This window comes from Diceros bicornis, chromosome 18, assembly GCF_020826845.1.
Source record: "Diceros bicornis minor isolate mBicDic1 chromosome 18, mDicBic1.mat.cur, whole genome shotgun sequence".
Taxonomy (NCBI): domain Eukaryota; kingdom Metazoa; phylum Chordata; class Mammalia; order Perissodactyla; family Rhinocerotidae; genus Diceros; species Diceros bicornis.
Window position 1 is genome coordinate 40,829,385 of NC_080757.1, and position 60,948 is coordinate 40,890,332.

Here is a 60,948-nt window from a genome sequence, read left to right on the forward strand (position 1 = left end):
CAAGAGATGCTGGGGAGGGGAAATGAGAGAAATAAACTCACTTGAGCCTGAAGTCGTCCGCAGCCAGCCTGGCGTTGTCGATCTCCAGGATGACCCGGTTGTTGTCGATGGTGGCCGCCAGGATCTGCAAAATACAGAAGGTAAACGCTGGAGGTTCCATGAGCTTGGGGAGGAGGACTGAGAAGACACGGGCAGGGCTGGTTGTCATCAGCCTCTGCCTCCTCACTGTCACCTGAGCTGGGCCTCCGTTCCTCTTCCGTCAAGTGAAGGGCAGAGCTGGGGCCCTTCAGTTTGCTGTCACTCGAGCATTCTGTCTGGTCAAGATGGGGAAGATGGGGATGTACGTTTCAAAGGAACGACCCCACCCAGAGCACTTTGGTTCATCATGTCTCCACAGCCTCAGGCTGGCACCATCTCTGGGCCACTGTCTTGAGAACCTTCTTAAGGTCAGACCTGGCCGCACATAGTTCATAAAAACATCCCCGGAGCTGGACTCCCAACTGAGCAGAGGAGAAAACCAACAAATGTTCTCATCTACCTGAATTCCTTGTCTAAACTTTTATGTTCCAAAGCACTTACAATCCACCCCACATAGATGGGACTCAGCCCAGGCGGGTGGCTTTCTGTTCCGACAAGCTGGCATCACAGCGTGATGGACAGGCCTTGACGGAAGGAATCTCAGTTTAGCACTGCCTAAGCCTCCGCCCCCATCTCCCCGACCTGGTCACAGCCAATTGAGAATACTGGTTTAAACGGGGCCCCTACAAAATAAACTAGTATTCCCAGATCAGTGCATGAACATGTATCCCTTTCTCTGTTGATTTTAGACATTCTTAGTGGCTTTTAAAACTGTCATGGTTTCCAAATAACTCAGTAGGTTAGGATTATAGAGATCGAGTCACTAATAACATAACTGTTCAGAAAGCAGTAAAAATACTGACATGAGTAATAACAACAATAAAAATGAATAAGGGGGGAAAATACATTTGAGAACTTGTGACATGAGAAAGCCCATCAGAAGTAGAGATGCTTGGCAGTAAAAGACCAGAATTTTCCCCCACAGGAAGGGTGAGAATTCCATCCACACTGCATCTTCTGGTTCCCTGGGATGCTGCATTTCTTGGCCTACGTGGCTCTGCCCTGCACAGAGGAACCCTCCTCGACATCCAAGGGCTCACCTTGTCCCGGAGCTCCTCGATGGTCTTAAAGTAGGGGCTGTAGTCGCGCTCTGGGCTGGTCGGGCTCTGCTTCAGGTACCAGTCGCGGATCTTCGCCTCCAGGTCGGCGTTGGCCTCCTCCAGGGCGCGCACCTTCTCCAGGTAGGAGGCCAGGCGGTCGTTGAGGTTCTGCATGGTGATCTTCTCATTGCCCGAGAGGAGGCCACCATCGCTACCACCGAAGTCTCCAAAGCCACCACCATAACCCCCACCAAAGCCACCTCCAAGGCCACCTCCAAAGCCACCTCCAAGGCCACCCCCAAGGCCACCTCCAAAGCCACTTATGAAGCCACTGCCAAAACCACTACCTGCCCCTCCACCAAAGCCGCAGCTCACAGCTCCCCCATAGCCCCCAGCTGATCCCCCAGAGACAAACCGGGTTGAACAGGTAGAGATACTGCGGCCCCCTCCCAGCTGGCAAGAGCCACCCCCGAAACCACCTCCATAGCTGGCGGAGGAGCTCTGCAGGCGACTGGTCATGGTGACAGTAAGATGGAGAGCAGGTGCGGACAGGAGCTTGGCTTGGCCTGGGCCGAGGACTGTGGCTCTTCCCTGGCGTGCCTGCCTTTTATACACCCTCCAGGGGGGTTGGACAATTGCCCCATCTTCTCTCCTCCCTTCCCCACCCTCTGACTGGTGCCAACTGCATTTTTTTCTTTCCCACAAGCCCAGTCACCTCTGCTCTCCAGGGTGGGTTGTGCCTTTGGGGGTGGCTTTTTTTTTTTTAATCCTTAACAAAAGGGGTGATTCAGAGGGAACAGTGTTCTGTTTGAGATTCCCCTTTTGACAAGTGAGTTCTGTTTCACCTCTCCGCTTAGGGAACTCGCTCCCACAGGCTCTCAGCTCAACCCAACATCAGAATGGGGACCGAGCTGCACGGGTCTGCACGGGAGCCTCTGCAAAGGAAGGGCTGGCTGCAAAGTGGCCCGGTGCTTGGCGAGCTCACCGCAGCCCTGGCGTCCCTTCTCTCTATTCCTAAAACATCTGCCTGGAATGCTCCACATCCTTCTTAGCATTTCATCCACTCCAGTGCTCCAAGCAACTCTGGTGGCAAATTTCGCTTAGTCCTGTGGAATCCACTACCTTGAATGTATTCAGGCTGAGAAGAAAAATGGCTCCAAGACCATCAGATAAACTCTCAGTGGCAAGGGACCTTAGGGACCATCCAACACAGCTGGGGAAACTGAGGCACAGCAAGAGGAGGCCACCATGCATGTTATAATAGCTATCCTCTCAGATACCCTGCCACAGGCAGACACTGGGCTAGGAGGTTTACACTCACTGTCTTACTTAATCTTTGCAGTAACCCAATGAGGGTCCTACTATTATCCCAATTTTACACGTGGGGAAACGGAGCCTTAAAGCACAGGACTGAAATCCATGTCTGGTTCTGTCTGACACAAAGGCTCATGTTTCAGGTATATTTTTCATACAGGGAAATGTACACATCACGTGTCCAGCTTTCTGTTTTTTACCTCTGCATGATGTTTTCAGCATGTGTCCACCTGTGTAACCTCCACCCCGCACATTCCCAGCACCCGGTAAAGCTCCTTGTACCTTTTCTAGTCAATTACCCACACCTGACACCCCTAACATACCCGCGATTGCAACTTCTCTCACCACAGATCTATTCAGAGGTTCCCAGCCAGGGAGCTGTTTTGCTCCCAAGGAGATATCTGCCAAAGTCTGGAGACATTTTGGTTGTCACAACAGGGGAATGCTACTGGTATCTAGAGGATAGAGACCAGGGATCCTACCATGCACAGGGCAGCTCCCAAAACAAAGAATTCTCTAGGCCAAAAGGTCAACAGTGTCAAGGTCGAGAAGCCCTGGATCAGCCTGAGCCATGTGTTTAATGACTTCGGTATACCAGCTGCCTCAGAGGCACAACAAGTCCAGAAAGAAAGTCTTGCAATACCTGAGCAGGGCCCTTTCTAGTCCCCCAACCACACAACATTTGTCTTGGCTCATGAGTGTTTGACCAAGAGACCGTGTAGGAGATTGTGACCCAAGGTCTCTGTCGAGGAACCTGGGACATGGCTGAAACTCAGGGACTGCTTAGCAACCCTGCCAGAGGAGGCTTCACCACTCAGGCAGGAAGAAAAGGGCCTTGAGGTGGCCTCTCAGAGCCCTGGATGGAAAGAGATGGTTCCAGAATAGAGGGCCGTGGACTGCAGCACCCAGCCTCCACTCACCAAGGGGGCCAGCGTAGCAATGAATGGCTTCTCGGGAGCAGCCTTCTGGCCCACAGCAGCCGTGAGGGTCTGGGTGGGACCAGGCCAGGGGCTGGGGTGAGATGTCACAGGCTTGAGGTTATCCTGGAAACCACTTTGCTGATTCAGCAAGGAAACCAGAAAAGAGGGCTCTGAGTCAGGGCTCTCTTGTCCTTTGTTTTCCAAGGATAGAAAGCGGGGCTGTGCTTCACCCAGCGGGTGTCAGCACCAGGACAAGAGCCAGGGCGTGCTGCAGGTGCTCCAGCACCACGGTGAGGCCGGGGACTCAGGCTGACCCTGACTCTGCCCGGCCCTCCTGCCCCAAACTGATGGCTCAGCTCTCTCGCCGAAAAGGTGTGATTCAGCCCAAAGCAGGAGCTCTCGCTCTCAATAGAGGATCAAAACTGACAAGAAGGTGATTGATGGAACCTGCCAGTCCTGGAGTGACGATCCTCCCAGGGCTGACGAGCAGGTTCGAGCCAACGCCTCTTAGAGGAACAATGCCACAGATCCTCCAAAGCCCCAGCAGTGCAAACACAGGTGGCCATGACATGCCTCCCCTCGCGGGGTTAGGGTACGGCCCTGCCCTGCCCCTCCGAGCAGGGACTCGTAGTGCCTTGACACAGGAATGCCTTCTTCTGACCCACAGTGAACCCAGGGTCCACAGGGCTGGGCGACACGTGCTGGGCCCCCCTAGAGGAAGCTGGGCGGAGACCTGAACTGGAGATGCAGTTTCCCCTGCCCCGGCCCTGTCCTAATGGAGACAGGACAGAGGGCTGGGCCTGAGGCACTGCTCGCTTGTCTTGAGCTTCCTTCTTTGCTTTTCGGCAAAATCACATCAAATTCAGTCCCCTCCCCAATAACGTTTCCAGGGAAGGGATGGGAAAGCCGCATTCACGAGCACCCCCTGCAGAGGAGGCTGAGCTGTACACATTGTCATTGAGTCCGCACAGCAAGGGGAGAGGGCTTTTATTGGCCCCATTTTATAGACGAGGCAGCTGAGGTTCAGAGAGGCCAAGTCACTTGCCCAAGGTCACTATGAAGTCAGGATTTAAACCCGGCGTCTGGCTCTCTCTGTCCCACCTGAAGGCTTCTTGGAGCCTTGCTGTGAACTCAATGTATGATCTTTGAGTGCTACATTCTTTATGTGTTCAAAGATAATAAAATAACCCTAGCTAACATTTCTTGAACACTGTGCTAAACGCTCTACATGTATGACTTCATTTGGTCCTCAAGACAACTCTACTATTTTTATCATACCCTTTTTTCAGATGAGGAAACTGAGGCCCAGAGAAGTTAAATACGTCACCCAAACTCCATTATGTCAGAGCCGAGATTTGAAACTCTGCCTCCAGGGTCCGTGCCCTTACCTACTGCCTGGTAAATCTCTTTAAGGCCATCCCCATCCAAGCAAGGGCATCCTCTGTTGCCCTCTCCTTCTCAGGCCTCCTGTCACCCCAGGCCTGGCTGATGGATGATCCTGCTTCCCACAGTGGCCAGGCCTGTGCAGCTGATGGCCTGACGGGTCAGCCTGTCTGTTGTCTGTCCTGGTGTGAGCTCCAAAGCTCAGGGCTTGCTAGGTACTCACTCAACGCGGGATGTCAGAGCCGGAATTGTCACAGAAACATTCCCATCCAACCCCTTCATTTCCCATGTGGGAAACTGAGCCCAGAATGCCAAGGGCCAGAGCAATGGTAAGCAAGGAGAAATGCATGCATTTCTAGCTCTACCACCAACTCATCATGGGCCTTATGTTGAAATGACTTGTAAGTGTCCTTCAGCAATGCCTGTCTGAGTCTCTGGTCCTCAAAGATCTGTCCAGAGTCACCAGACTGTTCTGCAGAGCTGGGATTCAGATCTGTCCCCCACCTGCTAATCCAGGGTTCCTTGCTTGGAGCATGAATGAGACTCCTCCCTCCTCTCTCTCTCCCTGGACCCACAATGGCTGACCCACCTCCCAAAGAGTCTTGAGGCTCCCTCACAGGCGAGGGGCCTCCCATGAAAGGCAGAGCTCCCCAGACAGTAGACCCAGGCCCTCTGGGCAGCCCCCCATCCTCAGAGACACGTGCTTGACACGGCAGTACCCAGGAGCCTTCTCCAGACCAGCCTCAATGCCCCAGGCCCTTACATTTGCACAGTACTCAGCTTTCTAAAATCTCTTTCGTACAAGCTGGGCTTCCCAGAAACCCAGCAAGGTCAGCAAAGCCTTTGAATTAGGTGGACCTGAGTTTCAACCCTACATCTGCCATCAACTGGCTGTATGACCTTGGGAAAATTACTCAACCTTTCAGTGTCCTGGTGGCCGCAACTGGAAAACAGGCATTTGATGAGTTGCTATTTGAGAAGCACCTGACACAGGGGAGCGCTCGGCAGGCGGAAGGTTGCTACTCTCTTCCTTTTACGAATGAGGAAATGCGAGCTCATCCTTCTTAGGTGACCTGTTCGAGAATTCTTCTGGGCCTGCATCCTGTGCCAACTTGCTTTGCCTCCCTCTCTGGTCCCTGCAGCTGGCATGCTGCCCACAGCAAACAGATGAGTGACAGTGGTTGCATTGCTATCTTATTTCGCCCACTCAGTCTTATGCCCCCTGAAGAAAGGGTCTTTATATACCTGCGAATACTGCCCCTGGCAGACAGAAGCTCTCAATAAATGCTGAGAAGCTGTTTCAGGGGTACTTTGTCTTCTGGTTCTGAGTGAGAAAGAATGGCAAACAGGAGTGGTATCCAATGGGGTCACCCCAGCTGCAAGTCTCATGGGAAAAGCTGCCAGCTCCTTATTTCCCCCTGTGCTGCCAGATGCCCATGGAGGGACAGGTGACCACTAGGTGGGCACTTGCCCAGGATTCTAGTGAATATCCACAGCCGTGTCTAGGGCAGGAAAAAGCAAGGGAGAAGCAAGTTCATGCATTAGTTCAACAAATATTTACTTAGCTCCCACTCCAAGGACTCAGCAGTGGGTGGAGTGACACAGCCTCTGCTGTCACAGATCTCACAGCGCAGGTACCCCCCTGAGGTCCCGGGATACAGATCAACTCAGAGAGAACCTCAAGATCATCTCGTCCAGCCAGACTCCTCAATTTAAAGATGGGGAAAGTGAGACCCAGTGAGGGACAGGGACCAGCCAATGTGCTCAGGGAGATGGTGGCAGGCATGCCCCATGCCTGCTCTGGGAAGCCCAGCCTGAGCAGAGGACACGCTCAAGGCCCTAATCCCTAGGCCCAAAGCCACCCTGTCTCTAGGGGGAGAAGGGAGGCCTGCCGCCTGTATCCCAGATTGGCTGGAAACCAAGCCCAGCCTCAGCCCCGGGGCCGGCAGGAGGCGGGCCATCTCAGCCCAGACTATTTAAGGGCTCCACCAGGCATGAGCCATTCCTGGGCATTTGGGGTCAGGAGGGAACAGGACTTGGCAAGTTCTGAGGACCTCTCTGACAGCCCTCCCGGAATCCCAGGAGAGCAGGAACTGGCGCTTCCCCTCTCCCGCAGCTAAGGGTCTGGCCTGAGGGAAGGCCGGCTGGATGACGCCCAGCCCTGCCTCCAGCCTTGCCTCACTGCACCTTTGCAGAGGTGGTTATTTTTGCAAAATGAAGCCTGAGAAAACCCTTTGCCGGCTGCTCAGAGGGCCTGAGATTCCTCGACAGAGGCTCAGACGCCAGCGAGGCAGGAGCAGCAGCCAGGCCATTGGGCTCCAGAGCCTCAGGAAGGGGCCTGGCTGTTCCCAGGATTCGGGGACATGGCACCTGGTGCTTTGGGCCTCAGCATGAACTTAAACCATAGCACAAGAGACCAAGGTTAGATGTGGGACAATCTTTCTGACTGTAATGGCTCTATGACATTTCAACAGGCTGCCCACAAGGTTAAGAAAAGGGTTTCAGGTTAGCACACCCCCGAAAGAAAGGTGTTGCCAGCTTCCGTCACCTCGTGATGTCAAGGGGAAAGTGCGGGTCTGGAATCAGGCACCAGTCCCAGACCCAGTCTCACTATTTCCCGGCTTGTGACTTCATTCAAGTTACTTAACTTCCCTGGGCCTCTGTCTCCTCTTCTGAAAACTGATGCTGAAGTCTGACCATGCCTTCACAAAGCTGTTGGGAGAGTAAATGAGATGCCATCCAACGAATGCCCTGCCCAGAGATTGGCGTATTGTAAATTCCGGTTCCTTCCTCCACCCCCAGGGAAGTCCGGCCTCTAAGTGTGTACTCAGGAGACACATTGTAGGTTAAATCTCCCTCAGAAAGAACAGACGCCACCTTCTCTCCAGCCAGGGCTGCTGGCAAGGAGTTTCACCCAGTGAGACCCGTGGGGGCCTTCTCAGAGGGCTTGGCTCTCCCCGCAAATGATCTCCTCCAGCCTGCTCTTCCCAGCAGGACTAAGAAACCGGTTCTCCCTCTCACCACAATCCTCACCTGAGCCCAGCCCAGCCACGGCACCCAAACTTCTCCACTTCCTCATTCTCTGCCCTCTGTCCGGGGCTGTGAACCCCAGAGGAACCAGCCACAAACCAGGGGCAAGCAATCAAGTGTGCATGGATGTGGCTGCTCCAGTGAGCCCAAGGGTGGTGACGCTGGCGATGGGGAGCAGGAGCAGAATTTGGACTGAGGAGGGTGATAGGGGTTGGTGTTGCTTTGGACTTAAGCTTGGAGAAATCAGACAGGGCTTCCTGGAGTAGCTGTCTTTCCCTCTGGGCACTTTGAGTGGAGGAGATGGCAGCCTCGGCGGGGGCGGGGGCCAGCTTTGCAGGAGGGCAGAGATGGGAACTGGCTCAGCAGCCCTGGAGGTCAGGTGTGCCTGGCTGGGAAGAAGGGGAGGTTCGAGGGGCACACGCGGTGAGGGCCAGAAGCAAAGAAAAGGGTCCTGGCAATGAGCTATGAAGGGCCAGGGCCAGGGGTCCTGGAAGAAGCCCTGGTCTTGGAGTCATACAGCTGTGGGGCCCAGTTCCAACCCTGCTGCTTACTATCCATCCATGAGGCCACAGGGCAAGTCCCTCACCTCCCTGACTTCCTCATCTCTACGTTTCCTAAGATGAGCATAATAAGTCCTGATTGCCCCCAGTCGTGAGTATTAAATGAGACCCGGGGAGGGGTGCTGAGCACAGTGCCAACCATACAGTAGCGACCCAACACAATCCATGTGGTCAGTCATTCGGTAAATAATTAGACCATGTTTCAAGTTCTGTGCCAAGTGCACCAAACTGCTCCGAGGAAACCCCTGTCTGCTGCTTCCACAGTCACTGAACAGGGTTAGCCAGAGAGCAAGTCACCTGCGCAGGCTGGGTCCTCCCCAGGTGCCCTGGGCACCCCAAAGAATGAATTATGACCAGGGAAGAGGCCAAAGTGGGGAAGATGTCACATGTGGATTCTGGGCCTCCTCAGAGGCTCCCAACAAGAAAAACTGGACCTTCCACCAAGAGATATTTGCAAAAGGAAAAGCAATTCTTTATTGCATGGACAGACACGGTGCAAACAAGCTTATTACACGACACAGCTGCTTCTGGCACCTCCCTGCTCTAAAGGAGGCAGAGAGAGCTGCAGAGGAGAGGGAGGAAGGGCATGCAGAGGCGGGACCCTCTCGAGCTGAGCTGGACGCCCTCTGAAGGCAGGGACTGGAGCTTGCTCTTGCGGCCCCTCTGGCCGGTTGTCCGCTCAGCCAGGGGAGGCTGGGGGTGGTAAGGGTCGGCTCTCTTGCGCTGGGCATTTAGATTTCCCTCTTGTGGGAAGAAACCACCTTCCCATCCACTGACTCCTCGACATTGATGCGGACTTTGCCTCCGCCGCCGCCTCCCAGGGAGGCTGTAGAGAGAAGGAGCAAGCTTTAGAGTGGGAGACCCTCCCCATGCTCCCTTCCTCCCAAGGGGGCCCGGACCCCGGCTGAGCTCCAGGAGGACTGGTGTTGAATTCCTCATCGTAGAGGTGGGCAGTGGCAGCGCAGGTACGCCCCACAGTGAACAAGAACGTCAGGGTTTTTTTTGTTTTGTTTTGTTTTTTTGCTGAGGAAGATTTGCCCTGAGCTAACATCTGTTGCCAATCTTCCTCTTTTTGCTTGAGGAAGATTGTCTCTGAGCTAACATCTGTGCCCATCTTCCTCTATTATGTATGTGGGTCACCACCACAGCATGGCCACTGACAAGTAGTGTAGGTCTGTGCCCAGGAACCGAACCCCGGCCGCTGAAGTGGAGCATGCTGAACCTAACCACTAGGCCACAGGGTTGGCCCCGTGAGAACATCAGGGTTTTTAACTGCACATGAACAGGGAGTAATAGGGGGCATCTGAGCATAAGCACATGAAGGCGGGGCCTGGGAGGAGCTATGTCCTGGACAAAGCCTGCTCAGCACAGAAGATTCTCAATAAATATTCAACCCCAGCTCTACTGGAGCTGATAGAGGATCCGGAAGAGGCATAGGCTAGAATGGGCAAGTCCCTGCCCTACTTGGGATGTTGGGCCTTTTTCTCTTTCCTCCTCATTCTAAGGGGCGTGGTGGCTTCACCACCTCCCTCCCCACCCCACCCCCCACTTCTCCCCACCCAAGGAAGAGTTAAGCCTTCCTACCTTCTCCGGTGCCAATACCAGCCATCCTGAAAGAGAGGGGGAAGCAGAAGTAAGCAAAGGGCAGAAGCTCAGGTCTCCCAAGTGTTGGCCCCAATGGCCAGTTAAGCGGTCCTCCCCAGCCCCCTCACCATCACCACCCCCACATCTGACTTCTCTAGAGGCTGGGACATCTTGAGAGCCTGTCCAGACCGGCCACCCCCAGTAGATAGGTTCTGATCTACAGTAACACCCCATCTGTTTCATGCAGGGAATGGAACCAGCATTAGCCCAACCTCTGTCGTTGTCATCACAGGGCGCTGTCATCACAGGCCCAGAGAGGTGACATGACCTGCCCAAGGTAACCAGAGTGCAGAGACCAAAGACCAGAGTGCAGAGTCCAGAGTCTCTTCCTCCTTGCTCAGTTCTCTTTTCACTGTACCACACCGCCGTCCTCCTAAGAAGACTCTCCATCCTGCCCACAACCGGCACCTCCCTGCTTCCTCCCTCTGCACCCTGCCCCCACCTGGCGTCCTGGCCCTCCAGCAGGCTGCGGTAGGTGGCGATCTCCTGCTCCAGCCGTGTCTTGATGTCCAGCAGCATCTTGTACTCCTGGTTCTGAGCCTCCATCTCACTGCGGAGCTCACTCAGCTGGGTCTCCAGGCCACTGATGAGCCCCTGGATCTGCTGCAGCTGCGTGGCGTAGCGGCATTCAATCTCTGCCAGTGAGTTCTCCAGGCCGGCTTTCTGGGGTGCAACAGATCAATAGACACCACATCAGGCTAGAAAGGAAGCCGCTGAGAGTATGAGGAGGGGCATTGAATGGACGCAGGGAACCACCTCTGCGGGGGCTTGGAAACTCCAAGGCTTAACCAGCCACAGAGGATGGGAGAGGCTGGGGTGGGGGATAGTGTAGGTGGCCATACCGTGCTGAGCTGGGACTGCAGCTCGATCTCCAGCCCTTGCATCGTGCGTCTTAGGTCTGTGATCTCCGTCTTGCTGGTCTGGATCATCTCTGTGTTGGAGGCCACCTCCTTCTTTAGCTCCTCGGTCTAGAGGTCACACACAAGAGAATTGAGCCCCATGGGTCTCCTTGGAGACCTGGGAAGCTGGGGCGGGGCCGGGAGGTCAGGCCCACCTTGCTGAAGAACCAGGACTCAGCATCTCGGCGGTTCTTGTCCGCCATGGCCTCGTACTGCTCCCTCATCTCCGACAGCACACGGGTCAGATCCATGCCCGGGGCTGCATCCATCTCCACGTTGACCTCGCCGGCCAGCTGGCTGCTGTACTCCTTCATCTCCTGCAGGGTGGACAGGCCCAGATGAGACAGAGGGCAGAAGAGAGAGCTGCGAGTCTGGGGCCCCACATGCCTATCCTGGCTCCACCCCTAACTCACTACATGATCTTGGCTCTTCCCCCTACCTCACCCCAGCCGCTGTTTCCCATTGCACATGAAGGGGTTTGATCACATGGGCCCCTCAGCTCTGAGGGTCTCTCTTCCTCTCTACGTCTTACCGAGGGAGGACCTCAGACAGCAGCACCCTTGTGTGAGCTCATGAAGCACATCAGGACAGCAGTTCACACTGGCTGCCTGGCCTGGCTATGGATGAGAGGACAGTACCCCTTCCTCTCCTGTTTTTGTGTGTGGGGGGCTGCGTTTCTGAACCACTATGCCCTTCAGCCAAATATGAGGAGGCACCAGCAGCCCCACTCTGCCTCCCACCACCCCCAGGCCCTGCCCCCATCTCACCTCCTCGTGGTTCTTCTTCATGTAGGCCAGCTCCTCGTTCAAGCTCTCGATCTGCATCTCCAGGTCGGTCTTGGCCAGGGTCAGCTCATCCAGCACCCTGCGCAGGCCGTTGATGTCGGCCTCCACACTCTGGCGCAGGGCCAGCTCATTCTCATACCTGGGATGAAAGGAGGAACCTGAGGTGAGAAAGGGTGAGGGGCCTGGGCGGCTCGAGTTGGGGGAGGGAGAGAAGGCCAAGAAAGGGGGGAAATGCAGAAGGGGAGAGGGAGACCAGAGCGCACTTAAGCCTGAAGTCGTCCGCAGCCAGCCTGGCGTTGTCGATCTCCAGGATGACCCGGGAGTTGTCGATGGTGGCCGCCAGGATCTGCAGGAGACAGGGAGTTGGTGTCTAGAGGACCCCTCCCTCTTCCCTGCTGCTCTCCCCGCCTGCACCCCATCAGACCCCTCACTGACAATCTCCCTGTTGACACCACCAACAAAAGCCTGTCGGGTCCCCAGGGCAGAGTCCAGCCTCCCCTTGAGTGCCCACTCCTTGGTCTGCCCCCACACCACCCTCTCTGTCACTAGGGTGTGAAGGACTAAGGAGCCAGGATTGCCTGGACTCCCCTGTGGGAATTGCCTGGCCACGAGTGGCATGGGTGGGTTGTGGTGGGCTCTTGTAACACGCCTCTGGGGGACACTCCACCAGCCTCCCCTGTGGACAGCTCGTGGTCGCTGCATACCTGGACACAGCCATGAATCTACAGAACATTCCAGCTAGTGGGAACCTGGAGGGCAGCTGAGGAAGGCATTTTACGGCTGAGACAACTGGTCCAGCTGAGTGAAAGGATGAATGAGTGTGTGGCAGGGCCCATTATGAGTTCCAGGCATCCTAAGTTCTGACAGTGCTTTTGGCACCAGACATCCTCAAAGAGTGAAGCACGAGGTCCCAACATTCAGGGCTCCCGAGGCTACACTCACCATTCTTGCAAAAGAAGCAAAGGAACACTTTATGCAGAGCCCTACAGGGTGGGTGTAATTGTCCTGCCTCGGGCCCCAATGGTCCTGACCAGATTCCCAGGATGCCCCCAGCACTGCCAAGTTGAGTAGGCGTGTGCCGGCATCCACACCTGGAAAGTATTCCTCACACTCCAAGTCTGCAGAGGTTACACACACAGTCATCGCCTGGGCAGGAAAGGATTTCCTCGAGGCGGCAGGAACACTGATGCTGGAGATGCGTGCAGGGTGCCAGCCACCTGCTCCCCTCTCTCTGACACCCTAGGACTCACCTTGTCCCGGATCTCTTCTATGGTCTTGAAGTAGGGGCTGTAGTCGCGCTCTGGGCTGGTCAGGCTCTGCCTCTGGTACCAGTCACGGATCTTCACCTCCAGGTCGGCGTTGGCCTCCTCCAGGGCACGCACCTTCTCCAGGTAGGAGGCCAGGCGGTCATTGAGGTTCTGCATGGTGATCTTCTCATTGCCGGAGAGGAGGCCACCATCACCACCACCAAAGTCACCGCCAAAACTCCCACCAAAGCCGCCACCAAAACTCCCACCAAAGCCACCTCCAAGGCTACCTCCAAAGCCTCCACCGAAACCACTACCAGCCCCTCCACCAAAGCCGCAGCTCATGCCGCCCCCATAGCCCCCTCCTGACTCCGAGGAGACAAACCTAGCAGAAGAAGCTGAGATACTGCGGCTTCCACCTCCCCCATAAAGACTCCCACCACCAAAGCTGCCTCCCCCAGCCCAGAGGGGACCCCCCCGGATAGAGCCACCCCCAAAGGTGGAGGAAGAAGTCTGTAGAAACGGGGTGCTCATGGCCAGGCAGCAGCCGGCGAGTCCTCAGCAAGCACAAGAGGCGCTGGCGGGAGGTGTGGGCTGGACTGAAACCACAGTGCTGCGCCTGTCACCGCCAGCCTGGGGCTCTTTATATACCCCTCGGAGAGTGTCGTGGGACCGTGTCTCCTCCCCCAAAGGGAAGCCAACTCCCCTGCGTTCCTGACAGACACTGCTGCCTGCACACCTCAACGTGGCTAGTTTTTCTTTTCTTTCTGTTTTTTTTAATGCAACAAAAGAGATGACTCAGAATGAAGGGTGTTTTGCCCCGGGCCATGATTTTAACACCTGGATTACGGGTTCATCTCCACCGTACGGGAGAACGCGGAGAGCAGCGGGCAGCAACCTCGCATGGCACCACGGCTCCCAGGCCTCCGCCTGCACTGGTAGAGCCGTGCAGGCCAACTCCACCCTTGGCTGGGCTTCTCCCCCAGCCTGGGACCCTCCACCAAGGTGGCCAGCTCCCTGCTTTCAGTTTGGGAGTCTCCTTCCCATTGCTGCTCTGTGTTGTCCCATTCACAGACCCGCCGTGTGTGAGCCTGCAGGCTTGGGGAGAGCGGTGGTCTCTGGGGACCAGTGGGCAGAGGCACATGGAGGAGTGCAGGCCCCATGGGCACAGGCTCAGCACAGGAGAGGGATCTTGAATCAAGTTCCTGCTGAGGTGACCAGAGGCGCCAGCATCTGTCACGTCTCTGATGCTGCAAATGAACTCCCGTCCTCCACTCGTTCTCTCCCCTACCCCACCTGCAGCCCCCCACTGCTTCTCCAGCTTCTCCCAGCCCCAGCCCCACTGCCCTGGCACTCTGACGAAAGCCACCAGGCTCAGGGTTGACACGGGGCTGATTGATCCTCCCGCCACCTGCCGACCGCACGTGTCCCTGAACCTTTGCTTGCTCCCGGAACACGTCGGGGCAAACCTCTGCAGATAAAACTGGAACACGTTCTGGGAAGCCCCTGCCTCCTCCTCCGGGGAGAGGCATGTCGCTGCATAGCTGGGCCAGATTAACCCCATTTGTCCTGCAAAGTGATGTGGCGCTGGAGCGGGACCTAGCCCAGAAGGCTCTACGTGCCTGAACGTTGTGGGAAGGGAGGAAATATGGAGGCCTGGTGGGCAGACTGGAAGACACTTCGAAGATCTTGAAGGCCAAGGCACCACTTCACAGAGCAGGTTGCTGAGGCCAGAGAGGGGAGTCAAACACTCAGGAGAGCCCTTTTCTCTGTCACCAGCTCAGGGGCCAGCTTTCCAGGGGTAGCTGGTACCTGTGCACAGTGCCACTTGGAGGCGTGAGGCTGGGGAGGTGAGCAAGACTAAGCTGGAGATGAAAGAGGACTCCTGGCCCAGGGCTGCAGCGCGGTGAAGTGGACAGCGCTCGGGTGTTCCTCAGGCCTGGGTTCAAATCCTGGCTCTATGGGTTACTGCTTGTGAAACCTTGGACGTGTTACCTGTAAGTCTGTTTCCTTGTGGCAAGGGGCACTCTCAGCTCTCACTTATGGGGAGGCCCTGAGGCCCAAGGGCCCCCATCCTGCTTCATCCTGGCTCCCCATCTTCTGGGGGCCGGATAGCAGGGTGCATGTCCAGTACCTGGGACTCCCGCGTACCCTCACCAGGAGGGACTTTCGTCCTGCAGCATTGCTCTTCCAGAGCCAGCCCCACTGGGCACCCAGTGCAGGTGGTTGCCATTATTGCTGTAACAACAGTAATCCCTTACCTTCAACCGCACACTTCACGGTTTAACAGAGCCCTTTTGCATCCATCGCCTCCTCCAATCCTCACGACATAGAAGACGATCCCTGCCCCTGTTTCAAAAGAAATGAAATTGGGGCTCAGAGAGGGGAAGCAGTTTGTGCAAGGTGGCACAGCTAGTAAGGGGCATCGCTAGGACTCCAGTGGGTCCTCTGACCCCACTTAAACAGAGGACAGGAAAAAAGAGTCCCTCCCACAGACCCCAGATTCGTGCATCTGAGCTGGTAGCTGGGGGCGGGGGGGTGGGTGGTGTTGGTTCTGCTGGCCTGGGGAGTGGGGACGGGCTGTCCCTCAGTGAGCCAGGCCTCCGTCCGAGCATCCCAGTGCTGAGCCCTGACAGTGCTGTATTGTCTCATGGGTGGGCGGATATTGTCTTTTCCTCTGAAAGAAAAATAATCAAACTCAGATCAGCCGTAGCTCATTAAAGCCTCTGTAGTCATTAGGGCCCAGCAATTAACATGGAAAAAATTATGCGCCATCACCCAGGGTGAGGCAGGACTGGACCCCAGCCAGCCCCTCTTCTGCACCCTGACTCCCCTCCAGAAGCCCCTCGAGGTGGCTTTCCCTCCTCTCTCAGGCCCATGCCTGAGGCAGCAGCTGCCCCGGTCACAAATCCCTGGTTTCAGCCTAAAGAGCTCCTGTGAGCTCTAGGTCTGGGTGGGGCTGGGCCTGCTCATTAGCACCAGGTGGCGATGGCTGCACGGGCGGAGACCCAGCTCCTTTGGGCCCAGCCTGGGCTGCAGGCCCTTCCTCTGGCAGCCCGCCCAGGAGGCTGTGCCAGTTTCTGTCCTTTGCCCACAGCAGACAGACAGGCCGTCCCCAGAGCCGGCCTCTGTCCTTGGGGTGGGACGATGCAGCCCAGCGGAAAGAGCCTGGGCTGGACTCCGCCTCTGGGTGTGACAACCTCTCTGAGCCAGGTTCCCGACTTAAAATTGGGACATTTTTCCACTTATATAAGGCCTTAGAGTAGTCAAAATCATGAAGATAGAAAGTGTAATGGTGGCTGCCAGGGCCTAGGGGAGGGAGAATGGGGAGTTATTGTTTAATAGGCAGAGAGTTTCAGTTTTAAAAGATGGGAAGAGTAATGAAGATGCATGGTGGTGACGGTTGCACAACAACGTGAATGTACTTAACGCCACAGAACTGTACACTTAAAGATGATTATGATGGTAAATTTTGTTACGTGTATTTTATGACAATTTGAAAAAAAAAAAATAATTGAGTCACTAACACTGACCCCTGCTACAGGGCCACAGTGAGCATTTAATGGCACATGGGGAGGGGTGCCTCCATAAACCTGAGAATCCGCTACCCCCCTCCCCCACTCCCCACGGAGATGCAGGGGACAGAGAGAGCGTATGATCTGGGGCCTGGAGAATTGCTCCTTTGTCATTCATTAGATATGTGGCTTGGGGTAATGGAGCCTCCTATCTCTGAGCCTCAGTCTGCCAATCGGAAAATGGAAATAACTCCTGCCCAGTCTGACTCACAGGGATGGAGCAGAGAACTGACAGGAAATGCTTTGCAAACTGAACTGGTCATGATGACCAGCCGGGGTGGAAAGACCTCACCTCCCTGTCCCCTTCCCCTTTCTCTCTCCCCCTCTCCCTCTCCTCTATCCCAGCCACTTCTGTCAACAGAGCACCCCTAGTTTCAATTCTCAGACTGAGACAGAAAAGTGTCCTCACCCCTACCTCCCCAACACACACACACACACACAAAGGAGGGCTTCATTCCTGACACCCAAACCTGGGACCCAGTCACCTGCTCCACCTGTGTGGGCCCAGCCCCAGACCTACAGCCACATTCTAAGAGCCTCGGGGCAGAGGGGAGGGTTTCAGCTGTGACAACAACAGAGGCTTTCATGAACTGGGACAAACATCCTGGGAAGTCCCAGCCTGGCAGTAAGGCCAGGCCTCTGGCCTCTGGCTCCAGGGCCTCCTGAGAAGTTAAGTAGGAGAGGGAGCTGTGGGGGCTGGAGGCTGGAGAAGAGCTGGGGACGTGGCAGAAGGGGCTCCTGGCCCAGGGCTGCAGCAGGGAGAGGGAAGAGCTGGGCTCTGGGGTCACCCGTTGATTCGTTGATTCGGAGCAAGCTAATAAACTTTTCCAAGGCCCAGGGGAAACGGCGGAAAGGGGACCTCCTTCAGGATCGGCTTTGCGGGCCTCCTTAGCCAAGAGTCAATCTGTTCCCCTATAGCAGACCTTCTGGGGGAAGGAGCAGTGTCCCTTACAGGATTGGCCTGCTGTCACACAGATCTGCAGGGCCTGAACAGACTCCCTCAGCCTGAATCTCTCAGCCAGGGCGAAGTAGGACTTATTTACCCTTAATTGGCCTCAGTTCTTGGCAGCCAAGCTATAAACCACAGGGGCAGGACCAGACCCACCTGAGGGCAGAGCAGTACCAGGAAGCTGGGACCGGCGTTCCTTTGCTGGCCCGGAACCAGCCCAAGGCAGGCCAGTTTGGGGGTCTGTGTGGGAGGTCTGGGTCTCATTCCAGGCTCTGGGCCCAGGCATGGCTGGTGGGCATAGGGGCTTATGCAGGGCTGCCCGGGACATGGATGAATGTGTTAGTGCACGCACACCGGCAGATGCACCCTCTCCAGCCTTACTCTGAGCGGATGCCTGCCCCCCCCATTACTCAGGCTCTGACCCCAAAGCCGCAGTTCCTCCTTCAGTTAAGTGAACTGCCTCAGGGGATCCTGGTCCTAGGCCTTCACATGGAGCAAGACTGGAGTGTACTGAGGACTTGGCATAAGCAGGGTGGATCCTAGGACACAGGGGTGCAGGGGTGACACTGTGGTTAAGAATCAGGAACCCTGGGGCCAGCCCGGTGGCATAGCAGTTAAGAGCATGCGCTCCGCTTCAGCAGCCTGGGCTCTGGATCCCGAGCACGCACCGATGCACCGCTTGTCAAGTCATGCAGTGGCAGCATCCCATATAAAGCAGAGGAAGATGGGCACAGATGTTAGCCCAGGGCCAGTCTTCCTTAGCAAAAAGAGGAGGATTGGCAACAGATGTTAGCTCAGGGCTAATCTTCCTCACAAAAACAAAAAAAAAGAGAAGCAGGAACCCTAGATTCTGGTCCCGGCTCTGCCACGTAGTCGCTGTGTGGCCTTGGACAAGTTACTTTACCCACTCTATAAGATGTAACTCATACTATCTACCTTTTTATGTTGATTAAATGGCACATAGTAGGTATACAGTAAACATTAATTTCAGACACACACACACACACCAACCCTTGGGGGAACACAGTGTAAAGAAAACGAAATCTGGAAGCAAAACCAGTTTCAAATCCCACCTCTGCCGTGTGTTAGAATAGTTATACATACAACAAATCACTTCACTTCTCTGAGCCTTAGTTTACCCCTCTGTAAAATGGAAGCAATGCCTATTTCACAAGGTTGTTTTAGGGAACAGGTGAGATAAACGAAGACTTCTGCAAACAGGAATCACAATTAACAGAGTTTGTGAGCGCACTCCCGTCCCTTTCCTTGGACAGGGTGGACTCTGATCCAAATAAAACCTGAACAGTGCCAAGGCCTGGCCCATCTCCATGGGCTGAAATAACAAACCCAATGTCCTTCCTCCCTTGGGCCATAAAATTTTATTGGCAGATCAGAGGGAGAGCCACAGTAAAGATCCCTCCCCTCCCATGCCCCTACTCAGGGGCATCCCTCCACAGGAGGCTGCCGGACTCAGTGGGCATTGGGGGGTGGCGGCTTGTCAAAGGGGCGGCCCGGGCCCACAAGCAGGGTGGGGGCGTCCTGGCCCTCCAGCAGGCTGCGGTAGGTGGCAATCTCCTGCTCCAGCCTCGTCTTGATGTCCATGAGCTGCTGGTACTCCTGGTTCTGCCGCTCGGTGTCAGCACGCACGTCGCTCAGCTGGGCTTCAATACTACTGATCAGAGCCTGGATCTGTGCCAACTGCGCTCCGAAGCGAGCCTCTGTTTCTGCCAGCGTGCCTTCCAGGGCAGCTTTCTGAGGGCAGGGAGAGGGAAGGAGACTCAGCAGAGCATGGTTCCCAGAGGGGAAATGGGCACGCCACCACCCAGGCTACCCAAGCCTGCAAGGACTTGAGGGCACATACCATGCTGAGCTGAGACTGCAGCTCGATCTCCAGGCCCTGGAGAGTGCGCCGCAGGTCGGTGACCTCCGTCTTGCTAATCTGCAGCTGCTCTGTGTGGCCAGCGACCTCCCGGTTCAGCTCCTCAGTCTGCAATAAGAGAGGAGGTGGAAGGAATAAGCCCTGAGCCAGAACTTTGCCTGGGAGCATCAAGCCCTCCCTCCTGATCACCTCCCCAAAGGGCATCTGCTTCCCTCTTCATACCTTGCTGATGAACCAGGTTTCAGCATCCTTCCGGTTCTTCTCAGCCATGACCTCATACTGGCTTCTCATGTCGCTCAGGATCTTGGCTAGGTCAACGCCTGGAGCAGAATCCACCTCCACACTGACCTGGCCACCCACCTGGCCCCTCAGGGCACTGATTTCCTGGAAAGATAGCAGAGTGGGCATGTCAGAGCCCAGAGCCTGCTGGGTCTGGGCCAGGTCACGCCCCCGGCCCCCACGCCTAAGGGGGCTGGTTTTCAGGTGCAGACCTAGGAGGCAGCATGGGGGGATAGACTGGATTGCCACCACTCCCTGCTGGAACCCTGGGAGCCACACTCTGCACCCAGGGCCATGCTGAGGGTGCAGCAAGTATGGCGACAGTCAGAGGATACAGCATAAAAAAATATCCTCAGCCCTGGGAAGCTAGGGTGGAAAGGATGGAAGGCCCAGCTTGAAACACACCTCTTCGTGGTTCTTCTTCAGGTAGGCCAGCTCTTCCTTCAGGCCTTCAATCTGCATCTCCAGGTCGGCTCTGGCCAGGGTCAGCTCGTCAAGCACCCTGCGCAGGCCGTTGATGTCGGCCTCCACGCTCAAACGCAGGGCCTGCTCCGTCTCAAACCTTTCAGAGGCAATAGCTGCAGTCAGGCCGGCATTTCCTCTGCACCTCTGAAGACTTCCCCACCTCCCCAGGGTTTAGGAGTCTATGGGGTGGGGGAGGAGTTGCTTCAGACCAGCTGGGGTGGGTGAGGGCAGGGCCCAGTCCCCCCACTGCACTGAGCCCCAAAAGGGCCTGGGATTGCCCCTCCTTCCCTGCCCCGGCTTCTGCAGCCCTCCAGGGCAGAGGCGCTTACTTGGTGCGGAAGTCATCCGCAGCCAGACGGGCATTGTCGATCTGCAGGACAATCTTGGAGTTCTCAATGGTGGCCCCAAGAATCTGAAAGACAGGAAGCAGGAGGTTACTAGCATTGCCCACCCACTTTCTCCCCAGAAGAGAGAGAGGAGAAAATGAGCATGCCCTCGTTCCCTAGAGACCAAAGCCCCAACCACCTCTCAGGCTGCCCATTGGCCTGCTCCCTAGGTCTTGGAATCAGTCCATGCTCAGGAGCTGGAGCAGGAGAAACCACTGCTGGGGAGGCTGAGCCGGGGTTAGGGAATGGGCGAGGGAGGGCAGGGAGGTAAACCGGGAGGAAAGTCTCTGAGACCCCGTACCCAGGGAAACTCTAAACGGTCTTAGAGAGGCACCTCTAAGTGATGTGCAAACCGGATGCAGGGACGTGTAGGGGTCACCCTTGTCTATACCCCCCCCCCCAAAGCACACTCTGCCTCAGGGAAAGGAATTCCATTTGTTGAGCATCTATTATGTGGGGGCACTCTGCATCTCAACTTTCACACCAGGTCAGTGGGTGCACCTGATTTACAGAGGTGGAAACTCAAGTTCAGGATTCCTGGTCCAAGTTCACCCCAACCAGAGGTCCCTCCCCTAAGGGGCGTATTCACACCATTGATTAAGATCCTTGGGTTTAGTGTTTTTCAAAGAACAAGTTGTGACTCGTTAGTCATTGTACTGGGTGGTGATTTGCACAGTTTTTTAATGAAACAGAACAGAATGTCAACTATCAGAAGGGTTCACCCACAGCAGGGTAAGGATTGTTTCAAGAAGCTTTTGCTTCCATTGTGTGTGTGGGGGGGGGAGAGAGAGAGGGAGGGAGGGAGGGAGAGGGAGAGAGGGAGAGAGGGGGAGAGGGGGAGGGAGAGAGAGGGAGGGAGGGAGGGGGAGAGGGAGAGGGGGAGAGAGAGGGAGGGAGGGAGAGGGAGGTGGGAGAGAGAGAGAGAGGGAGGGAGAGTGAGAGAGAGGGAGGGAGAGGGGGACGGGGGAGAGAGGGGGAGAGGGGGAGGGAGGGGGAGAGGGGGAGGGAGGGAGAAAGGGAGGGAAGGAGAGAGAATGTGTGAGGATGAGGGTACATAGTAAAATGTGACTTATGGTAGGTCACAATTTTAAAAGTGTGAAAGCAGTATCCTGGATGGTTGTTTTCATCTCTAGCTCTCTCTTTGTCCATGGGTTCTGTTCGGTCTATGCCAAGGACAACCAGCACCATGCCAGGAACATGGTGGGCACTGGGCAATGTTGTGGGGAGCCCCGTGTTTGGAGACCCAGCATGTGGGGCTGTTAAATGTCCCACTGGCTTCTGACGCATTTCTTCAGGATGGAGCTCCGAGCTGTTCCCTGTGAGTGGAGATCAAGTCCCACCCTGCATGCCCCTTAGGGCCTCCCTTGAAGACCTGTGGCTCAGACCCGGGGTCTCCAGCCAGGGACTCTCCACCCAGAGAACTGCTGCTGCACCTGGTCTTCCCGACAGAGGTCTTCACAGGCAAAGGACTCCCCGGGTCTCTGCATAAGACCCTCCTTTACCCTGTCCAGGGGCCACGGGATATGCCCCTCCTTAACCGGCCAGGGGCCACAGCTGGCCTCTCGCGTGCTTCCTAGAGGTCCTCTTAATTCCGGTGTGGCCGCCTGGGCGGGGGAGGAGAGGCTGAGCGTGATGGAAACCAGACCTGCCCCGCCAGAGAGCAGGAATGCAGAGGGGTCCAGGCCGGGGGCACCAAGGGGCAGGTCTGGCCCAGATTCCCCTCAGGCCAAACTTGCATTTCCCTGCTGCGACTGCGGCCCCTGGCCTAGAGGGGTGAAAGCCCACAGCTGTGTCCCATCCCCTCCCACTCCTCCGGACCTCCTTTCCCTGACCCCAGCGCCCTCCAGCCCCCCTCCCACCGCGCGCCGCCGCATGCCCCACCCACTTACCCGCCCCCTTCCCGCGGCCCCGTCCTCCACTTCCTGTCCCATTGTCCTGGCCCTCCTCACCTGCCCCTTGTCTCCGCCCCACCCTGCGGGCCCCTCCCAGTCCTGGCCTGTGCGCTCCCGGCCCGGCCGGGAGGCGCCCGCCGCCCGCGCCTTGGCCTCACCCGGCCCGCGGGGCTGGGTTTCCGCGGCAGGTGCACTTCCCGCGGCCCGGCCGCCGCCCACCTTGTCCCGCAGCTCCTCGATGGTCTTGAAGTAGTGGCTGTAGTCGCGGGCGGGCCCGGGCCCCTGCTTCAGGTACCAGTCGCGGATCTTGGCCTCTAGGTTGCCGTTGGCCTCCTCCAGGGCGCGGACCTTCTCCAGGTAGGCGGCCAGGCGGTCGTTGAGGTTCTGCATGGTCTGCTTCTCGTTGCCCGCCAGCAGCCCGTCGGACCCGACCAGGGTGCCCGCATAGCCGCCGCCGTAGCCCCCAGAGGAGGACGAGGTCACGAAGCGGGCGGAGGACACCGACACGCCGCGGCCACCAGAGCCCCCGTGGATGCTGGGCGCGCGGAAGGCGCCTCCGACCCCAAAACGCAGGGGGCTGCCGCCCAGGCCCCCGATGGACGAGGTGGCCGACGACTGGCGATAGCTATAGGAAGTCATGGCGAAGGAGGACGCGGCGACACTGGTCGGAGGAGCAGCGGTCGGCAGGAGGAGTGGCGAGGCCCTCACCTGGCGCCTTTTATGCCCGAGGCGGGCGGGGGGAGGGGTCTGGTGTGAGGCGGATATCTGAGCCCCGAGGAATTTGCAGGCTCCTGAGTGCAAACACGGGCGCTCTCCCCATTGGTCAGTTCCTGGTGGCTCTGCCTCCAACTCTCCCCTCCTGCAGAGAGCTGCCCCACCCCAGCCCTCTCGGAGCCCAGAGCCCCCCCACCCGTCACGCACATAGACACCCCCCAATTCACATGCTGGCCCTCCCCCGTTAAGATCACCCAGAGTCGGACACCCCCTAGGAGTTGAGTCCCTCTGAGAGGATAGTCCTACTCTCGTCCCCCAGTGATCTCTCACTCAGAGCGCCCTCTGGAATCATGTTCTGAGCTCCTTCCTTGTGATTATACTTAACAACCCCCCCCAAGTACATTCAGGAGATTCCTACACCCCCCTGGGAATTACGACCTCTCAACCTACCCCTTGGGGATCACCCACACCCTGACTCCCCCTGAGTCCCCAGATGAGGGTGCTCTGAGCTGCATGCCTGCTGATCTCTGAGACAAAGCTGCCCCACCCTGCTGGGGCCATAGAGAGTCCCACGGTGACAAGGTGACAATAGGCTCCTGGGAACAGCTGCTGGGAGCGAATCTGCAGCTGCACTGGAACGGGCACCTTCACAACCCCAAGCTCAAGCCTGACCCCCACCTGGGGGCTGACCCCCACTTGGGTACTCTCAGCACCCAACCCCCCCCCCACAACCCCCTACCCTCCAGCCCCAAAAGTATGCATTCATTCAACACAGATTTATTGAAGTGTTTTAGTGGTGCCATGATCAGGCCTCTAAGCCTGAGGGAGGCAACTTACTGGCCCATGAGACATTTAGCACCTGCCACCCGGAGACAGAAATAGGATGGAATGCCTCCCTCCTTGTGAGCATCTGGAAGGAGGGTGTCAGAGGCTGAATCCTTGTGCCTAACGGTGCTGTCCTGGTACGCGGATGAATGAATGCATTGCTGGGGAGAGCTCTGGTACGAGGATGAATGAATGCATTGCTGGGGAGGGCTCCACAAAGTGCCCAGGCACAAAGGGAGGAGTTTTGATAATAGAGGAAGGAGCCCCTCTCCACCCACAGCCCCCAGCCCTGCTCTTCATCCAGCTCAGCAATTCCACCCACCTATTTTGATGACTTTAGAGGGCCAGACCCCCTGCCAGACACTGCAGGGCACTGTAACCACCTCACCCCAGCGCCTGTCCCCAGGGACCTCACCCCTTCTCAGAATTGTCCCCATGGTTCCTTCCCGTCCTTATGGCAGAGAAGTCACCCACTCTCAGGACAAAGGCCTGTGTCCTTTTCGGAGGGTGTTAGGGAGATGGGCCAGTCACTCCCCATCTCCAGGCCTCAGTTTCCCCCGTGAAATCTCTCTGCGTATTATCACCTGGGTCACCTGTGGCTAGATGAATACTTATCCCCAGCTCTGAAATCTAAGTCCCAGTAACTTGTCTTCCATCCACCAATTTATCCAGGAACAGGGGCAGGAAACCCCACATACACCCCTAACCGACTAGGAGCAGCTCTGAGCCAGTAGGAAGGGCAGCCTGAGGCTGTTTAAACTAGTGAATCAGACTCACAAGTGGGTCCAGGGGCCCCAGAGCGGGAGGAAGGCGTGACCCAAGGCCGGCCATGAAAGCGGGTGCGGCTGGGCCTTCACAAAGGTTGTAGCCGCCAGGGCCAGTCTGACATGAGTCACTCCCTTTATTCGGCCCTGAGAAGGAGGCTTGCTCCTTGTGGGGGAAGGGGGAGATTGGCCAGATAGTTGCTATGCACACCAAGCCCCAGCCGGAATCTGGTTTTCTGACCTGATAGGAGGGTCTGGGAAGGGACTTTGTATTAGGAAACAAAGAATAGGACCAACAGTTCTCCCCCAGAGATTAAGGGGTTGTGAGCTCCCTAAACGTCAGAGGAACTTAGAGCCCCAGCCCGCTCCCCCAGGGCCGTGGTCATAAGAACAACTGACTGTAGGGTAGGACAGTTTACAAAGCCTTTTCAGATCTCATTGGATCCTCACTGCAGCCCAGCAAAAAGGGTGTTCTTATCCCCATTTTACAGACGAGGAAACAGAGGCTCCTAGAGGGGCAGTGACTTGCCAGAGGTCCACAGCCTGGAGTGTCAGATTTTGTCTTCCAGCCTCTTGACCCTCAGCCCCACAGCCTGGGTTCCTGAGTGTGACAGAATCTCTACTCTCCCTTCCAAGGAAGTCCCAGCTCCAGAACAACTCCTTTGAGTCCCTTCCCCTCAAATCTTATGCTAACTCCAAGGGCAGTCAGCCCCAGACTGAACTGCAGGCTGGGGTCAGGGAGAATCCCCCGCTCCCACTCTCTGGCCAGAACAGTGCCTGGCACCTTCCGCCATGAGCTGTGTGGCTTTTGACCACTTCTCTGGAACATCAAGAACTCAGGAGAAAAATCTGTACAGGCTGCCCTCCCCAGAGGTGGAACTGAGGGGTCAGGCTGCTGTTCCCAGTCAGTAAACAGACTACACACATGCTGGTGTCTTCCGTCCGCCTCTGGCTGCAGGAGGGCAGAACCTAACCCAGGGAGCTCCCTTCCCGGCCCTGGTGTCAGGCTGAGGATCCGTGGTCTGCAGCACTGGGGCACACAGGGCAGGAGTGGCGAGAAGGGAATGTGGGAGCATGACGGGATCCCAGAGAGGACCCTGCCCAGCCTCCCCCCAGCTCAGACCTGCAGAGCCCAGCACCATGAGATCCCTGTGGGAAAGGGGGCCGTTGTCAGGTAAGATCAGAAACACTGCTTGTGCCTACTCCCTTTTGGAGATTCACAGTGCACAATCCCAAAGGCTCCGAAAGCCTCAGTCCCTCATTTGTGAAAGAGAGATACTAATAAAATAATAACAACCTATTTTGTGGAGTTGTTTCAAGGGGTAAATGAGATGGGGCTTGGAAAGGGTTTATCATGGTGCCTGGCAAACAGTAAGCACTCACTGTTACTATTATTTTATTATATAATGTTATTATTGTTAAATAGTATGTTATTATTATAATTATCATTATAAGTATTATTATTTAACTTTGTTTAACCAACATTTCCCAAATATACTGGACCATGGAATACTTTGTCAGGTAATACCTGTTAATAATCCATACCCTAAATTAACCAATCCCTTTTGTTGGATGTTTGGAATGCTACCAATTTTGTTATTATATCTACAGTTATTTTCTTAGTAGATAGATGTGGAATTATTGGGGGAAAAAAATCCATATATTACAGGGAAAGCCGATCCAGTCCAAGGAAGCTCAGAGAGGTCAAGCAACTTGCTTGAGGTCACATGGCTGAGGCAGAGCTGAGATTAGTTTCCACGTCCTGAGGACGAGGGCTCTCTCTGCATCTCTGCCTTGACCTACACTAGAAGCTTGCTACACTTAGCAAATGCAGCTTGCAGTTCCCAGAGGGGAGAGGTTAAAGGTAGAGGAGTTTTCATCATATCTGAGGAAATGACATAGTGGGCGGAGACCACTGGAAAGAAGCTGGGAGTGAAAGTCCTAGCCCCTGGGTAGAATGAAATGGTGTGATGACAATGATGACAGTGATTATGGTGACGAAGGTGATGACGATAGCCAACATCTACTGTGCGGCCACCATGTTCAACACTTTGCTTACATTATCTCAATGAATCCTGCAAGTTAAGTATGATCATCCCCATTTTACAGACAAGAAAACTGAGGCTCAAAAAGGTTAATAACTTGACCAAGGTCACACAAGTACGTGGTGGACCCAAGATTCAAGCCCAGATCTTTAACTCCCTAAAGCTACAGTCCCAACCACGAATGCTATCCCTTCTCTCACAGGATGCAGGTCAAGGTGCCTTCCTCCACTAGTCTGGAGGAAGAGTCATCAAGTTGGGAAAGGCATAGTGTCACCTGTCAAGGTCCTAGCTTGTCCTCCCTGTTTGGACACACAATTATTAATTTGGTCAGTCAGTGGGTTGTGCAAGCAAGGCTCAAAGTTCAGCCTAGCAGAGGAGACGGACTCGTGTATGTGAACAGAGCAGAATTCGTAAGCTGGAGGAGAGAAGGGTAAAGGTGTGCAGACTTCATGAACTTGCTTGTTATGTAATGGGTGACCCTTACCTAGACACCATCCCCTTCCCCAGGGACCATCAGTGCCGGCTTTTCAAGGTACCTTCTCACCTGCTCCTCCATTCAAGGAGCATGTCCCAAGCCCCCTCCCCTGTGTGCCAGGCCTGGTGCTCGTGCCGGGATATAGAAGTAGACACAAGCTTTTCCTGCCTCTAAGAGGCTGACAGGCTGGCAGGGGATTGTGGAGACATTCATTTCAATGAAATGTGGTAGATTGGAGACCCACATTAATTTTTGCTCCTTCCTAAAACCCTGTTATGCTGACTGTTAAGGAATATTTAAAGAGAATAAAAGAAGAGACAACAGAAGATGAGAAATGTCCACAAAAATTTTAAAGCTCAAAAATGGTAGCTAACAGCAGACGAGAGGAAGCTGAGACCCAAGGCGGAAGTGGACCAGAAGCCCATGGCAGGCAAGCAGATTCTCAGCACAAACCCCAGAAGCTCAGGTATTGCGACACCAGGTGCCCTGTGAGGAGAAGATGGGACCGTAAACAAGGCTGGCTGGAACTTTCTGTAAACAGCACCAGGCTGCCTTCCCAGACCCCCAACCCAATCAAGGGCAGGCAGGAGAAGATGGGAGATTCACGCTTCCCCATTACATTGGCAAAATTACAAAGTTTGATGATGTCAAGTGTTGGGAAGCTGAGGGCAAATGAACTCCCTCAAACACATTGATGGAAGGTGGGTTGTAGCGGCCACTTTGCAGGGCGGTTTGGCCGTGTCTTCCCTAAAAAACATTCACACCCCCTACAAGCCCCTGGCCCGCTCTTTCATACTTACCCCCAAAGAACCCCTTGCCCATATATATAGGGAGGCATATAAAAGGGTACTCTCTGAAGCCTTGTTTGTAATAGTGGAAAGATAGAAACAACCACTGGTGGGGAGACCATTGAGTAAACCATGTTATATCCACATGACGAAGGACTAGAAGCAGAAATCAAACAGAGGAGTAATGTCCATGTACAGTGATGTGAAAAACCCCAAAGAACCAGTTGTTGGGCAAAATAAAGGCAGTGGGAGGGCAATCCATATATATGATAAATTAATGTTGACATACACTTAAAAGATGATATTTCTACAGGTACTATGACTATGCATGGAAGCCCATCGATGAGGGAGGAACCAGCCAGACAGACACCAGGGATTTCCTTGGAGAGAAGCTGACTGAAGATAGTAGTCATGGGGACCCATGCTCATCTCTGCTGTTCTAATTTTTACAACAAGAATGTATTTGTATATTACTTGTTAATTAAAACTAAATAATTTCTCAAGAAACACTACGTGATGGACGTTGAGAACTGGCTGCATTTAATAGAGTAAATCCCTCTTCCCCTCCTTGCACATGCCACTGACATTTTTGTCCCCGCTCATACACGCTGACACTCCAGTCTTGAATTAGGAAAGGAGAAAGGAAGTTTTGGAAAGGGGAACGGCAGACGTGGAGAGAAGAGAGCACCCCGAAAATGTTCCCAGGCGCCTGCCCCACCCCTGGGTCCTGTGCACTGGTTTTTCCTCTTTATGAAGTTTTCCCTCTTCATGAGGGAAGAGAAGGTGGCAGAACTTTTCAAGAGGGACTTGGAAAGAATCTGGGTGCAGGAGGGCTCTTTCAGCCCAATGACTTGGACCTGGGGGGAAAGCCCCTCCTGCTCCAGCTCCCCAAGTATCAGAAGCTTCAGGAGCATCCAGAGTCGGCCCGCTGGCACCGACATGGGCGTTCTCAGCACTGCCCTTGAGGCGTCCCGTGGGTAGTGCGCGTGGAGCAGTGTGGCCGGAGCAGGAGGAACAGCAGCAGGTACACCGCAGCAGCCGGGAGCACCCCCGTCAGCACACGGGACGCGTTCCCCTGGGGACTTTCTGAAATAACTGGGGGGGTTTCTAGGGGTGCTGGAGTGAGTAGCCACTATGTGGACCACCATTCTAGAACTATTGAGCCAGTAGGCATTTCGGCTTCAGACAAATCAGAATAATCAAGTGTGTAGGTGTTGGGATTGTGTTTGTGCAGGAGCAAGTCGACGCAAAAGGAAGGAGTGCTCGTTCCTGCCCAGGAGCATCCAGAGATGTTTCATAGAGGAGTAATGTCCATGTACAGTGATGTGAAAAACCCTAAAGAACCAGAACTTTGAGCAAAAGACCAGTAGGTGTTTATCAGGCAGGGGGGCAAAGAGAACAGGGCCTGGAAGAGTGGACTCACCGGGGCCAGCTTGGGGGACCACTGGTAATTCCGTACGGTTGGGGCATGTGGAGGAGGGGCATGGGCCAGAGAAGTTGCGGGGTGCTGTAAGCTCATCCTAGGAGTTGGACTCTATCCTGAACACAATGGAAAGTCATTTCAATCAGGGATGTGATGTGGTCAAATTTATCTTTTAGAAATTGCTGTGGGTTCCACGTGGTGAATAGATTGGTGAGAGGAAGGTGGTAGGCATAGCGATGGGGAGGGAGACCAGTTTAGGTCTGCTGAAATAGTCCGTGTTAGAGATAAAGAAGGTCTGAACTCAGTCCTGGTGGTGAGGATGGGGAGTGAAGGACACAGACAAGAAATGCTGGCCACGCTGTGAGCAGCTCAGGGCCTTGCTCAGGCCAGGTGGGTGGTGTCGTGAGGACCCAAGGCCAGCAGCGGGAGCTCCCCCAGCCCAGGTCTGGCCCTGTCTGTGGCAACAGGAACCCAGGAAAGGTGGGGCAGGGCCGGCTGGGTCAGGATGGCCCCTCGCCTTCCTCTTGGAGTCCCCAGGGGAGGAAAAACCAGCCTGACAGGAACCAGGGCCAATCACGGGGGAGAGGAGGGAGGGAGCACTGAGTCCTAGGGAACTGCCCCTTGTCCAGGCCCATGGGGGAATGGAGAGCGTCAGCTTCTCCCACCCGGGAGGTGCCGCATTTCACACCCGGGGAAGACAGGACTGGCCTCTCCCTGCCCCCGGCCCTCCTTCGGGGCTGAGTGTACGTGACCAGGCTCAGGATCCTCTCTGCACAGGGAGGGCCCAGCGGGCCACCTAGCCAGGGGTGCCTCTCTGCCTCCGCCCTGACACTGGGCTATGTGCCCCATTTGGAGCCCTGAACCAAGCCTGGGCCCGTACCACCTGGGCTGGGGCATGGGAGGACCAGACACGGGACAGAGAAAAAGAAAACTGTCCCGGAGCCTGCCCTGATTTCCCAGAGCCCATCATGGTCCCTGGGTGGTCCCTGCGCCCTTTCCAGCCAGCTAACTTCCCTCCCCCAGGATCCTTAAGGGGAAACAGCACTGCTTCCCTCAGAGACAGGGACTCTAGAAGACAGGGCTCTGCGTTTCATAACATCTGGTCCTGGAATCCTGGGTGAACTCTACAGAGCCCTTACTACCTTCACCTGGCAGGGTCCTGTCCGGGACCTGAAACTGTCGTCCTCGAAATCAGGCGTGGCTCCTGAACACTCGCCGTATCAGCAGTTCCGCTGAACACCTACTGTGAGCCAGCGGCTGACACGTGGCCATGAGGGTGACATCCCTGCCTTCTAGAAGGAACCAGACCTCTTCCAGGCTCAGCTTGTGTGTCACCTCTGGGACATCTGCCCTGACCCACTCAGACTGGGCCAGCTTCCCCCCATGCAGCCCCCTGGACTCCCCCATCACACGCCACAGCTCTGTGGCCCCAGCTAGACTTCGAGCTTCGCAGCTGCCTCTAGCCCCAGGGCCCACTCCAGCACTAGGAAATGCTTAATTATTGCTCAAAAAGAGGAAGAAAAGGGAGAAGCCCTTTTTTTCATTCAACAAATAATTATGGACCACACTCTGTGCTAGGCACCTTCTAGACTGTGGCCTTCTAGAACAAACGGTCACAAACTCCCTACCCTCCTGAGCTTTCGTTCTGGGTGGGGCAGACACAATGTAATTCTAGGTGTGAGGAGTGAAAGGGGAGGAACGGACCAGGGAAGGGGTGAAGAGCGCAGGGAGAGCCCATTAAGGAGGGCCAGGGAAGGGCCCTGAGGCGGTGGCACATGGACAGAGACCTGAATGAGGCAAAGGAACCTTCCAGTCCCTGGGGGACCCAGGCAGAGGGCGTGGCAGAAGGCAAACTCCCTGAGGAAGAAGGAACGTGGCGTGTTCTGGGAACGCCTGACAGCCCCGAGGCTGAGCAGGGTGTGCCAGGGCAGGGGCGGGCAGGAGAGGGGGCCCAGAGGAGGCTGGGATGGAGCGCACGGGTCTGTAGTCTTATTAGGGAGCGAGACTTTATCCTGAGGGTAATGGGGCTTTGATTAGAGGAACACTGGGGGGCTTCTGGCCGCTCTCTGGAGAAGAGACTGGGGGCCGAGGGTGGACGCTGGAGATCTGATAAGAGGCTCTTATAAAGTGTAGGCAAGAGGTGCTGGAGGCTGGTTCTGGGGAGATGTGAGGGGACTCGGTGAGAAGTGGCCTGATGTGGGGTGTGTTCTGAAGGCAGAGTCAACAGGTGAGCTGATGGAATCATGCAGAACACGAGGGAAGGAGAGGAATCTAGGAGGACTCCTAGCTCGAGGCCTGAGCCTAGCATTTGCACTGCCATCAGGGGACTGGTCTGAGCTGTGGCTCATCTGACCGCCCTCCAGAAAGACAGCAGTCTCCCGCAGGGTCATCCCTGGATCTGCTTTAGAAGTCCTGGCAGAATTAGGTTCTAATTGGGTTCTACTCACCAAGCACTCACTGTGCACATGTCTGCCAGCACTGATGCCCCCTGACGGAAGGGGAGGGACACAGGCTGTGTCCACCTAGGCCCTGCTCTCACGGAGCCCACAGGCAGGGTGGGGGGTAGGGGCTTCTGACCAGGCCCTGCATTTTCCAAATTTTCAACAAAGCAACAATGAACATGTGTCACCTCTATAACCGGGAGTAGAGGGTGCGCATATACTTTCAATTCTGACTTGCCCCAGGCTCCACTGGTTTCAAGCTGGCAAGTGGGGCCTGGTAGGCTTGGGGGAGGGGTGGTCAGGTTAGCCTAGTTTTGGGAAAAGCTGCTTCTTCCGCAGAGAGAAAGGCAGGTGGAGGTTGGCCGGGAGGGGTCGGGGACATTCTTGAGCACAGCTGGAATTCAGAGCCACTCTGGAGACAGAATGCTGAGCCCTGGCCCATCCTGGCCCCTCCTGGCTCCCCCTGGCTCCAGCTGGCTGCAGGATAAACAGTCATTAGGCGGAGACCTCGAAGAATCCCATAACAAGGTGGGCTGCCAGAAGCTGGGGACACCAGGAGTGCCCCAGGTCTAGAGTCTGATGGGGGAGATGCCCTTTACCCAAAGAAAGAGCAGCTGAGGCCCCACCCTCTGCCAGGGGCCTGGTATCCAAGGGACATTCTGATAAGGGACAGTAGATTGGGAGGAAATACACACCCCACCCTAGACACACAAGCAAACACAGAGCATTAACGGAGGACAAAATCTCATTGGCTCCACTGGGCACCTCATTGCTGTTCCAGGCAGGACCTATCAGATGCTAGCCCCAGCCCTCAGGGTGGGGTTCCCAAGCAGGGTGACTGGGCACCAGCTCCAGGCCTCCCAGCTGTGCCAGCACCAGGGAGGGGTAGGAAATCAGCTATGGAGCCGCAGTGCCAGGAAGCCCTCCCTGCCTGAGACCCAGCCCCCATCCAGAGGAATGTGCTGGGGTGGGGAGGGGGTACATCCTCGGCAGGCCTTGTCCGGTATTAGGGTGGGGGCCTCTGGAGACCAGAACATCCTAGCTCAGTCAACACAGAGCTAGGACCCTGGCACACAGAAGTCAAACAAACACCTTCAGACAGAGATCTGTATCTGGAGTTTCAGAAGGAAGGATCTGGGCTCAGGGAGGGGAAGGGGAGGCTTCGGGAAGCCGAAACTTGCCATTCCTGCCAGGCCAATTTTACCTTGCTCTTATCCTCATCTCAACCACTAAGAAACATAGGAAGCATCTACCATAAGCCCAGCGAGATGAATCAGACGAAACGCCTACACTTGTAGGATGGGGGCCTAGAAACATCCTGGCCCAGGGGTCTTCAAGCCTGGCCTGCAGAGCCCTCAGCAGAGATGCGAGCTGAGCAGACCTGCACTGGCCACCCACGCGCACACACACTCACACCTTCACACATACACATGTGCGCACCTACTCACACACAGACACACACCCTCACACATACACACGTGCATGCACACAAACACACTCACATACTCCTTCATCCAAAGCAGCTCTGCTCTCCTGCTTACATACCCAGCTTTCTGTAAGATTTTGCTGAAGCAGAGGTTCCCCCTCTTTCAAAGCTCCATCACTGGTGCTTTAGTCCAACTCCATCAGTTTGTAGATTAGAAGACTAAGAGAGGAGCGGGGACTCAGCCCGCCCAAGGTCACACAGCCAGTTTTCTGCTGAGCTGAGACCAGCAGGCAGGTGCCCTGAATCCTGGCTGTCTGCCCCCAGGGGAAGATCTGAGCTCACAGAAGAGAAAGAGGCGAACACTACAGGTTCCTGACAGAGCAGGTGGCAGGCCAGCGTCAGAGGACAGACACAGAACAGAGGGCTGGAGCTCAGGGAAGGAGTGCACGGTGAGCGAGGCCTGGGGTGAGCAGGGAGGGCCGCCTGGAGGAGGAGGGCCTTGAGCAGAGCCCAGGGTGAGCTACAATAAGTGGTGACAGGAGGGAGGACATGGAGGTGGCAGGTGGGTGGGAATTTCAGTAACAAAGGATCCTGTAAAAACAGTCCAATGTATGGAGCCCTTACTGGATGCCTGACTGTTCAAGCATGTGACATACACTAACTTATTTTGATCGTCAAGGCGCCCCTGTGCTGTAAGTACTGCTGCAGATAGCAATATCTCCATTTTACTGACCAGGAAACTGAGGGCAACTTGCTTCAAGTTTGGTAAGTGGCAGAGCTAGGATTTGAACCCAGGAGGTCTGGCCCTGTGCGTCATGGGTTAACCTCTGTGCCAAAGGAGAATCAGGGCAGCAGAGGCTGCAAAGCTGGCTGGACTCAAACAAGGAAAGGCTTTGCAGTTCAGGCCACTGGATTTGATTTTTGTTTTACCTGCAGAAGCCAACGATGGTTTTTGAGTCAGGAGGTGAAATATGCAAAGTGTCGGATGAGTCAGACAGCTGAGAGCACAGTGCCCTGAAGCTGGGAACACAGGGCAGTCATCCCAGCTGGGTGTCCCAACACCCCCTTCATTCCTTCCCTCTGCCGCCCCATAATCCTGGCCTATCACTTCAAGACCAAGCAGCCTGGCCACCTCCCTCACAGCTAATCTCCAGCACTCTCCCCAGCTCCAGGCTCATCCATCTCAAGCCAGCTTTGATCAAGTCTCTCTGCTCACACACCCGCAGTGACAGCCTGTTCTCCACAGCAGCGACTCTCAGAGTGCGGGACACACCATGGGACGGCGTCACCTGGGAGGCTTGTCTAACACTCTGATCCCTGGGTTCCACACCAGGGTTACTGAATCACGTCTCTCCGGGTGAGCCTACATTTTTAATGCCTGCATTTTCAGTGTGCTCCCCAGGTGATTCTCGGGCTTACTAAAGTTTGAGAACCACTAGCCCAAGAATGAGATCTATCAAACTTCTCTGTTGAAACCATGCAGAAGGCATGGGAGAGACACAAAGATAAGTCAGCCACGAGAAGCCTAGCCACAGGCAGCTTGCCTGCTAGCAGGGGAAGGCTATGCTAACGTGGTCAAAACAACCTACACCTTTTATCAACAGGAAGAAGCTAGAACAGTCATTGCCCTGTGTCCCTCAAGATTGAGAAACGAATAACAAAAAGATTTGTGACCACAGGCCCTCCAGGACCAGTTCAACTGACCCCATCTCTTATCAACAGAGTGATTAAGAATTGTCTTTCAGAAATACTGCAAAGTCACATAGCCCAGGCATGTGCAAAAGAAGAAATTGTGACCTTAAACGACCTTGGAACCAAAGACCCTCCCTGCCACGGAACCCAATGACCAGGACATGACCAGAACTTGAAAGTCAGACTCTTATCAGAAGTGAGGGGTCCCTCATTCAGGAAGATCCAGTGTTAAAGTTCCTTCCCCACCTCATCAAAAATGTTTAGAGCCTTCACAAATGTTTAGAACCCTGTCATAAATGTTTAAAACCTTACCATAAATGCTTGAAGCCCACCAATCAAAGCCTGTCCCACCAGTGTTTCCGCATGCCAACCTGTTCTCCCTAACCTCTTAAATTTTGCCCCAAATCCTGAATCGGGGAGACAGATCTCAGGGCACAAGCCCCCTGCCTCCCTGTAGTTCAATCTTGTAGAATAGAAGTTGATTTCTCCCCCAAAGGCCAATGCCATAATTAATTGGCTTGTTTATGCTCATTGGGCAGAGAACCCCAATTTTATGGGGTAAGAAAACTTCGGGTGTGAAGTAAGAGACCCAGTTCCAGGCCCAGTTTTGCTTCTTTCTATCTGAGTGACCTTGGGCTCAGGTGATCAAAAACTGCCCAGCTGCCAAACTGTCAAGAACTGTAAGGGTCTGAGATTTACTCCTTTTGCAAGCTAACAAGTTAGCCTGCCACAGTTTTAGGGATGCTGGCAGAAGACAGGAGACTTCTGGGTCAGAGACAAAGGATCTCATTACTCACAGGCACAGCAAGCAGCTCAAGTTTCCTGTTTGCATTGATTCCTCTTGCCCTCCCCCTCAAGTACTATGGGGACATCCTGAAGCTGGGTCCAGCTGGGAGCTACACATGCAATGGGTTTTGCATGACAGCTGGGAAACCCCAAGGTTTGGGAAACCAAATCTTCTATAACGAGCTGCAAGCAAACCTGTCTGATCTTTGCTCCAGGGGGAAGCATCATCATTATTAGGCAGAACATAAAAAACCAGCCTCTGCTCAGGAGGCAGACACTCTCTCTACCTTCCATGGCAGTTCACTACTAAAACATCCTTGAAAAGACAGACCAGAACAAAAGCTGTCAGTGCCCCTGGTTGCAAGATGTGCAGAAATGCAAGAGATCCATGGAGAAGTCTCTCTCAACACAAATGGGAATATCAACATTCATCTTGCATGGAGGTTATAAGCTTTAAATCAGATCATGCAAGCATAAGTTACTGGGAATGTGAGGGGTAATTACAGAGGATTTAAGACAAGTAGGGAAATAACTAGAGGGGAAGATGGGAAGTGATCAGCAGGGAGCCTTTCACAACAGAACTTGTGGGAACAAAAAGGGGAAAATATTTGCAATCTATGTCATGGACCAAAGGCTAATAACCTTAACACATATAAAGAGTTCCTACAAATAACTAAGTAAGAGACCAACAACCCAGGAGGAAAATGGGCAAAGAATATGAGCAAACGGTTTCCAGAAAAAGATATGCAAATTGCATTTAGACTATGAAAATGTTCAATCTCATTCAAAATAGGAGAAATGCAAATTTAGACTACCATGAAATCTCGTGTTTTACATGTCAGATTGGTAAAGATGAAAAGAGTTGATAAGTTACTATTCATTGGGACTATGGGTAACTGGACAATCCACACATTGCTGTAGCAGTAAAATCAATGTAAACTCTGTGAATAGTGATTTCGAACATCCATCAAAAGTTTACATATGATTCTTTGTCCCATCAACTTCTCTTACAGGTATTTACCTCTCAAGTGTAGCTTTGCACATGTGCAAAATGACAGGATGTACTAGCATGTCCATGGCAGCATGATTTATAATGCAAAGCCTGGAAACACCTAAATATGCATTATAGGATTCCTGTATCCAATAGAATACTGTGTGCAACCATCAAACAGAATGAGGCAGCTCTAGATGGGACTGGTAGGAAAGATTTTCAAAATATTTTATTCAATGAAAAAGGACGCTTGCAGAGCAACGTATATAGTTTGCTACCATCTGTATGTGTGCCCCAGGGAAGAACATGAACACGTGTACATTTGTAAACGCACAGGATCTCTTTAGAAAGTTACACAAGCAAGTGAGAGCAAAGGATGCCTGCTGGGAGGGGAGCCAGGAGACTGGATTCCAAGGACGCAGCCAGACTGCTTTGTGATATATCCTGTGTACTTTTGCATTTTGTACTGTATTATGCGTGTGTTACCTCTTCCAAAAACTATATATAAAATACATTTGTAAAAACAACAAACGTGGGCATTCAGATCTGCCAAGAAATTTGGATGGGCTGGGACCCCAAGCCTGGGCCCAGAGGGCCTCACAACCCTTACCATAAATTCTTGAAGCCCGCCAATCAAAGCCTGTCCCACCAGCTGGGTCTCAGTGGCTGCAGGTGACCTCTCTGAGCACTTTCTTGCTTTGCCCAGAGCCACGTCCAGGAAGCATCACTCATTCCCTCATTCGCTCTGAGCCAGGCCCTGTGCCAGGTGCAGAAAGCAGAGATAGACCCGGGCCCGGCCCCCTGTACAGTGGGTGAGGCAGAGTTGGGGCAAGGGAAGATCCATACAAATAACTACAAAACAGAGGCTCGGCACTGCAGTGTGGCAGTAAAGGTTAATGAGTGACCATGTAGTGAGACACTGACGAGCTTGGCCTTTGAAATGAGCCACACCTCGGTTTGAGAGCCACTCATTAGCCTGGCCCAGTTATTTTACCTCCCCGAGCTTCAGTTTCCTCTTCTATAAAATGTGGCCTGGCTTTGATTCAAGGACTATTTATCCGAAAGTGTGTCATTCAAGGCCAGTTACTTAACCTCTCAGAGCCTCAGTTTCCTCATCTCTGAAATGGGGCTGATAACACCAACGTCAGAGGGGTGTGTAGAGGATAAACAAAAATCCTCTGTAGGGGCCAGCCCAGTGGCGTAGTGGTTAAGTTTGCATGCTCTGCTTCAGCAGCCTGGGGTTCCCAGGCCCAGACCCCAGGCACGGACCTATGCACCACTTGTCAAGCCATGCTGTGGCGGCATCCCACATACAAAGTAGAGGAAGATGGGCACGGATGTTAGCCCAGGGCCAATCTTCCTCAGCAAAAAGGGGAGGATTGGCAATAGATGTTAGCTCAAGGTTAATCTTCCTCACACACAAAAAAAACATCGTCTGTAAAGAACAGTGCCTGGTGGGGCCAGCTCCATGGCACGGCAGTTGGGGGCACGCGCTCCGCTGCTGGCGGCCTGGATTGGGATCCCGGGCATGCACCAATGCACCGCTTGTCAGGCCATGCTGTGGTGGCGTCCCATGTAAAGTGGAGGAAGCTAGGCATGGATGTTGGCCCAGGGCCAGTCTTCCTCAGCAAAAAAAAGAGGAGGATTGTCATGGATGTTGGCTTAGGGCTGATCTTCCTCACAAGAAAAAAAAAAAGAACAGTGCCTGGCACTTAGTCAGCCTTCAATGGTTTCTAGCTCTTCTCACCAGTAGGAGGATTACATGTGATGGGTCCACCATCCCCGCACAGGATGACCACTCAGCGGGTGCGGATTTTTATAAAAGCTCCTGTGGGAGCCTCTCAGTGCCTCCAAGTGCAGCAGAAAGGAGGGAAGGGAGAGGCGTTCTTCCAGGAGCTCAGGATTAAAGGCTGAGGAGAGGAAACAGGGTGGAGGGAGGGCATTTCTGGCACCAAAAAAACTACTGGAAATGGCCTGGACACGTGCACAAGCGGGAGTTCAGGAGCAGGGAGCGGTTCTGGCTGGGGAGGAAAGTTGGAGGAGAGAATGAGAGGCGTGGAGGCTGGGGGAGGCTGTGGAGGGGAGACAAGCCCAGGCCTGAGCCTCAGCAGGGGCCCCTAAGGGGTGGGGTCTGAGGCTATCAGCAGAGGGGGTCGCCTGGAGGGGGGTAGGGCTAAATGGAGGACACCACTGAGGGGACAATTACAAGGGTCAAGACTGGCTGTGACCAGGCCTGAATACAGCAATGGAGTGAATGCTAAACAGTGATGCTAATCTCGAATCCAGCAGGGCCCAACCCAGCCCCATCAGCCCTCAGGGGCAACGTTTGTCCCCTCCACTCACAGGCCAACTGTGTTTATTTGGAAGGGGAGCAGCACTGGCCTTTCCACGTTTCCAGGCCTGCTCCCTGAGCAGACCACACCTCCTGCAGCCACATGCCAGGTGCCAGCATGTGCTGCTTCTGTCCTCATGGCCCTGCCTCTGCAGGGCTGTCCCCTCCCACTGCAGTGTCCTTACCCTCAGCCATCACCTGTCTAAGCCTGGCCCATCTCCAGTGCCACTGGTGGTGGGCAGATAAGGGCCCTCCAAAGATGTGTGCATCCTAGACACCAGAACCTGTGAATGTGCACCTCCCAGGCCAGAAAGGGACTCTGCAGGTGTGATTAAGAGAAGGATCTTGAAATGGAGAGATTATCCTGGATTATCTAAATGGGCTCGATGTAATCAGAAGGGTCCTTATATGAGGGAGGCAAGATGGTCAAAGTCAGAGAGAGGAGTGATGACCATGGAAACAGACGCTGGAGTGATGCACTTCGAAGGAGGCAGGGGCCCCAAGCCAAGGAATGCAGGCAGCCTCTAAAAGCTGGAAAAGGCAAGGAAAGATTCTCCCCTAGAACCTCCAGAAGGAACACAGTTCTGCTGACACCTTGACTTTAGCCCACAGATCCATTTCAGACTCTGACCTCTACAACTGTACGATACTCACATCATGTTGTTTTAAGCCCTTAAGCGTGGGGTCACTTGTTACAGCAGACATAGGAAACGAATACAGCACTTCTTCCTTAAAGCCTCTGTGAGCCCCGGCACCCTCCCCGCCCCAACCCTTCCCTCCTCTGAGCCTGTCTGGTGCTTTATCTGAACCTTTCCTGGGACTGGCCTCTCCCCACCTATGAGAGTTATCTCTCGTCTCCTCTACTAGGCAGTGCCTCCGTGAGGGCAGGGTCTGGCATTTATCTTTGTGTCCCCATCACCCTAATAATTCTTGGTCCTTCCAGATCCATTCTCTACCCTTCTCTGCCCTGCTCTGTGCCCAGAAGGCTGATCTCTGGCTGCCACACTGGATCAGCCAATGGGAGGCAGCTGCAAGAGGTGGGCCAGAGGGAAGAGAGAGGCAGGGTATCTATTCCCCCCACAGGGCAGCAGTGGTCACTGCTCCTGCAGGGCAGCCCTCCCCGGCCACAGCCCTCACCAGCTCCCATCACCTGCTCTCTCCTCTGCTGTCCTTTCAGCTTCCCATTGCTCCTCCCAGGATGTGACCCCCATCCCTGCTCCTGTCCACACTTCCAAAAATAGTTCTTTCTCTCAAGTCCATTCAGTTGACCCTGAAAGTCCATCATATCCCATGGGCACCCTGACCCATGCAGGTGTGGCTGAAGTCCGAGTGGATGGTCAGCTGCAATGGGCCTAGCACACATACGGAGACTGCCTTGGTCTGTCTGTCTTAGATGGTACCACCCACCCCCCATGGGGTCTGGGAGAGGCTCACAGACCATTCTCCTCCACCCCCAGCCATACTGGTAGGAAGAAAGGCTTTAGCAAGGGGAGAGCGGATGAGGGGACGGGGAGCAGGGAGGAGAAAGCAGACCTGACCCTCACTCCCAGAGGGTTCTCTGGATCCCACGCCCCACACAGGCCCACACATGGAGGGGTCCCAGGCTACATTTCTCCTTGGCCCCACCCCCCCTCCTGGAGCGTACTGAGCAGGACAGGGACCGTGTGTGGGGTTGGCGGGGCACCACCCTCGCCTCCTTCCGCAGAGCTGCCTCTCTGCCGGGTATGCTGGTGCCTGGTGCCGCCAGGCCTGGCCGGCCCCCGCCTCCACGCTCCTTCCTCTTCACTACACAGCCTCTGAGCTGGTAAGTGACTCACTCCACATCCCCCACACCCTGCCCTGCCCCTGACCCCACCGGACCTGCACTCTCTCAGCTCCATCTCTGGCCGGCTCCAACAGCCTGAGCATGCCCACCCCACAGTCTGCACCCCAGAGTCCACGGTAGCTCACCCCCACCTCAGTGAGGCACAGCAGGGCTCTGATGTTCCCAGCCAGGACCCTGCAGCCCCCACATTTACAACACTAGCTTCCCTAGACCAGGTGCCCAGACATAATCCATTGTGCCCACTTCTTATAACAACCTTCCAAGGGAGAAGATTACCACCCATTTTACAGATGAGGAGACTGAACCGCAGAGAGGGTAAGGGACTTGCCTAAGGTCACAGAAGCAGGTAGCAGTGGAGTTGACCCCACAGCCCCCCTGCCTGCCTCAGGACACCTCCCCATTTACCCTGAGCAGAACCCAGGGGAAGGCGCGACCGTGTAGGAATGGGTGCTGGATGCAGAGTCAAAGCCCTGGATGGAGTCGGGGTTCTGTCTTTAGCAGCTGGCTGGTCTCTCTGAAACTGTTTCCCCACCTAGCAACAGGGACAGTGATCCTGCCGGCCCACCTCCCCGCCATGCAGAGGCTCAGAGAGAAGAGCAGCGTCTGGAAAGTGCAGTTTCGCGGAGGCTGCGAGGCGGATCAGAGAGCTGGCATCTGAGCCACGGAAAGAGGCGGTGGTGTTCACTTCGCAGCCAGCCACAGCTTCGGACATCGCAGGCTGCCGGCCACGGGTCGGCCTTCGCCCGCTCAGCAGGCCAGCTGCACGCAGCTCCCGCTGTGCTCGGCGTGCTGAGCTCGCTTGCCTGTCCAGCGGCGCCGCGGCGCCCCCTGGAGGCCTCACGGGGACTCGCTGCTCTGCCTCCTGGCAGGCTCATTCCTGCTACCGCCCCCCTCTTTCCGTACCCCTCACCCTGCTCAATTCTGAGAGGAGAGAAAGGATCAGAGGGAGCCTGTCTAGGCAAGGGCAGGCCCTACACTCCAGACTACTCCCTGGCCTCCCTACGGACAGCAAAGGGGGGTTGAGCTGGGAGTGGTACAAGAGGAAGAGCCCCAGGAGGGCTAGAGGTCCAAAGACTAGATTCTAGCTGTGTGACGCTGGGCATGTTTTTCCTTCTCTGGGCAACAAAGGAGTGGAGGAGGCCATCTCTCTAGGGAAAGACACCTTCCCTTCCAGCTCTAAAATTGCAGTTTATCAGACAGTTTCCTCGTGTGTAAAATGGCCACAAGGGGCCGCTGCAGCCACAGCTATGAAGGAAGTTGGAGGACGGCCCACACCTTCCCAGCTGAACTACCCGCCCCCACCACGCCCCCGAGGGCGGTCCGCCCAGCCTCCCTCCTCCCAGTACCACACCTGCTGGAATCATAATGTAACCCAAATGTTGAAAAACTTCCCAGAATAGCGCAGTCCCCTCAATTCACGGTTCTATCGGGCGTGGAGTTTAATGGGACCCTGAGAGATCAAGCTATATGGAAAGTTGGGCTAACTAGGAGCATCTATCCAGTGAGCCCTAGAAATATCCCTAAATCCCTTGCAAGCGGCTCAGACGGGATGCCGAAAGGAAATCCCACCAGCCATGGAATCCCATGCATGTGGGCTCAAATCCAGGAGGCTAGTGACTTCCCCACTAGCTGTTGGTCCTTAGACGGGTCACTGAACCACTCTGAACTACAGTTTCCTCCCAGAACCACCGATGGGAGGGGAATCTCTAGGGGAAGGGTCAGTGTTTGGACTGGGGGGCACACAGGACCCTTCAGTGGGCCCCACCTCTCCAGCATGGCTTTCAAAACTCTTCATGATCCAGCCCAGCCTCTCTCTCCAGCTTCAGCACTCAGCACTCTCTCCCTCCCACCATTCAAAACTTCTTTCCATTTCTTGAATGTGCCCGGCTGGCTCTCACCTCCAGGCCTCTGCATATGCCCCCCTCACCACCCATTCCACCACCATTCCATTACAGCACCACCCCCACTTTCTTCCTATCCCACCTGCTTTTCCTTCGTCCTCTCTCTGCCCCCCGCCCCCAAATCTAGATTGGTTTTGTGTCCTCTGAGCTCCCTATACTATATACCTCCCGCATTACAGCCCTTTGCTCAGTGGACGTGGTTTCTGTCTACCTGTGTGTCCCTGGTGGGTGGTGAAGTCCACGGGGACGGGGACCATGAGCTCACAGAATATTTGCCGACTGCATGAATTACCTGGGAAGGGGGTTGAGGGCCCAGTGTGGGTTCGCCGGCAGGAGCAGCTTTGGAGACAGCCATTCGTGTTTTCCTTTACTTCTAGTCCCACAAGCTTCACTCCATCTTATGGGGTCTTCCAGGCTCTGAATACTCCTTGTACATTTCCATAAAGTCTTCCCTCGGCTTGCCAAACTTTTCCTCTGAAAATTCCAAAGCATCTCATATGTAACCAAGAAGAGAAGGGAAAGGAAGAGAACGAAGGGAAGAGAAAAGAGAACTTTGTTTTGTTAGTGTTTGGACCTAAGAGAAAACTAGAACAGCTTTCTCCTGAGGCTGAGGGGAGCCATGACATTAGAGAGAGATGAGAGACCCCTCGGGGAGGGGAAAGCTTGAGGAATGCAGATTTTCTTTGAGATTGATGAATCAGAATCACAAGTAGAGCCAGAGGGTCCTCAGCCATGGTCCTCATTCTTTCCTCAGTCACACTGGCACATGTGTGTGTTGATCAAGCACAGACCTCAGCCTCTCCACAGAGGAGGGGAATGGGCTTGTCTAGAAATTAGCACAGCTAGTTCTTGCCTATCTGAACCGCTGTCCCCTGAGAATTGATGGGAGGTCCTCTCCGCCACATTGGAGCCAGGCCAGCCTCAGTCTCATTCCTTCATTGTCACTCCATTTGTTCCACACATGAGGACCTCAGGTGAGGAAACTGAGGCCCAGAGACAAGAAATAACTGGGCCGGGGACTCATTGTTCACTTGTGGCCACTTGCTTCCTAAGAAGAGGATTTCCAGAGCTTTCCTGCTTGTGGGAGGTGTTGGTCTCCACTATCAGTAGGTGCTCTGTGATTATTTTAGATGGCGTGAGATGAGGGTGGGCTTGAGAGTCAGACCAACTCAGATCCTCTGTCAGCTGAGTTGCAGCATCTGTCTGAGCCTCAGTGTCCCGTCTGTGAAGTGGAGTGGTTGTGGGAAATCCAGTAGATGACTGTGTAAAGGCCTGCCTGCCGCAGTCCCGGCACAGCCAAGTCCAGCTGCAATAATGACGAGGAGGGGATGGAGGTGGAGGGCGCCCACAACACTGAGAATTATAGCTGTTACCAATGGAACACACCCTTGGAGAGAGAGGAGGGGACCAGCCTCAGGCACAGTGCTCTCAGCTGGGGAGCGGGGTCCTCACCAGTGGTGGAGTGTGATGGACACACATGGGAGCTGTGGCAGCGGTGACACAGCCCAGCCCCGGGTTCCTCAGGGAAAATGAGTGCTGGGAGATTGATGGGTGATGTTCCCCAGCTCCAGTGCAGCTTCTGACCAGAATGGAGACCATTTGTCTTCTTGCCAGATTTGTTCTCTACTAGGAGGAGTTTATCTGGAACAAAGATAGTGGGCAATAACCAAAATGGTGGGCAATAGCCAAGACGGTGGGCAGTCCTTGGCCAATAGGGCCTCATCCACCACCAAAGGCTAGAAAAAGATGAGCATGGAGATGGCATGGGTTTACCTGCAGCCCTCAGGATGCAGTTTAGTCTCCTCACTTTCACTGAGCAAGTCCTCTGTCACTTGTCCCCCACGAACCCTCAGCAGCCCCTCCTCACACTCTGCACTATAACGTGTTCCAATTCCTCCACTGCTGCCACATTCAGTGTCACCTGCTGCCACATTCAGTGTCACCTCCGGGCCTTGACAGATGCAGCTCCCCCTGCCCAGAACACTCGCGTCCCCCCAACACACACACACACACACACACACACATACGCACGCACACACACCACACCCCCATCAACTATCACCTGGATAAACCCAACCCATTCTTCAGGGCCCAGCACTTCCTCTGTGGGATGTTCCCTGACTCCCAAGTCTGGGCTAAACACCCCTGCTGTGTGCCCCAAAGCCCCTGGGCTTCTCCAGAGTGGAACCCAGCACACTGTGTTGTGGTTGCTGTTGCTCGTCGGTCTCCCTGTAAGACTCTGTGGGGCAGAGCCTGTCGTTGTAGCCCAGCACCCAGCAGCGTGCCCGGCACAGAGGAGGACCTTGGGGAGGGCGAGTTGAGTGAAGGGGTCAATGACTTGCAAAAGGCAAACAGGGGCTCCACTCGGGGCCCCCCATGAGCAGGAGGTCGGGGAAGCCAACCTTCCTCTCCACCCCCACCCCAGCTTTGGATTTCAAATTTGACTCTTTCTTATGGGTTTTGTGTTTTCTTGATTCACTTCCCTGAGGTTTCTCTCTGTCTTGATGAAGTTCCTTCCGACAATCCTGGACATGTCTTAGTCATGCTGAGGGGAACAGATGACAGGGATCGTGTTTACTGGCTTTGGCCAGAGTTAAGGTGAGAATGGTGTGTCCCTGCGGCTGAGGGTGCTGGTGGAGCAAAGGTGGATGGAAGATTCCTGGGCAAGAGAGAGAGTCCTGAAATCTCAGGAACATCAAAGCCATCTGAAGATGTCGGAGGGTCTGAACCAGACAGCGCTGGGGCAGAGGGCTCCTTAGGGACCGTCTGGTCCAACGCCCTCATTCCTTCCTTACTTGTTCACTCATTCATTCCTTTAAGAAGCTCAGACAAAGTGCCTTCAGGGGGGAAACTGAGGCCACAGATCGAAGTTGTTTGCATAGTTGTCTCAAAACAGCTCCTCTCTGCTCTTCAGAATCCCGTCTCTGACCTTAGAAAGTGCTAACAATTGTTAGAGGCCAGGTAGGCGGTGCTGGGAGGGCAGGATTTAGAGCCAAGCCAACCTTGGTTTGCGTGACTTCAGCAAATCACTTCCCTTCTCTGAGCCTCAGTTTCCTCATCTGTGAATGGAATCAACAGTACCTACCTCTCGCGGTTGTTGTGAGAAATAAAGGAGATGACATACGGAACCTGTCCCACGCCTGTCATAGGAAGCCTCCCCAGGCGCCATGGCTGGGTCAGGAGGCCCATAGGCCTTCCCGGCCCCCGGCCACCGTCCCCTCCCGTCACCAACAGCACTCACCACACGGTTCAGCAATTACCAGCCTGCTTCTCCGCTCGCAGACTAGATTGTGAGCCCCGGGGGGAAAGAGACCTCATCTGTTTTGTTCACAATTTTATTCATTTCCAATCCCTGACACAGAAAAGGCACCAATGAATATTTACTGAATGAATGAACAGATGAATGAAAGGTCTGAAGAAGGGATCAAAATAGATGGAGACTCCAGTTAGAGATTTTCATAAAGAGACAGTTTTGAGAGCTCTCCCTACCTTTACTGTCTTTAACCTCACACTGTACTGTTTCTCCTGGGTTTTATTTGTTGGTGGTAGAGGTTCATTTCCTTGACTTTCCTTTTGGTTTCACGAGAATCCCGGCAGATAGCCGCAGTCTAGTAAGAAGAACAGAGAAGGGCACTGATTTTGCTCCTGTTTGGGCTTGAGATGGGGAGAGAGCATCAGAGCCCTGGGGCCTAGAGGGCCAGCAGCAGCCTCGACATGTTGCAGAGACTCGAAGAGGAGGCGAAACTGAGAGATCAAAGCGCTCGAGGTTTATGAGTGTGAAATAATAGATGTTGGAGCCAAAGGGATTTCCAGAGACGATCCAGCTGTCACTCTCATTCCTCCACTGTTTGCTCATTTACCTGTCCCTCCCTTCAGCAAGCGCAGACCCAGTGCCTTCTTGGAGGGGGGGACCTGAGGTCCCAGGAAAGAATCTACATTTGTGAGGTCACCCATCTTCTCCTCAGCTCTTTGTACAGTCACTGCTTCCCACCTAGGGCATATCTGACAAGCCTCTGCTTATGGGAGTTGCTTGTCTCTGTATTCAGTGGGGGCTCAATAACTGTTTGAGGCCAGAGAGTGCAGGGAGAGCACTAGCTTTGGAGCCAGGCCAAACTGGATTTGAGTCTTTGCTTGATCCCTTATAACTCTATGTCACCTCAGACGAGTTACTTAACCTCTCTGAGCTAGAGTTTCTTCATCTGTAAAATGGGCATAATAATACCTGCTTCATTGGATCAGACTTCCTAGATTCAAACCTTGGCTCCACTGCTGAGAAGCTGTGTGATCTTTCTGACAAGTCATTTAATCCCTCTAAGCAAGTTTCCTCATGTAGGAAATGAAAATATGAACAGCATGATAAGGTTGCTATGACGATCACATAAGATAATATTTATAAAGTGCTTCACACTGCGCTTGGCACATAAGACGTGCTCAGCAGTTGTTTGTCCTTGCCCCTTCCTCTTCTGGACACTTGTTCTTACTCTTGGTCCCCCAGCTCCTTTGAAAAGGACTCTCCATCTGGTGGCTGTGCCTCCCCAGGGCAGAAGCCCCAGATCAGCCTCCCAGCCTCCGCTGCAGCTGGATCAGACACATGACCAGGCTCCCCAACCAAACACATTGCATAAGCCTGCAAGCTGGGGGCCGATGTCTTAAAGATGGAGGTGCCCCGTGGAAACCATTCTGGCAAGAGTGGCCACAGAGACATCCAGCTTCTAGAAGCCGCAATGCCAGAGGCTTAGCGGTAGCATCAAGTGGAACATGTGGCCAAGTCTGCGCCCGCAGATGGTGGCAGGAGGGGGCCTCCTCCGGCTGCACAGCCTCCAGGACTTGTTCTCTGGGAGTTCTTCCTGGAGATTCTGTGAGTCACCTAACATCCTTTAACAAACCGGCTTCAGAGTGTGGGTTCTGATCTTTGCAGGATAAAACCCTGATTGATACAGAATTTGGTAAAAGGAGTGAATGCGGTCAAGAGACTCCTAAGAAGCCTCTGCTTGAGTGTCTGTCAGAGCCTCCTTGGGCTGCCATAACGAAGTACCACAGACCGGGGGGCCTAAACACCAGACATGTACTGTCTCATAGCTCTGGCTAGAAGTCCAAACTCAAGTTGGTTTCGTCTGAGGCCCCTCTCCTGGCTTGCAGATGGTCACCTTCTCGCTGTGTCCTCTCATGACCTTTCCTCTGTGGGGGCGCACCCCTGGGTCTCTCTGTGTGTCCAAATTTCCTCTTCTTATAATGACACCAGTCAGATTGGATTAGAGCCCACCCCAACGGTCTCATTTAACTTAATCACCTCTTTAAAGGGCCTATCTCCAAATACAGTCGCGTTCTGAGGTACTAGGAGTTAAGGCTTCAACATATGAATTTGGGGGGCACAATTCAGCCCATAACAGTGTCTAACAGACATTGTAAATTCGGCACGTGCAAAACTGACTCGTCTTCTGCCCCAACCGCCTCCACTCACAGCCTTCCCATCTCAGGGAGTGACAACTCCTGTCCCCCAGCTGCTCAGACAAAAGACAGGGGGACATCCTCGACTCCTCTCTTTTACACCAACATGCAGTCCTTCAAGAATCCTGAAGGTGCTACCTTCAAATTGTGTGCAGAATCAACAGCCTCTGACCATCTCCACTCTGAGTGCCACGGTCTCTTGCCTGGATTTCCTCCCTCCAAACTGGTCTCTCTGCCTCTACCCTTGGTCTCCAGGCATCTTACCAAACAGCAGCTAAAGAGATTTGTTTAAGATGGAACATAGATGTTGCTGCTTCTCTGCTCGAAGCCCTGTGCGTCAGTCATGATCATCAGTGCTAGCTCATCCATGTGACAACCTCAAAAATCTCAGGGGCTTAACACGGTGAATGTTTGTCACTTGCTCCCGTAAGGACTGATGTGGTGGTTCCTGGCTGGACAGCTCTCCTGATGGCTGCCCTCCAAGCAGTGAACTCGGGTATCCAGGCTCCTTTTCTTCTCTGGCATCTTCCATCTTGGAGTCCCTCGCTGTCAACTGTGCTCTCAGGGGCTCCCCATTTCACCATGCGTAAAGCCAAGTTCCTCAGAGAGCCCCGCAGAGCCCTGGGTGAGGTGGCCACCCTCTGCCTCTGACCTCGTCTTCCACCACTTAGTTCCTCGCTACTCTGCTCCAAGGACATTGGCCTCCTTACTCGTTTTTGAACATACCAAGTATGTTCCTACCTTGGGGCCTTCACACGCCCAAGCCCCGTACCTAGAGCCATCTCCCACCACATACCTACCTGACTTCCTCCCTTGCTCTGTCAGGTCATTGCTTACGTTTCACCTTCTCAATGACCCCGACCGTGGCCACCCTGTTTAACCTTGCAGTCCTCCACCCTGCCACAGCACTCCGATCCCCCTCACCACTCCCTACTTCTCTTTGCACTTATCATCTTCAAATATATTATAATTTATTTACTTATGACACATATTGTTTTCCCCTCTTCCCATCTAGAATGTAAGCTCCAAGTGGGCAGGAACCTTCATCTCTTTTGTTCATTGAATAGTGTCTGGTATAGAAGGAACTTAATACATATTTATCCAATGAAAGTTGTTGAATGAATGCATGACATGAGAATAAGAATGGTTATCTGGCCTAGATGGGCCTGAAGGCAATAGAAATCTAGCTATTATTAAAATATGGGACTCTAGGGGCTGGCCCGGTGGCATAGCGGTTATGTTCACGCTCCACGTTGGCGGCCCGGGGTTTGTAGGTTCGGATCCTGGGCACAGACAGACGCACCACTTGTCAAGCCATGCTGTAGCAGTGTCCCATATAAAGTAGAGGAAGATGGGCACGGATGTTAGCCCAGGGCCAATCTTCCTCAGCAAAAAGAGGAAGATTGGCAACAGGTGTTAGCTCAGGGCTAATCTTCCTCAAATAATATATATACATGGGACTCTAGAAGCCCATGGTATGCAGTGATAAAAGAGGGGTTGTCTAGTTTCTTCTAACTGTGCTGGAGAGCTTAGAGAGAGAGTGATATATTCAAATTCCTAAGTTCTGCACTCTATAGGCAGCCAGAGGACAAGGGACCTTCCATGATTATGCAAAAAGATCTTTTATTTCTTGTACTGATAAGGCTGACGTAGCTTCATCTCAAAGTTGAATTTTCCAAGTTGCCAAGTCACAGCACCTGTTGAAACCATAATCTTGCCAAGTCTCTTATGTAAAAGTTAGACCTTTGATCAGGAAAGAGGGGCACCCACAGAACTGGAACAGAACTATATGAGAGGACTTAATTGACTTATCATACCCCCAAACTCCAAATTATCCTCCCACTCCACCATACCACCCTTTATTGCCTCCAAAATTATAAATAAGTCAGGTCCTTGGGAGAGGAGCTTGATTATAGAGTCGAAGCTTAGAGAAGAAGGCCCACAGACCAGGAGAATTTCAAGATGTTGCTAACCTATATCAGCAGAAATGCGAAGACTGGACTTGGGAATGGATTCTAATTTTTGATCAGGTTGAGTTGATCAATATGGAGGCATTGACCAGGGATCCACAGTTCAGCTGCTAGCTGGACTATCTGAGAATATGTCTAAATATTTGCTCAGTTGGGTGGCAGGAACTGCACTCAATGGTGACCTATACAAAATAAAGTTGGGTTTCCAGAAAATCCTTGTTGTAATAAAGAGGAAGGAACGCAACCAGCTAGGGAAACAGAAATGTTGGAGTGGAGTTATCGTGTGGAACCCATTCAACCATTCCCCTGCTTGAGAGCCCAGAAGACACTGTCTAGACTCTGACAATTAAGAAATACCTAGGTGAGAGGGAACACAGCATCTTTGAGAAACGCAGTAGCAGCTGTTCTCTGGGGATGTGGGTGGGAGATGCTACAGTTGAATTAGGCTCCCTGATTTCAACAGAGGTGAGTCCCAGGTGGCAGAGGACAAGCAGGGGCACTTTGGTGCTGCAGGGCTGGAATAGTAAGCAGAACGATAAAATCTGTAGGGATCCATGAGAGTGGTCAGTTGATCATGGGTCTCTAGGACCAAAGTATACGAGCAGCCCACCAAGATCCTGATTCAGTCAGGATCCAGTTTTAAGTGACAGAAACAAATCTCACTTTCTCAACAGAAAGGAATTTAATACAGAGTGTTAGCTGCTTACAAAATCATTAGAAGACTGGAGGAGCAGACTCTAAATTGGGCCTCTGAGAATGGCTCCCAGATTAACGCCACAGAACCAGTCCCAAGGGAACTCCTGCTCTGCCGTGATCAGCAAGTTTGGGAATCAAGACACCACTACCAGATCTTTTGGCCCCAGGACTTATAGTGCCTGGTAGATCTAAACCAACAGAAACAACTTCCCCCTCCGGATCTCTCCCCACTCAACTCACGTCCCACAGAATTTCATCTGATTGGAAAAACCTAAGTTGCACCTAGAGCCATACTGTAAAGGAGTCTGGAAAAGGTGGATTTAAGGTCGTCAGCCTCTACAACACAGGAAAGCTCACCAGAAGCATGTGGGAACAGGTTTGAGCAAGTCAGTCTTCCATATCTGCCACAGTTCCCTACCCCACATCCCAAAAAGAAAACTTTAGGTCAGGAAGAGGCCTGTCTTAAGCCCTGTGATAGAGAATGGCAGGCTCTTATCCAATTCCAAAACCAGAATCAGCTCATGGACCCAGAGGACTTTGAATAAAGGGAAGTCCAGGTCCCCTTGAGGAAGGACTCTGCAAAAACCTCCCAAGCACATACTGTACGTCGACCTCCTGACCTTCCCCATAGGAGCCTGTGGGCATTTACAAGAGTAGCTGTGTACTGGGGGATGGGAAATACCCAGACCTTCAGGGCTTATTGGACACTAGCTCCAAACTAACTCTCATCTCTGAAAATTAGAGATTGGCAGAACAACACTGTACTTCACCAGATAGACCGGAAACTTATGTAGGTGTACGTTATATCTGCCATTGTGATCACTGCTCTTTCTTAGATAGATCCAAGAACTACATTTCCCAGCCTCCTTTGCCACTAAGATGAGCCATGTCATTTAGGTTCTACCAATGAGATGCACCATGTGAGACTTAATTTAGAAGGAAGGTACGTGAGGAAATGGGCTCCATTTGGGACATCCAGTTTGCTGGCATGGATGGCAGAGACAGCATGGTTCTGAAGCCCAAGCTGTGAAGTTGTTTCTCAATTCAGCAAATCACGTCCTGACTTGGAAAATTCCTAGTCTTGGCAGAGGCAGCAGCTCCCTTGACACCCATTCTGCAGTGTCATTTCAGGAGACGTTAGAAATTCAGCCTGGATTTTGTTTCTCCAGCCCTCCTAATGATTCTTTGAATTATCTAGAGTTCTTATATATCCCTTACTTGTTGAAATAGCCAGAGTAGCTTCTGTTGGTTGCAACTTAGAATCTGACCGATACAGAGGAACAGATGGCAAATGAAGTTTTGACCTAAGTCTGCCTCTCATGAGCCCCATAGTACCCTGGACCCATCCTGTGGTTATTTCCCAGTGTCTGAAATGGAATGGATATAATCAGTAAATGGCTCCCTGATCCGTGGAGTAAGGATTGTTGTGGTAAGAAGAGCCAAAAACACTACATCTGTAAGAGAATGACAGAGATTAGTGACACAAAAAAGATTTGATCAATTCAGGATTGATGACTCTGATCACTTCCCAATTAACTTTCTGTTTTCCCCATGCAGAATACGGACAGATGTTACAGAATGATTATTTTATTATTTATCACATGGTTATTCCAATGACAATTGTTGTTCCGGATTTGGTCTACTTACTAGAACAGATCACCGTAATCCCTGGCATCTGATGTGGAAAATTCTTTTTGCTGTATCCCAATAGGCAAAGAATACCAGAATATGTTTGCTTTCACCTACAGAGAAAGTAGAACATCTTTCCCAAGATGTGCAGAGAATCAGACTTGAGGGATATGCAAACAGAAACCTTGCCCAAATCACACTAAAGCTTTGCCCCAGGAGGACACCACTGCTGTCACTGCTGCCACAGACAGTGCAGCTCCAACAGTTGATGTTGGGCCCCGCCTACCCCTGCAGAACCACCACTACTGTTGCCTCAGTAAATTGTGTGTCTCTGCCCCAGCCCTGTTCCTGCCACGTTAATTCCGCTCAGCACTTCCTTCACATCCAAACCAAAGTCTTCTGTGGGAGTCCCTGATTGGAGAGCTACGTCACATGCCTATGCCTTAGCTGCAAGGAAGGCTGGGAAAACAAGTTTCTGGCTTCTCCCATGGGGAGCCTCAGACTCAAGATGGAGAATTCCCCAAATAGAAGTAGAGAGAAGATATAAAGTGGTAGGAGAGGAAGACAGCTGGTAGCAGGAGGAGAACCAGAGAAGAGAGTAACCGGTTGCACATTAAGGGTGGAGCACTAGAGAAAGGATCACAAAATCTCTCTGCTGAGGCATCTTGTTGGACCCAGACACACCATCCAGCTTCCATCTCCATAAATCCCAGGACCTTGGGTTTTGCTGAGCTTCTGTGTCACTTAATGTCCTAAGTTTACCCTTACAAAGCCCCTCCCCCAATGATTTGGCCAATCTGTGGCAAATTGTGTTTTCCAAAGATCAACATATCCCATTCCACATGCTGTTCTTCAGTGTGACCTTGACACTCGTCCATCTTGAGATGGGGTCTATATTTGTTTTCTATTTCTGCTTAACAAATTACTGCAAATGTAGCAGCTTAAAACAGCACCTATTTAAGGGCCGGCCCTGTGGCATAGTGGTTAAATTCACGCATTCCACTTCAGCGGTCTGGAGTTCACAGGTTCAGATCCTGGGCACGGACCTACACACTGCTCATCAACCATGCTGTGGCGGCATCCCACATATAAAATAGAGGAACGTTGGCACAGGTATTAACTCAGGGCCAATCTTCCTCACCAAAAAAAAAAGAAAAAACAGTACCCATTTATTAGCTCACAGTTCTTCAGAGGTGACTGGGTCCTCTGTGCAGGGTACCACAAGGCTGAAATCAAGGTGTCAGCCAGTCTCATCTGGAGACTCTGGGGGGAAATCTGCCAAACTTGTTCTTGGAAAAATTCAGTTCTTTGCAGCTGGAGAACTGAGGGCCCCTTTTCCTTGGTGGCTCTCAGCCCCTAGAGGCCACTCACATTCCTTGCCACATGCCCCCTTCCATCTTCAAGCCAGCAATGACATATCAAAATCTTCTCATGCTTTAAATCCCTGACTTCCTCTTCTGTGACCAACCACAGAAAAGTCTCTGCCTTTAAAGGGTTCATATGATTATGTCAGACCCACAGGATAATCTCCTTATCTTAAAGTTAACACATTTGGGAACTTAATTATTTCTCTAAAATCCCTTCACAGCAGCACCTAGGTTCATGTTTGGTCTAATAACTGGGATCATCTTAGAATTCTGCCTACTGCAAGGTGTGTGTATCCTCCCCTGGCATCTAGGCAGGCCTGTGACTACAGCAAAAGTGACACTGCATGACTTCCAATCTAGGTAATAAAGCAAAATCGCTTCTTTCTGGCTCTTCCTCGCTTAAGGCATATGTCTTGGAGGCCTGAGCCAGCATGTAAGAAGTCTGGCAATGCCGACTCAGCCCTACTGGAGGGACCACATTGGGAGTCTCCATACAGCAATGCCCGAGAAGCCCCTGAGGGCCGGTCCCCGGGTTTCAGTCCTTCCAGCCCAGGCGCCAGACATGCGAATGACCAAGACTTCAGATGACTCCAGCCCCCAGCCTGTGAGCCGCAGTGACACCAAGTGGAGCAGAGGTGAGCTGTCCCCACCAAGCCCCCAAATCAACATTGTTATTTTAAGCCTCTAAGCTTTGGGGAGGTTTGATATGCAGCTGTAGTATCTGGAACATAGGCTGACGGGCTGTCTGTCCCTAGTCCTAGGGAGAAGGGGTTTTGTATCAGGCCCAATCATCCTCGGAGAACATTGTTGGCTGCTGTCTTGTGGAATGTTCCTTCCTCTGTCTTGGAGCACTTTATTTGTGCCTATGTTTTTCACCATCTGTGAACTCTTCCAAAGTGAAAACCACATCACTGTTGTCTTGTTTCCCTCTGCAGCTAACACGTGACCTCCTAACAGACTGCGGCAGATTGTTTGCAAACACTGGCCTCAATTGTTGTCCTCCCTCTGTTCACGTCCTTGCATGTGACTTTGCAGCTCCTCCATCAAAAGAAGGATCTGTTTCCCCTGCTCTTGACTCTGGGTGGGGTTGTGACTTGCCTTGGCCAAAATGATGCAGCCGAAGTGACTGTTCTGAGCCTAAGCCTCAAGAGGCCTTGCACACTTGTGTTCATTGTCTTGGAACGCTTGCTTGAGCTAGCTGGCTGGAGGATGACAGTCACTGGGCCTCTCACTCCCGTCGCCCCCAGCCAGCATGCAGCCAAGCCCCAGAGGCAGAGCGCCCGCTGACCTCCAGCTGACCACAGAGGCACAAAACAACTGCCCAGTCTAAACTGCCAACTGCAAAGGCTGAGCTAAAGCCATGGTCGTTAGTTCAAGCCACTAAATTGTGGGTTGCTTTGTTACACGCTAAAGTTAACTGACAGAAAAGCTAACCCTCACTTTTAAAGTGGATTCAATCGATTCTCCCTTCACCTCCTTTCTGCCCCTTCTTAATCCCAAAGAGCAAATGGGTCCAAGTCCAAGTCAGATTTGCAGTAGGAAAGCTTTCTTAGGACGTCGAGATCAGGTAGGGAGTGGGGTCACCCCCAGACCAGACAGAGGAAGAGAGGTCTCCCCAACCTTGCCAGAGGAGGGAGCCAGTGGGCGGCCAGAGACACACATGCCCAATCAGCCCAGTCCCAAATGGGCTCTGGGGCTCGTTGCCAGCTATTCCTGATGTCAGAATGCAATGAGCAGGCTTCATCCAGGGTCTGCCCGTCTGGGTGATACTCAGCTGGGACAGGGCCAGGAAAGTTTGTAAGGGCTCTAGTATCACATCTTGTAGCCTATGGAAAGACCCAAGGGAAGTGAGAGTGAGAAGAGAGGACTCAGAGCAGGAGACAAAGAGACTGGGACTTGGAAAGAGATGGGCAAACCGGGAGCAAGGAGACTGGAACTCAAAGAGCTGGAGAATCCCAAAATGGAAGGACCCTGGGGTCCTAGTGGCCCCCATCCACCACAGCCACCTCCACTTCCTCCACCATAGCTGCCTCCACTTCCTCCTCCATGACCCCCTCTACTTCCTCCCCTGGATCCTCTTCCATGACTGCCTCCATTTCCACCTTGAGATCCACTTCCTTTGCCACCTCCAAAGCCAATTTGTCCAGCTCCACAGGATTCACTGAGAAGGAGAGAAAACACAGAGATAAAATAAGTGACTTCACATACATATACAAGGATGGACCTGGACAGAGTCAAGACCCAAATGTGTCTTCCTAAGTTTTCCTTCCTGCAAGGCAGAGGACAGAGACTGGGCTGGCACCACAGCTGGGAGGGGACAGCTTTCCTCTCTCTGGAGCAGGGAGCAGTCCCTTCTCTCACTGTTACCATCCTCCTTTCCCAAAGCCCAAATGCCCTGAGATTCCCCCACAGGATGAAGAAGTCCTCAACCCATCAGACCCTTGCGTGTGGGAACTTTCTCAGCTGCCTCTATCCAGAGGGACAGAAGTAGTGTCAGGGGCTTAGGAATTCCTAGGGATTCCACAGAGTCCTGGGGCACCTACAGTCCTCCTGGCCTCCTTCAAGGAGGCTGTGGTAGTTCTCAATTTCCTGCTCTAGCCACGTCTTGATGTTGAGCAGAAGGCAGTATTCTTGATTCTGGCACTCAATCTCTGCCTGGATCTCAGTGAGCTGGGCCTCCAGGTTATTGATCTGCTCCTGGATCTGCTGCAGCTGGCCACAGTAGCGGCTCTTGGTGTCTTCTAAGGACTTCTCCAGGGCCGATTTCTAGGAGGCAGGAGGAGGCTCTGAGAGGGATGCTACATCATAGCTCCTCCCCTTCCCACTCCTGGGGATCATGCCCAGCCTGCCATGCCCCTCCCTGGCAGGGTCTAGAGCAGGACTACCAACCGTGCTGAGCTGAGACTGCAGCTCCATCTCCAACTCCTGGATGCTATGCCGGTGCTGGGTCTCTTCTTTGTTGTTGAACTCCATTTCCTGGCTTCTGTTTGTTACCTCCTGCTCAATCTGGCTCATCCGCAAACCCAAAAGCTCAGTGAGGACCAGGTTGGGCCAGAGGCTGCAGTGGGCAAGGTTCTGTCCCATTCACCAAGACCTTCCCCTCCAGGGCCAAAACTGAGCCAAAGCCAAGGACAAGTTGTTCTGAGTTCTGGGTCCCTCCAGCCAGGGTCGTTTATTTCTCTCAACTTAACATTCCCTCTCAGCAAGGCTTCAAGACTCTTCACACTTTGTCCCTAAACCACGTTTCTAACCTTATTTCAAACTACCCACCAAACACACACACACACACACGCACACACTACAGACCATGCCCTCGTGTGCCTGGCTCTATGCTAGGTGCTGGAGACCTGGGGAGGAAGGGAGTCATCGAGGAGCTCAGTGTAGTATGAGAAGCACACTGTTCCTCTACTAGAGTCTGATAGCTCATCACCATATGTAAGCTGTTCATGCTCTGCCTTTGTTAACATGTGATAAAATGTGAGCTTCTCAGGGGCAGCAATCTTAGTTGGCTCATCTCTGAGACATCAGGACTTCACATAAAACTTGGCATTGAGAAGCTACTTAATCATTATGTTTGTGGACAATGAATGAATTGGAAGATGGATGAATGACAGGTGGACTGAGAGAGAGAGTGGTAAGAGAATAGAGGGGTGGGGTGGAGGAACAGAGGGATACAGGGACAGAGGGATAGAAGGCTGATTGGGCAGCCCACCCTGCTCACCTGAGTCTCATATTGCAGCTCAACGTCCTTACAGTTCTTAGCGCTGAGCTGCTTGTACTCCTGGCGCATGTCATTGAGGACCTTAGTGAGATCTTTGCCAGGAGCAGCATTCCTCTCCACACTGACATCCCCGGTGCTCTGACCAGTCAACTGGCACATCTCCTGCCAGGGAAGAAGGGGCTGAGGTCAGAGGGGAGGGATCCTCTCCACCACCTTTCAGCCCTTTCCCTCTGCCCCCAAAAAGGGGACACAACTGTGAAGCCAAAGCCCAACCACCACCATAGGCAGTGCTAAGGAGGTGCTAGGAGTGTCCTCAAGAGTAAAGGAGAGCATGTCTCCCAGGCAATGCTCCATAGCTCCCCTCATCCCCTGCCATCTCTGTGCTTCTGTTCCCCCCCTCCCCAACAAGCCGTAAGTAGCCTGCACCCTACCTCTTCATGATTCTTCTTGAGTGTTTTCAGATCCTCCTGCAGAGACTCATACTGCATCTCCAGGTCAGACTTTTGCATAGTCAGGTCATCCAGCACACTATGCAAGCCACTGATGTCAGCGGCCACTGCTTTTCACAGGCTCTGCTCCATCTCAAACCTGCAGACTAGCCATGGATAGAGAATGAGCAAGAAAGAATCAGTCCCTACGGAGCCCTCCAGAGCACTGGGGTGTGGAGGAAGGATTGATGACAGGGTAGGGAGAGGGAGCAGGACTCACTTCATCCTGAAGTCATCCAGTGCCAGGCGAGCGTTGTCAATATCCAGGAGGGTTTTGCTGTTGTCCACTGTGAGGTTCACAATCTAAAAAAGAGGAGACAGCGTGGAACCCATGTTCCCCTGCCCTGACCCTTGCTGGGAGGGCAAGAGGCTAGGCAAAGCCATAGGTGGTGAGGACCCCATCCAGGAAGATGCTCAAGAGGTAGGAGGAGCTGCCCACAACTGGTACATGATACAGACCCCTCACAGCCTTCAGCAAGGATTTTCAGTATGGCCTTCATTCATTCAACAAATATTTAAAGATCCACTACAAAGGGCACTGCGATGTTTACAGATCAGTAAGGTACTGCTCCTCAAGGAGCCCACAGGCGACTACAACATCCAAAGTATCCTAGACGAGTTCAAGGACAGGAGAGATGACTTATGGCTACAGGAGATCAAGAAAGACTTCAGGGAGGAGGTGGCAATTGAATTGGTTCCTGAAGGATGGCTAAGATTGCACTTGAATAAATAGATGCAAGAGGTTTTGGGTGGAAGAAACAGGAAATCCAGAGGCAGTTCACCAGATGGTGTGAAGGTAAGGAGAATAGGTGGGAACAGTGAATTAGCTAGACTGTGAGCTCCTCAAGGGCAGAAACCAAGTCTGTTACATCACTACGTCTGCTCAGAGCAACAGTGAGGATAGTAACTCACGAAACTGAGTGGATGAATAAATGGATAGATGGAAATGTGGATGGTTGGATGGATGGATGGATGGATGGATGGGTGGGTGGATGGGTGGGTGGATGGATGAGTGGGTGGATGGGGGGTGTGGGGGGTGGATGGGTGAATGGATGGATAGGTGGGTAGGAGGATGAGTGGGTGGATGGATAAATGGATAGATGACTTCCATCCTCAGAGTTCTAGATCCTATCAGTTGAACAACTAGCATGTGTATCTGGGTCTAACAAAACTGGAAAGATCAAGATAGGCCCCTGTAGGAGCCCAGGAGAAGTAGGAAGGGAGAGATAGCATTTTTAGTTTTCCAAACTAGAATGCTCTGAAGTCCTAGGGGGTGAGAGGAGAGACAGGCACAGATGCTCCCCTCTCCTGACCCATATGATCCAACTGTTTTTAGCAGCAGCACTCTTACCACTTTTTTTTTCATAGGATTACAGAAAATTTAAACCAGCAGTGACCTGAGAGCTGGTGTGCCTGTCCTCTGCATTAAATGGATGGGAGAACAGGTCCAGAGAGGGCATCAGGTTTCCCAAGGTCATGCAGTGAATTGGTGGCAGACCTAGGACCAGATCCCTGGCTCCCGAAGAAGTGCCCCCCTCGCTATGCACCCTGCACGCTGCCTCTGCATTCCCAACCTGAGGCCAGGCGAGGAGGAGACTCCCACACCCACTCCCAGGCCTCCCCATGTTAATCCAGGCCTCTTCCCTGCTCTGCCCAGACTCCAGAAGTTGGAGACATGGAGATGAAAGCCCAGAGCAAAGGCCAGAATCCCAGCTCTGGGGCATCAGGGGCTAAGCACAAGTTTGTTTCTGATGAAAGTTTAAAGTTTCCAAAAGATGGATTCCCTGGCTATTGTCTAAGCCTAGAATCGAACATCTTAACTTTTTATTAGATAAAGCATGAGAGTGTGTGTGTATGTGTGTGAAAGACAGAGACAGAGCAACAGAGATGGGAGCTCCCCCATCTGCCTGGTTCTTGAGACTCTTGACAGTGTCGTAATAACAAGAGCAATCCTTTTGGAAGGTCCTGGGCACCCGCCTGTCATACCACTCCCAGATCTTATTCTCCAGATGAGTGTTGGGCTCCTCCAGGGCCTGCACCTTAGCCAAGTAGGAGGCCAGACAGGCGTTGAGGTCTTGCATGGTGGTCTTCTTGTCAGTAATCAGAATGCCACCCTCACCGCCTCCAGCACCACCCCCAAACCCCCAGACCCACCGAAGCCTCTTCTAGGGCCACCACTGAAGCCCCTGGGAGCTCCACCAAAACTCCTGCCAAAACTACCAGCACTGAAACCACCCCCAGCCCCTCTGCCATAGGTGGAGCCAAAATTACTGCCACCTCCCCTCCCACAGCCCCAGAGTTCCCCCATCACAGCTACTGGAAGAGCTGAATCGGCCCCCTCCTCCACTAGCCCCTGAGGAGCTGAAGCGGCGGAAGGAGGACGCCATGCTGCCCCCACCACCCGCACCATCCCTGCAGCTACTGCAGCTCTGGTAGGACGACGAGAACTGTCTGCAACTCATGGCACTGCCCGCCCCTTGAGGGATGGGAAGCAGTTGTAGGAGTGCTGCTGGCTCCGGAGTGCAAGGTACAGAGCCGACCCCGAGCCTGCCTACTTATGCCCCCGCTGCAGGTGGCCCACCTGGGTGTGCCCCTGTCTGCACAGCCTCCCCCACAGACTCGAAGGAGGTCTGGGATCCAGGAGGCGGCAGGGCTGCCCCAGGCTCAGAGTCCTGTGGTGACTGGAGACAGCCCAGCCTCTCTCCATTGTGCGGGGTAATTTGATGATGTTAGGCTGCCACGGGCACCATAAATCAGCTCTGCTATGGAGGCGCGACCTAGATCCTGGAGTTTGGTCTCCTGCTGGCCCAACAGCA

General features: G+C 53.5%; 4 protein-coding genes across 4 annotated transcripts in view; all 4 read right to left on the reverse strand.

Annotated features, from left to right (window-relative positions):
• The window catches only part of LOC131417946 (keratin, type I cytoskeletal 13), a 4,057-nt gene extending 1,244 nt beyond the window's left edge, over positions 1-2,813 (reverse strand). Inside the window, exons 1-3 of the mRNA XM_058562045.1 lie at positions 2,798-2,813; positions 1,179-1,744; positions 42-124 (exon numbers count right to left, since the gene is read on the reverse strand). Of these exons, the coding sequence (XP_058418028.1) occupies positions 42-124; positions 1,179-1,744; positions 2,798-2,813 (665 nt within the window). The remainder of the gene's footprint in view (positions 1-41; positions 125-1,178; positions 1,745-2,797) is intronic.
• A 5,544-nt stretch (positions 2,814-8,357) lies between these two features.
• LOC131417485 (keratin, type I cytoskeletal 15) lies at positions 8,358-17,328 on the reverse strand. The gene is made up of 8 exons (XM_058560955.1): positions 12,964-17,328; positions 11,977-12,059; positions 11,696-11,852; positions 11,084-11,245; positions 10,872-10,997; positions 10,472-10,692; positions 9,970-9,995; positions 8,358-9,211 (listed from the first exon to the last, which is right to left on the reverse strand). Exons 1-8 carry the CDS (start codon positions 13,492-13,494, stop codon positions 9,117-9,119), a joined length of 1,401 nt encoding a protein of 466 aa, XP_058416938.1. The 5' UTR covers positions 13,495-17,328; the 3' UTR covers positions 8,358-9,116.
• Positions 17,329-18,844: 1,516 nt separating this feature from the next.
• On the reverse strand, positions 18,845-23,068 carry KRT19 (keratin 19). Its single transcript, XM_058560935.1, has 6 exons — positions 22,605-23,068; positions 20,437-20,519; positions 20,048-20,204; positions 19,586-19,747; positions 19,346-19,471; positions 18,845-19,236 (listed from the first exon to the last, which is right to left on the reverse strand). Exons 1-6 carry the CDS (start codon positions 23,022-23,024, stop codon positions 18,955-18,957), a joined length of 1,230 nt encoding a protein of 409 aa, XP_058416918.1. The 5' UTR covers positions 23,025-23,068; the 3' UTR covers positions 18,845-18,954.
• A 32,667-nt stretch (positions 23,069-55,735) lies between these two features.
• KRT9 (keratin 9) lies at positions 55,736-60,594 on the reverse strand. The gene is given in 10 exon segments (XM_058562046.1): positions 55,736-55,749; positions 55,921-56,084; positions 56,463-56,689; positions 56,813-56,929; positions 57,636-57,806; positions 58,076-58,232; positions 58,353-58,435; positions 60,040-60,278; positions 60,281-60,423; positions 60,425-60,594. Coding segments are annotated over 10 exon segments (1,485 nt in total).
• Positions 60,595-60,948: the final 354 nt, after the last annotated feature.

What these genes read in the sequence shown, in the direction of transcription:
- LOC131417485 (XM_058560955.1), bottom strand. Translation starts at nt 13,494, where the DNA reads ATGAGCACCCCGTTTCTACAGACTTCTTCCTCCACCTTTGGGGGTGGC. An exon ending in TGCAGTCCCAGCTCAGCACG is followed by an intron (nt 10,693 to 10,871) that starts GTATGGCCACCT and finishes GTTGCACCCCAG; the next exon opens with AAAGCCGGCCTGGAGAACTC. An exon ending in TGGTATTGGCACCGGAGAAG is followed by an intron (nt 9,212 to 9,969) that starts GTAGGAAGGCTT and finishes TTCTCTCTACAG; the next exon opens with CCTCCCTGGGAGGCGGCGGC.
- KRT19 (XM_058560935.1), bottom strand. Translation starts at nt 23,024, where the DNA reads ATGACTTCCTATAGCTATCGCCAGTCGTCGGCCACCTCGTCCATCGGG. An exon ending in AAACCTGGTTCATCAGCAAG is followed by an intron (nt 19,472 to 19,585) that starts GTATGAAGAGGG and finishes CTCTTATTGCAG; the next exon opens with ACTGAGGAGCTGAACCGGGA. An exon ending in TGCAGTCTCAGCTCAGCATG is followed by an intron (nt 19,237 to 19,345) that starts GTATGTGCCCTC and finishes CCCTGCCCTCAG; the next exon opens with AAAGCTGCCCTGGAAGGCAC.